Source organism: Trematomus bernacchii, unplaced genomic scaffold (genome assembly GCF_902827165.1).
Source record: "Trematomus bernacchii unplaced genomic scaffold, fTreBer1.1, whole genome shotgun sequence".
NCBI lineage: Eukaryota > Metazoa > Chordata > Actinopteri > Perciformes > Nototheniidae > Trematomus > Trematomus bernacchii.
The window spans coordinates 4,964,636-5,036,724 of NW_022987821.1; the positions used below are offsets into that span (position 1 = coordinate 4,964,636).

Here is a 72,089-nt window from a genome sequence, read left to right on the forward strand (position 1 = left end):
AACAAAGGACAAATGTGATGGAGGATGAGAAAAATAAATACGTTTTTCTCATTTGTTTCTGGTCTTAAAACCACCTTTTGCTATGTGTCTCTGTTAATGACTTGATTCGTTTAGCAAGTGGCATTCATATCATTTTGAGAGATCATTTTGGATCCTGAAAAGAGTGCATCATTAATGCCACTTTCATCTTTTATGGGGACGATGGCGATGTTTTTGTCTGAGATTCAAAAACAGCAAGGGTGAGTCAGGCTTAAAATCTTAAAATGTTAATCCACTTTCTTGCCAATTGTGGCAGCGGCTAATTCCCTAAGTAGTTTAACATCTAGCAGCTGGCCATGACCAATGCTTCACACCGCAAAATGCTTAGTCATCATAAAAGCCAGAGCCCCCTTATTATTTAAGTGTTGAGATTAATCACTTTGTTTCATAACAAGCATAACTTTCCCACAACTCTTTGAGGAAATAGGAAGTCAAATTTATACAGCAGAGGGGTTATTCCTGACATACTGTGATAGCAAGTGTACTGCCTTCACCCGAAATCCCTGCATGATATTTGTTATCCTCTTAACCTCTTTCTTGTTATTCTTCTCATCTCCGTACTCATCTGTCTAAAATATTTCCACATCATCCACTCTTTACATCCCTATCCATTTTTACTTGTTTAGCATATCCACTTCCTCACACATTTTCTTGCCTATTTTCTGGCATCGTTCTTGTATTTTTTTGTGGTTGTGCATGTCCAGAGCAGTGTGGAGATAATTGACACGCAAAAACAACTGTCGACCAATCAGGTCCTATCGCTCACCTATCTTAAAGAGCCTTACGGACCGTCCACACAGCAGCGTTAAAAAAATCTTGGAACGCTTCTGCCCATTCACTTTGAATGGGGTGACGTCACTTTGCCTCACTTTTCGCCGAACTGCATTGTGGGAAGCAGAGCGGAGATTTTCAGGATTTTCAGGATTCAAAGTTGAGCAATGTTCAACTTTTGAAGCTGAGGTGGAAGCGTCAGCCAATCAAATCCCGTTTATGCAAATCTGACAGTTCAAGCGCTAGCCAATCAAACGGCGTGTATGCTGGGAGAGACATACCGCAGGTCATTTCCTCATATTCCAAAAAATGGAGGAGAAATTAGCGGTAGGGAATCACCCGGTGCTTTATGACCATCCCTATTTACCTACCGGGATACAAACCGGAGGAGCCAGGCATGGAGGGAGGTGGCAGAGACAGTGGTAGGTTTTCGCCTGTTTGGGGAGTTTATATCCAGTTTACTTCTGGCTTTTTTGCTTCGTATGTCGGGGGCGGGAGATTCATGTGATTGGTTGTTGGTCGCCTTGCTCGCAAAAAATCCCCAAGCTTCAGATACGCCCACCTCCAAAAAAAATGTAACGCTGCTGTGTGGACGGGCCGTTAAAGAGGCCCTATTCTGCTTTTTTTATGTAGTGTATTGGTGCAGGTAAATGGTGGGTGGGACATCTCTAAGCGGTTGACCAATCGCAACAGAGCCGGCCAGCTGAGCAGAGCAGACTGGACTCTGGTTTCAGAAAAAAATATAAGAGCTTTTTGAACATTAAAGCATGTAAACGTGTCACAGTGGCGCACAAATACAATTATGAAACCTGAAAATGGGCATAAGAGGTTCCCTTTAATGTGGCTCACATAACCAGCATTTGAACATGTGTATTGTGTTCAGAACCCTTTTCTGTGACCTTATTCAACAATGTATTTCTCCGCCAGTAATTGCATCACTTCAGAAATTATTTCCGAGAAAAAAGCCTCTTTAAAAGAAATTGCACTCTACGTTCAATACGTAGTTGCAGTATTCTCTGGGATGTCAAGGGGATCAAAATAAGAAGTTACGTAAAAAAGAAGCAAGAAGTCATTGAGTGTAAGCAGCCAAACGCCACTGAGCAAACTTGCAAATGCCTTTAGGCCACTATTGCCTCCACTGCTGAATTGTAATTAGCTCTAAACTCATGTCTCATATCAAATATTTATGGACATATGCCTTTTTTACAATCCTTGTAAAGAAGGGAGTCAAGCATTTGGAACAACAAATGTATTTTAATGAGACAAATGTCAAAAGGTTGAACACCGTGTACAAAATGATGCGCCTGAAACATATGAGAGGTTGATGGTATTTATTCTGGAAGAAATACCCAGAAATCACGAGTTATAGTCTGCATACAATTGCATTTGTTCTTTTGTTCAGTAGCGTTGGCACTTCTATTGACCCTACCTCACGTTATTTGGTTGTGTTCTTATACCTACTGTAAACAGCTTCATCACCCACACGTATTTCCCCCCCCCCCCCACTTTCTTATGTGCAATAAGCAGAGGCGCTGTACCATCTTCACTCAGAACATCCTGTGTTCGGTTGTACCCAAAATAGTTGTTGTTCCTCTGCTCAGCATACGATTGTCAGGGCTTTGAATCATATCACAGCTCCTCCAAAAAACAGAAGGCGCAGCGGCGTCTTAAAGCAACACCCTCCCCCCCCACCCCCCCCACCCCTCCTTTAAATTCAAACATCAAGCAGGCAGCAGTGTCCTACATAAAATAGAGATGCAAAGCCCTAACAGCCTCCCAGGGGAAAGAACAGCAAGGAGAGGAAGACGGACGATGCAGCAGGCAGACCCCATAAACAGATCTGATGCATGTGCACACACACACACACACATACACATACACACACACACACACATCAGTGTTTCCCCCAAAGGAGAGTTTCTTATTTTCTTATTGTTAAAGCCCTCAGTCCTCATGTTTCACAGCATGCGTGAGAGCAGGGGCTGTGGGGGCAGACAAGGGTCTAAGATGAACCAGTTAACACACATCAAATGTAAACACACACACATATGAAACCCACCCACCATTACACATAATCGTTTCATTCGGCCAAGTATTTCTGTATATGTTCACGGAAGCATTTCATTATAAGTATTTTTTCATTTAATAGGACATGAAATGATCATACATGCAATTACATTAAGGTTAGATATGGTGAGATAAAACCCTTTGACTTCTAATTTAAAATCGTATGTGCCCCTTTGCCAGTCTATTGTTTAATCTGAACCGTTGAAGTTAATTAAACGAATGAATACACTGCTTTTTGTAAGCCAAGTTGTGTGAGAAATAATCATTTAATTAAAGTGCAAATCACTCAAATTGCAATCTGATAAAGTAATCCAACACACATTAAATATTCTGACGAGAAGAAAAGACAACAATTCAAGCATTCCTTTGTCGTTAAGCCCCTGAAAGTAACCATTTTATTTATTTTCAGCTTTGTGGATTTAATGAAAAAAGGTTTATAATAGAGCACCATCTTTGATAGCATAAATGTACTCTACGGGCTGCATCAGGGTCAACCTGGACCATAATGGTAAATCAATAATTTGCAACACTCACCCACACACTCTCGTTGTATCTTCAATGCTTTTCTTCTTCTACACAAACAAGTCATATTTCAAAATGTGGAGACTGTAAAGTCCACCATAGACGGACAACGTTTGGCAACGGACAACTTTTGGACAAAATGTCCTCTCCATTGAAGGCAGCTCATTGTGGAATAGCCTCCCAACTGAGATACGGGATTGTCCCACTCTCAATAGTTTTAAAGGTCAACTCAAAGAATGGTTGAGAAACAAACAGACGTGCAATCACCGCTAAATGCACTTTAACACAGAGGTATCTCCTCTTGCACTTAAGGTAGCTCTTATATGCTACATTGTACTGCCATGTGGTAAATGCTTGTATATGCTGCTCATGCTCTTCCGGCATATCATGTATTTATTTTTGCTATGTATAAATGTCATGTTCTTAAATGTTGTATGTGACGGGACTACGGATGGAAATTATCTCAAAGCTAAAATCCGGCTCATTTACGCTTGTAAGCATTATTTTTGTTTTAAAGTGTTCATCAATGTGCACTGTCCCGATTTAAAATGAACGATTAAATGAAAAAAATGAAAATCCAAGGCCGTAAACAAGCTAATTATTTGCTGGTACAACTGATGATCTTTAAAAAGACACACACAGGAGCGGACTACAATTTGATGGATAATGCACATATCCTGTAGCAATGCTCAACAATGGAGATATCTAATAATTTGTCGCTGTACAATAAATTCACTAGCAAGGAGAGATGTGAGACTTATAGGCTGGTACTACAGTAAGGATGAACGGGGTATAAATTCAGCGCTTCTCTTTGATTTAATCACCTGTAATACTAAATGAGGACACAGATTTGATGGATGGGTGTAGAGACGGAACATTAGCGCAGATAAGTAAATAAAACTGTAATGATGTGGGCAAGGCAAGTACTTACGGGTAGCGGTAAAGTGCCAGAGTTTCGTGCAAGAAGAATGTTTTCTTTGGCAGCTACAATTTAAAACTGACACTCAAACTTGTTAAACCAATTAGCACATCCAGCTCTGTCTGAAGCAAATGACAAGACGTAGAGCGAGGAACAGATAAGAGCTAATGACCATTACTGTGCACGTCGCTCGGGTCAGTGCACTCGGTGTACACCCAACTCTGAAACAGGCAATTATCTGTTTCTACGGACAAACTGTGCTGGAATTCATCAAGTGTTTGCTCAAAGTTAGCGCGTTGTTAAGAACAACTTGTGTGACTTGTAGAAATATCTGGTGATTGATTGGACAGGAACTTCAAAGCAAGCAGTCAGTTGGGTTCATTGATTAACTTTTACTGACTGTTTGAGATGTGTATAAAACTCCTTATTTGTGCTGCCTATTGATCCTGCTCTGGCACTGCAGACATTTCTTTTATTCCTTTGTACGTCGCAAAAAACGACTTGCAGTTAAATGCCTTTTCTTACCTGTAAAGAATGGAGGCGAGATGAAACCGTTTTACAATACACCACAAAGTGACTGACGTCGACCAAAAGAGGGCATATGAGGAAATAGGGGGAAACTTCTGTAGCCCTATGTACATTATATTTTGTATTATAGGTGTTACAAAATCAAGCTGTTTTCTGATCCCTTACCACCTTCCAGGAAGTAGCCAGAGCCTTGCACAGTGAGTCTTTGTCACATGTTTGCTTGTTCTAAGAGAGACTTTTTTTTAGAAAAGTGACCAACAAGTGGTGAGTGGTGCTGTACATTATGTATATTGTAAGACACATTTGTCTCTCAAACCCCCCCCAAATCCACATAGAAAACAGCAAGGACATGACTTGGTGTCGTCAGTGGAAGCTACAGCCCTTTGGCAGGCATATTGTAATTGGTAGGCTGATTTGATATCTTCAGCATATGGGTAATGTAAAGTACAAAACATGAATGAACACGCTGTTGATCAAAGATCCGAGAACAAAACGCCCCCAGCAGTACGAACAGTATCTCCAGTAAATGAGCTACATGTATCCTCATTCGCTCATTATGATTTCTTAATAATGATTATGCTATTTTTCTTTGCTCTATAAAGAGTTCTTTGGAGGAGTTAGATAAATGTAATAGTTGGGGAAAAATAAGAAAGGGGACCCTAGGTGTTGTAGCAAGGCATGTGATTGACTTTCCTGTACAATAGTCTCTAGGAGCGTCCTATTGGCTCTCTTGGTTTCATCCAATATTGCACCTCAGTGTCACATCCTGGCACTTACCACACATTTCGCACACAAATCTCCATTCGCAGCACATGTGGTCATCATTGAGGCTAAGGACCATTTATTACATATTAGAAGACTTGTTAATCTACCGGAGAATCAATTTCACTTTTTCCGTAATGAATCATGAGATAGTTAAGAAGGCTTGACTAATTTCCACCGGATAAAACATTTTATCTTCTCGTTTTGGTGGTGTTCTCAGACAGGATGTAAGATGGAGGCGATCAGGGGGTTCATCAATCATATCGGAAGTTATTTGGTGCCAACACAGTTTAAAATTCACATCCCCGTTTGTGAGGTAAACCAAAAAAACGTGCTCAAATGAGGTACAACAAATGACAGTGTCTGACAGCGATGCATTTCAGAAACATCCATTTGGCGACACAGTTTGCATATTTGATTTGAATAAACAGGATGCCACAAACATTAGCGCTAATGAAGGAAAGACGGATGACGTTAACGATGGTTATCACTGCCTCTACTTGCGTCTGCCTTTCTCCTCTTCCTCTCATTCAGCCTTCTTCTGTCATCTCTCTCTTCTATCCGTCTATCAGGTGTCTTTATGATTAATAACTACATTATATCCATCTACCACTCGCAAGCACAGCACCAACATAATCTGCGAAGAGTAATGCAGGCCTTGCAAAATCAGTAAGAAACTCCCTCATTTCAACAACCTCCTTTCTTGCTCACTGTGTTCTCATTAATTTGACCAAAGGGACCTGTCAGCTGAGAGAGTACATTATCCATTCATCAGCACGTCATACTCTGGCAGTGCCATATAATGGCTAAAAGAAAAGGTCAAACAACAACATTTTCTGTTTGCAACCTAAAGTGTGCCATTCAGCATTTTAATTAACAAGCCAGGCCCAATGAAAAATGAATGAGCTGGGAGAAGTAGGAACACACAAAAAAAGCTTTGTATAGCCTTAAGGAGCACAGTGCAGAGACATAATGTAGTGAGTGCATGAGCACAATGAAATTGAGAGCAAGGGAAACCAAGCCATGGAGCGGCATGGCAACCACTCCAGTGAGTAGCATGGTAACAATAACACCTTTTTGCTGCCTGTCACATGAGGTGACTGATTTCCATGCTATTTTATTCAACATCCTACCCACATATTTAAAAACTCAGGACAGTTTTCTGTAAGATGAGAGGCAAAAACGAACGAGAACGTTACATGTACACACAATGCTTTTTTCTGCCAAATCCAAGGTGATGAAACAGAATGAAAAGTTTCAGCAACTTGGACACACAATGGAAAACTGACACGCTGCTTTTTCTCCCTTCATATTTTTGAAATGATGTCTACCTCAAAATGAGTCAATTTTCCTGTCACAATGCGTCTGACTCTAAAATGTCAGAGGGACATCTTCTGTCTATAATGTGTTTTTATCTATACTTTTCTGCCTGTCTTAATTCTCAACCTGTGGATTGAGACGCATTTTCTGCAAAATGTACCAGTTAAAGATCTCTCTGCTGAGCCGCTTTCCAGCACATTAACAAGTCCTCCGAAGTCAAATCTCACATTTGTGTCTGACATTTGGCGATTCCCCTCCCTTATCACCTCTGACGGCCAAAACCCGTGTCGGCTAATGAACTCCAAGACGCGATGAAATGGCTCTGTAATTACGAATCACATGAATGCTAAATGCCAGAAGCGTAATCTGAATGTACGATATATATTCTATAGAATAAGAATAATTACCCCGATGAGAAAAACTCTGGCAGCAGTCACATGCACAGAATGGTGCATTCACATGTCGCCCAGAGAGTCAGAGTATGACCTTTTTTTATCATGCTTCTAAATATAGCCATAAGCCTTAGAGGCCAAAAGAAAAGCTTCAGACTGCTCCTTGGTAACTTTGCTCCTCACTGAAGACAGATCATCGGCGAGTGGGTGGAAGTGTTCATGATGGTGCATACTGTAGCACCAACTGCCACACAAATCTCTCCAGTGCCACCAAGAGTACAATACACACATAGTCAAAGTGTTGTTGCCGTGCAAACTTAATCTATTTATCCTCCATGCAGACATGTGTTTTTGTTCCCCATTTATTCATCTTTGGCAGGGGTGGAGCCTTTCCCAGCATGCATGTTTCTCTTGCAGGTATTCCCATGTAACAACACACCTGGCTTTACAAAGAGTGTCTTAAACCCACAGGGAGACAAATGCATCAAAAAAGTGGAAATGTAACACTAGCATTGTTCCTCTGGAGGTAGGAAGTGCTATATAGAATCTACAGACCGAACCAGGTGTGTAATATCATTTATTTCGAATAGGGAGAGGGATATGTGTGTTAAAAAACTCTGAAAGATTATTGATTTGCTCAACACGGTGAGCTTTGTTTGGAATCGGAGAGTACTGTTATTAATGGGAAACAGATTTGCGACACCATGTGATGTCGCCGCTGTGACACCTACTGTAGAGAGAGAGAGGCAGTCACAGAGGACAAATGATCTGATGAGTGTTTCATTTCAAAGAAGAAGTGACGTGAAGCGTCGAGGTCACACTGCAGTTGTTTCAACAGCTTTAGACATACTGTCCCATAACAGTCTTGTGAAAAGTACTATGTTTCCCTTTGAAATGTTGATTGTGGTATGACAGCATACGATCTGAATACTTCAGAGGACACAACAGAAAAAGCAAATGTACTAAGTAGCTTTCCACCACTGCGGTTAAAAGGTGTAATATTTCCTCCAGGCCACACACTGAATCTGACAATTCATTGTGTGACCTGTGTGAAATCCTGCCGCCTCACCTCTGCGTGACGGGTCGTGCCCTTATTTCCCCAGAACACCTGAGGAGAAATCCAAGGAACAAAAGCTAACAGCAGTGCAGGTAAGAGGTTGAAGGCAGCGTTGTATTCTCTTTGATCAATAAGAACAAAAACAGCTATATAGAGGGGGAAAAAAAGGATGTAGATTAATAATATTCTTCAGTTTTAGACAGATTTTTGGAAAGTAGGGCATGAAGATTTCTTTTTTTCTATAGCAAGTATGCTAATAGAGGTGAGGAGGCCCTGCTTGATATAGATCATTGCTTGTGGGATCAGATCAGACATGGGTTAACTGGATATACTGTGGCCTTAACATGTAAGGCAAGTGCTTTTAGGAGTACATGATCAAATGTACGGCTTTATAGAGTTCTGCTCTCCTGAACTTGCTTTCCTTCAAGTTAAATTTGGCTGCGTTTGCTGTTAACCTTTGATATCATTTGGTTGAGTGGTGTGTCTTTTAATTGCTAGCCCTGATTTTAGAATAGCACTCAGTAATTGAAGCCATAAAAATGTCCTCAGGTGGCTCTGGCCAGACATAAAGGCAGAGCATGCATACAGCAACTGGAGGGCAACAGTTTTGGGACTGGAGCCAGAAAGCCCCCAGTTTAGTCGGTGTCATCCTCTGCCATAATATTTAATGTCATCAAAGATATATGTTACCATTAGGAGTAAATGGTCTAAAAAAAGGGAGAAAAAGCCACTGATTACACGCAAAAAAATGAAATAACATGAATTTCTTTCACGCAGATATAAAGAAATGCCATATGATTTACCTTCTGGCAGTGGAGCTTACAGCGCAACAAGTGGCACTTATGCTAAACATGTGAACATGCAGCAGCATAATGATGCATGTTATTATTCATGCTATTTGAGCTTTTCATGCAGAGAGAGAAATATTTGTAATGGGTTTTGAGTGTGCAAACAACAGTGCTTACATGTGACCCAGAGTGACAATTTACTAATTCAAGCCATGCCAATAAGTGATGGTAAATGTTGTTTATTTATTTATTAGGGTTTATTGTTATAAAATCCAAGAAATATTACATTTTCCTATTTTGAGAGTAACTAACTTTAGACTTTTATGATTTTTTTAAACTATAAAGAGACGGAAAACATGTTTTATTACTAACACAGCATTAAAATAAACCATACATCTTCCCTCTGAATTGGGAAGGTAAGAGGAGAACTTCTAGTCAGCATTACATTCTTCTTCTTTTTTACTGCAGGCGCTTCAAGATAGGATACAAAATAATTCATCCAACTGTTGAATTTTTTATTAAAACTTCTCCCCCATATGTTAAATGCCAAAATCACTTGCAGTATTTCATTAAACAATATGAATGCAGCATTGGTCTGCATGCTCCAAGGCCAGGGCAGCTTATGTTTGCTTTTCATCATGACTGAGGATTTTTAGCCAGCTAGCATGGTCTAATTCCTGACTAATATATATATATATATATATATATATATATATCTTCTACAGTAGCAGTTAATCTAATGAAATTCCAATCAGACTCTATATTACTTTGTATGTGCTCATTAGGATATATTGGCATGCTAGATGAAAAACAGGGTTAGCAATACATCAGCGTTCTGATCATATAGCTAAATGCACCACTTTGCCGTAGTATTACCTCACAGAGCTGATAGCATGACTTTAGACTCTGAGTCTTATTGCAGGCTTTAGAAAGCTCCCTCTGAGTCACATTAAACAACTGGGCTGAGCCCTTTTGACAAGTGAACTAATCTGAATGTGTAAAATCCACAGAGTGCCTCTTTGATGCTGAAATGAGCACACTAATGTGGATGAAATATGTACAGCTAATGAAGAGCCTGTCTTAGATTTTTAACTAGCAGTCTGTGATTGCGACGAACAATTTAATCAACCCTTCATGCACAAATGTTGTTATCCAGTCTGTAAATGAGGTAAGCAAGTGAATTGCACATCACACGTCTACATATCACAGGGACTAAATTAATAACCGTATTGTGTGAGGGTTAGTGCGCTGTAATATATTTGGCAGGACCAGTAATTATAAAACTAGGCCATATTGCAATGGGAGATAATTAACGTTAGCTCGTCCCTGGGAGGTTTTTGTGGAGTGGGGGGAGGCTTTGACACAGCCTATTCAATTATGTCCTTCCCTCTGGGTCCGGAAACCCAGAATATAGAATATCTAAATTAAGGCACATGACAAATCTCTCACTGAGTCAGATTGAGAAGGTCACGGATGGCAAGGTGGCCAAGTTGTGGGAGCAAATCCTGTTTGCAGTTAGATGTAGGTAGATACCAAGTCATTGGAAATATGTGTGGTATAAGGTGAGAAATACACCCCCTATCTTTTAAGGCCTAAGTGGTATCCGTTATGTTCACATCTTTTTACAGTTAGCAATGTTTGCAAGGCTGAAAAGCATTTGTATTGCCTCTAATATGACTAGTTTCCTATTACTGAAAACAAGAAAATACATGAAAATAGGAAGAAAAGGGCACCAGCATGCACCAGATCAATTAATGAGATGCTGGAAAACCCTCAAAATTGCCTATTGATTTCTGCACCGCATGTGTGGAGCTAATTGCATTGGAAATTCCTGCAATCCTGTCATGATTATAAGTTTGCTTGATGAAATTTGGAATGGCCTCCCAAATGACGCTCATGAGATGATGGGATTTAATAAGGCTGCAATTATAGACAAGATGCTAGCTGTGGCACTTACACCTGAGATGTTGGCGCAATAAAAATTATGGCTGAAATTGGATTCAGAATTGATGCAACACAAGGCACAGAAGAAAAAAGAAAGTTCATGAGGACGGGGCTTGGATTGATTGATAACCCATTACATCCAGTAGCTATTATCTTTCTATTAAAGTCAGTAAACATGTATCACTGTTGTGACATGCCTCATAAGAAAAGTCCATTTTGATTTCCCCTTTATGTATTAAACAATATAAATCAATCAAAATCTTGCACGCTTGAAAATAGTACAGTCAAAGCTGCAAGAGATCAGCGACGCACCATGTCCTCCCTTTCTTCTGAATCTGGCACATTATAGACACAGAAATAGGTCACTTTTGGCAACTCGGGAATTCAAGGCATCACATTTGACCCTTTGTGCGTAGCCTTTTCAACACCTGCACATTGGATATCTCGCTAAAAATAGCATCCATGTCCAAAGGAGAAGGAGCTGAGTGGGAGAGAGGTATTACATTGGATGATTACAGGCAAAGGCGGTTACATCATCTGTAAAGTAGGTTCATGTATGTACGGTATAAAAGACATAGCTGTAAATAACTACAATGGCTATGGCAAAGAACAACGCTAATCACAACAGTCATCATTGATGTTCTACAATAATAAATGCCTAATGGGGGAGATGAGCGTTTTTTTATGTATGAGATGGAATACCTCGTTTTGAGCATCCCCTTTTTTGCACTGATGATTCAACCGGGATAGTTTCATGCTGATTCAAGCCATAGACGTGCTTCAAATATGAGTCGTGTAACAAGGTTCAAGGTTCAAGGTTCAAGGTTCTTTATTGTCAATCTGACATAGCTACAGAGTAATTATGTAGTTGAAAATCTTATGTCACAGGCTTCTCCAACAATGCAACATAATAACACAAGGTTTCATCAGGTTCCTACATTCAATGGTTTTGATCTCTGCAAAAGTTGCGATTACTTTTTGTTAACTTAACTTTTATTAACTTTGTGTGACTCGTGTCACTTAGCTTAAACAAAAGCAAGGTTCTAGACATAAAAGCATTGTGTAGACAAAGTTACCAACAATGCATCTCAAAGAGCACTTCACTTTGTCCTTGGACATTCAAACTAGCAAACTAAATAAAAGGTAGGTTTTTTTTAATGAATTGCAAAAAAAGTCAAGTGGCTTATTCATCTCGGTCATTGTTGGCTGGTTAAAATAATTGTACGAGGTGTCACGGAGTGCTTATACGTTATGCAAGTCTCTCATTAGGAAACAAAATGTTCTGTTAGCAAATGGATGCAGAGTTTTCTGAGCTCACAATATATGTCTGTCACATTTATTTCCCAACCAGTAGAACTGTCATTTCCAAACAAGAAACGATGTTCTGTGTTCCCTGGAAATACTGCTGGCTGATGTCGCAGACACTTTTCAATTGTTTCTGAATAATGTCCAGCTTCGCTCCGATCTGACAATCCAAGTTATGAGTTTAACTTTTGTCTCCGCCAGCTAATGATGTGGCAGGGGATGATCATTCATAGACTTGTTCAAAGACGCAGTAAGCGACACATCTCGGAGATAAAGCTGAATGATATTCCCTATCATCTCATCTCGATGTGCTAAATATGAACGGTTTCAAACAACCATCCAGTCTTAAAAGCTAGGTAGACGTGTGGCCATTAAACATATGGCTGCATACCTCTGCTTTGTATTCAGTGGAAGCAAACATAAAAAGGTCCTGAAATTATTGCTATAGCATATTTTTGTGGAGCACGACTGTTTTATTTTGGCCATTCGTTACTTTAAAACCATTATTTATGCCATTCCCCATCTTAAATTAATCTCCTAAAGGCTAACATTTCTCAGGCTCTGTATGTAAAGCAGGCACAAGTTAAATAAATAGCTAATGTATTCAGTGTGGTGAGCATCAGACAGTCGAGGATCTATATGTCCTTTCTTAAAGTGATAATCAGAACTTAATGTATGTGCCTAAGGTGCTAGTTCGCCTCTGCAATTTTCTCCTTCACTGGCAATAAAAGGAAGATGGACTGTGGCAGCAGTGTGGGTGATTTTCCAGAGATAAGGGCACATGGTCTGGTTCAGAACACGACGATGTGAAGCTCATTTCGGAGCAAAGCTCAAAGCGGCATTGTGTGATTCTACAGATCTGTTCTTCTATTCATCACCAACAGGGCAACAGTTTTTATCTCCTGACATCACCCAGACAGAGTGTCAGTCCTCTGCTGTGGACCCGACTGAACTCTCCTGTAATATCTCACGTATTTATTTTACTGTATATCTTTCAAGGGTCAGACGACCACTGGGACAATCAAGACGTTACATCTCCTTCTCGTGTCTGCTCCTCTTTTGGATTGCAACTCACCAATCCTCTGCTTGTCAGTGCTAGCAACAGCTTACCAACCCTTCATGCCACTTCAAAAGCTATATCTTTTGAAGTTGCCGAGCAGTGGCATTTCCGAGCTGAGCAGTTAGTTTATCCAGCAGCTGTAAACTGTCACATCTGCAGAGCCAGGCCGTTTGATTAAGCTAATGTCATTGATTATGACAAGTGCAGAGTGTTTCCATGGGGATAAAAGGCAGATAAATATAGTCAGAACTACACCATAAAAAATGCCAGTGTGTTGCTTTTGCCTCTTGCTGTAATTTGGGCTTTTAAGGCCTCCTTTTTAGCCCAAACCAGAAAGTCAAAAATGAGGAATATAGCAGATTGGTATGTGAGAGCTCACTGAAAAGATAGCAGAAGAGAAATAGGGCGAGACTAAGCTGTATTGTAAACATCAAGAATCGTCAAGTTTTCGCTGGGATTTGAAGATGTGGTGAGCGGTAGGAAAACAGAGGGCGGTGGGGGAAGAGCTGAGAAGTCTGTCAGAACATCAGAGTGCTGCCTTTTAAATCCTGCCGTGCCCCGGTCTTCTAAACCCCATGTGGTATAAATCAGAGGGATGGAGTATGAATGAATGAGGTGACAGAAAACACGTGGGCAGGCCATCCATGAGTGTGTGTGTGTGTGTGTGTGTGTGTGTGTGTGTGTGTGTGTGTGTGTGTGTCTTCTTTAGAAGGGGAAGGAGGGCGAGCGGCCGCCTCCCGTCCTGTGACAGCTCTCCTGTGAGCCATATTCCACTCCGCTCCGGGCCATGGTGATGACACACACATGCGTGCACCACAGCAATCCACTGTATCTCTTTTTTTCGGCTGTACAGTTGCAAAGACACACCCACACACACACACACACACACACACACACACACACACACACACACACACACACACGTAAGGCGGAGTGACGGGGACAGCTCAGTGCCCCAGCAGGAGTCACAGAGGCGGTGTGCCAAGTCATAGCCTCTCTCTGTTATACCTCAGCAGTATGCCCTGAGAGGACACGATGTTCACTATATATAATAAATGACTATCTGTGCGATACTAGAAAATCCGTACATAATGTTCATGTCAGTGCCACACAGCTGAGGATCACAGAGATGCCCTTAATCAACATGTGATTGGAATAAAACCACATTTAATACCTCCACGTATGCACCACATGCATACAAATACATGCAGCACTAACAAACCCCCATCTCATACAGTATACACACAAAATGTATTTGCATACGCAGCCTCCTCATTCATATTGCACGTGTGAATTGTTCTTGGCAGAGTATGTAATCGTGTTGAAGCAAACACCTGCACGTTTGAAGGAACACTCTGACACTTTCACTAAAAACGCTTGTTTGTCATTGAACACGCAGTCAGAGTCGATTTCATCTCCCTTTATTCTGGATGTTTAGCCAAGCTTAGCTCTTAATGTCTGTTGTGTTGACCACAGGAGGAATAGTTTCCACATTATGTTAATGAAGTTGCTGTTTAGGAAAAAAACACTTTAAGACTAATAGCTAGGGTAAACTCAGAGAAAAGCCCTGATACACAAACATTGGCTTATTTAATGTTTTGTGAAAAGGAAAGTTAGAAAACAATACATACTGGTTATTCAAACTTAAATACACTTAATCATTTCTATATGTGACGTGCAGTGATGTGAGATTGGTTCACTTCCTGTCCATAATTTGGGTCTTGCATCCAATGATTATACCTCCAAGCTCATACATATAATATATGTAGACCACTTCACCCATTCATGAGGTAAACATTATTATTCCTAGTGTTATTTTAGGGTCTAAGTCCTCCAAAAGTATTTTACATCAGAGCCAACTTTAAACTACTTTTCAAAGCTGTTTAAATGGGTAAACCCGGTCCAGAAAATCCCAACCAAACTCAACATAAAGCCAACAACAGGGTAATAGAAAGGCTGACTTCGCTGGATTAAAATGACCCGCACACCAAATGTATCTGAGCAGTATCTAATACTCAATTTTCCCCGTTAATGTTGTCCTGGTGCAAGAGCTGAACACCATTGTTGAAGTGAGAAGAGGCTTATCGAAGAAAATGTTTCTTCTCTGTAGCCATCACAGCAGTCTGAAGAACAGCAGCTCTGGACTGAAATGTTTCAAAGTACGAGAGAGAAAATATGCATCTACATGTCTCAAAGACCTTAAGGACAAAAGCATATTTTAGTGATAAATGTGAAATGTAAATAGAACCGAGTTTGTTTACAGTGAAAGCTCCACAGGGCGCGTATAACAGTGCTATCTCACGCTGCCAATTCATTGCAATGTTTTAATCTTCAGACGTTTTAATCAGCCATAATTAATCGCTTCTGTTTTACAAGGTTTCCAACAAGAGCCATTACCGTGGGTCCAGCGAATGCAATTTGCGGTGATTTTTATTTTGATAAGGTTTCCATCAAGAAAGGTTAGAGTTTGATTCAGCATCTGTTTGTTCCTGTTTGCAAAGGAAAACAAATACAGGTATATAATCCTAATTAAAAAAAGTGTTTTATCTACAAAAGTAGCCTCACTTTAACAACTTCTGAGCACATAACAGGCATTACGATAAAAGGCATGAAAATGCATAACAAATGAATTGCTGATTGGGTCTTTTGCGCCAGTTTTTGAGTATAGTTCAATAGATGCTAAAAGGTTGTTTTTAGCAGGAATGTTAAGCTTAGTACTTACAAGAAAAATATAAAGGTTATAAAGGAATTAGCAGCAGTGTCTTCTATAAAGTTGAGTCCCATTAGAAGTAGCTTGCTAATTAAGGTAGTTACCTCCTAGCCTCATTAATTGGAGAGTGATCAGGGTGCAATACATTTGTTCTGACTGGCTTTTATGACCTCTGTATTTTCTGAAGGCTGAATGGAAACAAACACATTGCATAGCAAGAAAGAAAAAGGTCTGCCTATTATCACTATTGTTATTTGGTATATATATATAAGAACCACACTTAAAAGCAAAAATAGCCTTGAGCACATTGGTAATTGCCTGAAAGAGGATTTGTGAAATCATGTTTTGTTTTTCAGAGGAATTAAATAAATCTGTGACAGATTAGGAGGACATTTGTACACCTCCTTTGGGAAGTCCTTACACTCATTAATCAGCAGCGGATTTAAAGTTAAAATGTGGCAGTCTTTAAAGATTGTCGAGTACTACTGCGAACATGGGACCATTGTCTTGGGGATATTTTGCCCTTTTAGAAACATTCATCAGGGTCATTTGAGTGAATCTCGCCATTCTATTCAATCATCAAGGCGGCCTTTGTCAGAAAATGTATTCCATCTGATCATCTTGTTGTACAAAGTCTCCTCTTTTTTGCATATTCATATTATTGACTTAATCAACACATATTATGTTCCAAGGCTCTTGTTCAAATGTGTTTGATGTAAAGAATGTCAGAGGCGTTATGCTAATTTAAAGGGAAACAAATAATTGCCATGGCCATTCATGAGGCTTATTTTGAATATGAGTGACATTAGGTGTCACTAAAACGTCGCAGGCAATGCAGAAAGATATTTTACACGTTTTGTTCTACGACAAAAAAGACATCAATACTCTGTATGTCATACAAATGCAGTTGCTACCAAGTGACTAAAGAAACTACTGAACGTCAGTACGCCGACTGGTGATGCCGTTTGTAAATACTGAAAGAAAAGATTGTTGTCATATTGTCAAACCTTCATATCCTTGCAGCATTTATCATGATGAGGACACTTGTAGTCCAGTGGCCAGGCCAAACAATAATTATCCTACAGAGACACACAGGCATGAAGGATTTTAACACCCCGAGGAGAGGAGAAGATAGAAATAACCTTCTTCTGCAAAGGCAGAGTGATTACAATTTCACTTTTTTAAACGCTCACCCCGAGGGGTCTTAATCAAGAGGATGAAATGGCCTTTGCACCTATAGTGATGTATAGCTACACTCCATGCAATCAATAGATTGAGATTCTGCACTTTTGTTCTTCTGATTGTGAACAACAACAATCAACTATCTTTCCAGACTTTACCCACCACAATGAATACTGCCTCTTTTCACTCCCTTGAAACATCCACACAGTTTTCATATACTCTTCCAACAAGTAGTTGAGATCTGCTTTATTATACAAGATCATATCTTGCCAATCCCATCCAGTCAAATCTGCATTTACTGATTTGTATTGTGTTCTAAAATAAGATATAAAACCGCTGACAGTTTAAACGAATATTTATAAATTGAAATTATTCATGAATGCTAAATAAAGACAGGAGAACAAGGGGAACTTTGAAAATGAAGTTTCATATATATATTTTAAGGAGGACAGGAGCTCAGACATATTTTTTATGTTAACTTCCTTTCATTATAAACTAATCCTGAGTCGTCAAGTTGACAAGCAAGGACTTGGAAGTATGTGTCGTCAGACAAGCAGCCGTTCTTAGACACGTTTGCAAGGCAGAGTTTGCCAGGTTAATTTTAGATCCTGTATTTACAGTGCGACAGGCTTTTTACATGCCGCTTTCAATGATAATGCTGTGAGCGTTGTGGTACAGTGTGTAGGAGGACTACAAAAGTGGTTAAGCAGAAAATGGGACACCGGCATAAACACCAGAGAGTTCAGGCTATTGTTTTTCCCACTAAATATACAAAATGCAGCTTCCTGTGGCTGAACACAGAGAGACAAAGATACAGAGAGAGACAGAATGACATAACCATCCCTTGGAGAGGCAAATATTCTCCAGCTCGTGTCACAAGCTTTTAATGCCCTCTTGCTGTCAGTCGGTAAACTACAATCAAAAATGGAGGAAGCTTTTCACACCCTTACTGCAAGTGATGTCCTGCATACTTGTGGTTAAGAGTGCTCCAGTTTCAACCAACAGTTACCGAAACATCCATATAAGTTTAATGTGCTGGGAAAGGCACACAAATCTTTTTTATGTATGTGTTGGTACCCCTGTCTCTAGCATAGGTTCCTTATAGCAATAGAGACAACTATTGCCAATAAATACGAGAGAAAGGCTGTCAGAAATAAATTCTAAAAAAGTGCTGATTTACAGCAATTTCCACCATTTTGTCAGAGTAAAAGGTATTCATTGCTCTCAAACACAACCGAATAGATAGAATGTTGTGCACACAGCATGAACGCCACATTTCGTTCACACAAGGCATCTCCTTTTGATAGATGTGACAATTACAGTCAGGTGACACTGTACCTGTCAGTGCAAAGTAATGATGATTCATAAGTGTCTGAAATGTCAGTTTACCACCCCAGATTGAGAGTAAAGTGGAGAGTGCTTCTCCATCTTTGTTGGCTTTTTTACTCATACCTACTGTAACTGTGATGCTTTTTGGTTATTCCCTCCCAATGCTAATTTATTTGGGAATCCGTTTTTTTGCATGGTCATGTTGCATTTAGCTCAAAGCACTAAGCAAAGACTGAGAGCTTCTGTAGACACACATTATATATGAACTTTGCCAAGGTATAGCCTTTGCTATTGGCCAACAAATATGGGCAACACGTAAATAAATGTAAAACAGAACCCAACGCACTGTCCGGTACATTCAGATTATATATTGGGTCCGTCAGACAGCTTGTATCTAAGAAGAAATTAAGGTCATATAAAAAGATACTTTGGTTTCCTCAATGTCTAGACCAAGTGACTCATTATGCCACATGGTGTGCTCTGGGATGACAGAAGAAGAAAAGACAAGTTTGAGTCACATGCCATCCCCGCTGACCATGTCATCTGACTGTGAGAAGCCATTTATAGCCTCTCCAGCGACTGTCAGCATGGTGTTGTGATCGCACACTGACACATTTGCACTTTGGACACATTGTTTACTTTTTCGGCAAATGATGTGACCTTTTGTCATACTCCTGCTGCTGAAAATATCAAAGATTGTCCAAAAAACGAAAACATTGCACCTCAAAGACAGACAGACCTACGAATTTAGAATTAATGAGCTGTAGTGGATAGTGTAGAAATATATGAGACATGAAAGTGAGGATTTACTGATGGATATCGCTGTACTGTATGTTAGATTCAAAAATAACTTTCCTGCCTTAACATATGTTCCTTCAGGCCAAGGGATTTAATGACTCACCCAAGACGAGAAGCAACAGATACGATTTTTTCCCCCCTCTCACCCGGATCATTTACTCCACATTGCAGCATAGTGCAGAAGATGTTTTTCAATTTCCATGTTCCTCCTGGGTTTCCTGAAACATATTGAGACTTCTTCTCTGAGTAATGGCTTTTTCTGACAGTCGTGGTAGCCTATAGATACAATTTACAACCGCTGCTATCTTCAGGAGGCACTATGGAATACACAAGTGTCAATAGCTGTAACAAAATGGCCACAGGGACTGTCTGGTTTGGTTTTTTAAAAGCTTAGAAATACTGCTTTCACTCAGCAGCACCAAAAGAAACATTTTTAAAAGATAATACACAGTGAAGTAAATCTTGTTTTGTGTTGCTCTTCTGGAGATTCCACTCTTGTTTTATCTAGCACAAACCGGGCTAAAAATGTTGCTTCTCAGTTGTTGAAGTTGCATTTGGCTTCAATAATGTTTTACTGTATAATTTCCTACGTAAATGACCTGCGGTGCACCAGGTGTCATTAGAAAACATACTTTCCCGGTATGTGTTTTATTGCCACTGTTAATTTTATGAGGGCCGTTAAGTTAAGTGGAGGTGTATGCTGCCAGCGATCATGCTGCTTGAATCAGCGGTTTATTAACACCCCCCCCTCATTCCCCCAATCTAAAAACAAAGGAGAAAAAAGTAGATGCTGGTATGTTTTGCTGTGCACCCAGAGGCCTGAGAACGCCACTCATACAAGTCTTTCGCATGATAAATCCTCGGCGAGAATTGGAATGGCGCGATCATCGCTTGTATCGATGTTCCGCACTAAACTTCCTTCACTGACTCCGTTTAAAGGGGCAATAAGTGAGATTTATTCCACCCCATAACACAAAATGGCCATAACATATCATCAGTGGAGTTATTGATCAATCCTAGTGACCCAGAAAAATACTTGAGCAGGTGTTTAGTATTTCTGGCTTTGAAAACGAACAGCACACCGCTTGCATTTGAAACTGCATAGCATGGAGGGAAGGGAAATAATTTTGGCGAATTCAACCATTTCTGAAGCACACAATCAGTTTTTATATTATAGTTAGAGGGATCTTGAATCTCCTTCAATTGTTTTGACTTTTTAGCAGTCTCCAGATAAGCACATTAAACAAAGTTACAAAACAATTATTAACCTTCAAACTTTGGGTGTAGCGCCAAAGAACAGACAATACAGCATTTTGTTCCCACCAAGGACATAGCTGCAAAAACACTCAGTTCTTTCCCTGATGCTTTAAGTGTGAGTGGGTGAAAAAATACAATATAGGAACTATTTGTATCAACTCATTATTTAGTGCAATGATAGTGATGAATTTGAACATTATCAAAAGTGGACAATACTGAAACTAGACTTGTTATGCTCTCTTTTCATTTGTTAGACCACATTCTTCTGTCCACACACACAACTAATTCTTCAAATATACAGCTTTCTGGCATTCAAATGATCATATCCATAAGTACAACGACATAACGAGGTTAAAAGAAACCAAATGTTGACCAAATTGTACGACTGTATAGTTATTTTTCTGATAATTAAGATTTAAAGTGAACTATTCAAAGCAATAATATGTTGTTTACAGTTGGGCAGGGCCTTTCAATAATGATAGTAAAGGGGTAATGGTCTTTGTGTGTTCCTTCACATAAATTGTTAACAGTATAATTACATTTAATATGTGAAAATATAATCATATAAGTGGCCTATGTGATATTTCCCTCGATTGAAATGCCTCCCCTAAGTGATAGACATCAGCGGTCTCCAAGACTCACTCTAGATGAAGGTGACATCCAACATTTAACCCCTTAGTCTTGATTTAGGGATTAAACACGCACATCCCTCGCCAATAGCACTTTTTCATGGAGTGACTTTGGCCGCCGTCTGCCCTGAGCACTTGAAAGCGCTGAGCATTAACCCTCGCCCCTGGCACATGATCAATACAGCTTGGGAGTCACACGCACCCTAGCAGGCGCGCACGCACACACAAACAGAATCATGCCTTCCATCATTGAAACTATTAACACCATGCCAAGATCGATCAGTCACCCCCGGCTCTCCCTCCTCCAGTTCCCCCCCCCCCCCCCTCGCTCATCAAGCATTCGTGTGCAAGTGCTGGATGCACTTATGTGCACGCGTGTGATCATAAGTGCATTGAATATGTGTGCTCTGCAGAAGCATCCAACTGTTTTTCCTCACTTTTTCTATCATGCTTGACAGCGGGCATCCCTTCCTATAAGGAGGAAACATTCTCAGTTGGGCCAAACGCTTGATAAAATGCATGATAAAAATGTGCATGAAGTGGAGGAAAGATGTCCCCGTATCTGAATACAGTAGTTGACCTTTTGCAGAGAGGAGGAGGCTTCCGCAGCACTCTGATGGCAGGAATTCAACTGCAGGTTCACAGTGTAGCGCTCAGCAACTATCTCCTCCCCAGCGGTGCCATAAATAATGGGAGGCAATCTGCCTCACTGAGACGTGGGAAATGTAGTCATCTGGAGCGCAGTGGTGTGACCAGCTAAATGCTGCTAATTGATATGGACAGCAGGAGCTTCTCAGTGTGTGGGATTAGAAGGTGGCGAGAGCATGACGTGTTTCCAGGCTGTGACGTCCTCGCCAATATGGATCACAGTGGACAAAATCAATCCATTTTTCTACATGTATTTCCCTTCTTTGATCTCTATCAAACATGTTGTAAATGCATCCAGCTTCGAGACACATCAGTATTCGACCGAGCTTATTTTTCCCCTCGTCCATTGATTGATGTATCCTTTCAGCATGTACACCCCTGCTATCCACAGGGATGAATAAACCACAGATGAGCAGCATTCTGCAGGTAGTACACACACAAACACACACACACACACAGCACAATCACTTAATGTATACAGAGGCATGCACATACAGGTGCATAAAGGAACACACGCAATGCTCTCAAGCTTTGACTGTACCTTTTAGTACTTCCCATCAGTCACTTTGTTGCATCTGTCATGGATGCTCACTTGTCTGGCAGCAGTGTGTGTTTTTCTATGCCGGGCCCCCCCTTTGCGTTTAACTCCCCGCCCTGTGAGTGGAGACGGGACAGCCCTGGGTCTACTCATTCGACATGCTTTACGAAACGCAACAGATACGAAACAGACAAGCATGACCGGAGAGATGCATGTCTCATCGAAGAGTCGTCTATTCGGCCGTGCTTGACAAGCTAATAGGGCCATTTTGTGACTGATAGGGGGCCATTCGCTGCCATTATGACCAGGCGTGAGTTATGGAGTTGATTTGCCCCCTCTTTTGTAGGGTAACGATACAAACAGGAAATAGATGCACGGTTGAAAAAGATACAGGGTCATGTGCTGGGTGCAGTGCGACATAAGGTCTCAATCTTTCTCAGTCTCAATGACAGACCTAATTGTGATCCCCTTTACCCACGGACAGGCAATTTATAGGATATTCACCTTGGGGGACTATTTATATATGAACAAGTGCCAGAGAATAGGCTACTTACTCCAGGGGGCATTGCAGTATGATTGACTTGCCTGGATGCTTTGCAGAGAGCCCTTTGGAGAGTCACCAGTGCCCTCTTGTGTCTAAATCCATCCCAGAAGTGGCTGAACACTCCTTCAGAAATATATTTATTTGGGGTTTCACTCAAGAGACGAGAGCCAATGAAGTGAACACTTAAAGAGTGCGCTTTTGAGTGAATCCGTAAAGTCTAAGGTGGTATTTGATGGTTGCAGTGAAATCCGAACGCATGTAGTTCGATGACCCGAGGGACTCTCGCTGCAAAATCTGTCGCCACTGAACCGAACTCAGCAGAGAACCCTTCAGATTCACAGTGTGTGTGACATTATTGCAAAGAGTAAGCTTTTACACAGGAGGAGGTGGGGCCAGTTCAAGCTGGGGTAAAAGGCAAATAATGGAGCGGCGGCTTCTGGTGACTCAGCAAGGCAAAGCAAGTTGCATGCTCATAAATCCACAGGCTGAAATCAGATACATCGACTTCTGTCTCGTGGAAATCTTTCTTTTCTATCCAATATCTTGCTTCTACAACCGGCAAAATTGTACCAGTGTTTAAAAGGCAGCTTCCCTCCTTGTAGCAGTTTCCTGAAAACATGTGGAAAATCATGAAGAAAAGCACATTTTTGCATATCCCTGGAGCAGAACCACGTTTTCTTCGTAGATGAGCAATTATTTGAAGGTAATTAGCAGATTTAGCATGCCAGTTAGAAGGAGAATAACCTTTTTTGTAATGTAAATCCGTTTAAGTGAAGTCATTGTAACTAGACGTCAGTGCCACTATAATAAGGTGGTTGTGCTTGCATGTCACGCTGCAGCCACGGGGTGTAATCAAGACTTTGCATCTCATCTGTCTCGTCTGGCCCAGACTGTTACTTTGATATTATGCAAACAAGGGCACAAAATCCAGCGTCATGGAAGTTCAATCTTGCAAAGGGAACCATAAAACGCTCAGTGTTATTTTTAGGTAATCTGTCACAATATGGAGCAAATTGTCATAACAAGACAGACAGAACGATAGCCATTATTTACATGCTACACTATATACAGTATAGTAGGAGTTAATTATGCCATAGTAGTATTTATATGAATTCTGCATGACATGAAACGGCTCGAGGGAAATCATGCAAACAAAACAATCCTGCCAATTATTACATATGTATCTCCCGCGCTCTGCAACAGACTCAAACCACATCCTGCTTCCCTGTTGACAGCCTAAGACTTCATCGCACCATAATTAGCTTTGAGGTGGCGGCTGAAAGTAAACAGATAAACTAATAAAATACACAGCGGCTATAAAGAGCTCCTCTCTGACTGATCTGGTCTGTGGCAGGGGAAAGCTGGTGACTCGAGCGCTGTGCTTAAACAGAAGTTGTTCAATATGTTCTGCTTGCTGCGTAATTAGGTCGCAGGTTTTTGTGTCTGAAGTGTGTGTTAACGCTGAGAGCAGGCGTGTGTCCGTGTGGATAGCCTGGACTTGTGCGTATGTTTGTGCAGGCGTTGAATCTGTCAGCTTGCATGTACCTATCTATGTGTGTGTGTGTGTGTTAACGTGTATCTGCGTGTGTGCACTTTTTGGGCAAATCACCTTCATTATAAATGTGTCTCATTACAGTAATGAGACGATTTCATTATCACTTAAACGACCTTGTCCCTGGTGCTAAACAAGGCCGGCTGTTACAAACCCAGTGGGCTTCTTGAGTTGATTCGCAGCAAGGGGCCGAGCAGGTGGGCGGGCCGGCAGGTGTTGCCAGCTGACATTTGAACGGAGACATCCAAGTGTGTTTGATTGTGGATGAGAGTTTATGAGATGAATAGTTAATAGATGGGAGTTTTACTCTTGTCAACATTCTATACACACTTCAGTATTATTAGTGGGTGTGGAAAGCTAGTACATCAATCCGCATATATACGTCCTTGGGCGGGTTAGGTTATACAAATGTTTTTTCTAACCCTTTTGGCTAGCTCATTCTTGATAAAATAAGAAAAAAAACTATAACCATTGTAGATCCATAGTGTGTTTAAGGAGAGCAACTGATAAAAGTGAACAGGAACGTCACAAAATGCCTCGTCAGTCATTACTGCATTAACACAGTAAGGGACAGAGAGCAGAGGGTTGAACTTGGCCCCATTAAGACCACATTGCAAACAACGTCGTCTGCCAACATACTATATTGTACAAACACATAGCACATATCTCTGTTACATTGGCCTGGGTCCAGACCTCTGAATCACCCCCTCGCTTAGGTGCGGAGTTGCTGCATTCATACCTCGCCCACTACCATCAGGCCAACACTAGACATAATAACCCTCACCTTTTGCAAACAGGTTCATAACAAACAGTATTCCAGGGTGGGTGAATGGAGTAAAAATTGCATTATATAGGACGTATTTAATGATATTTTCTAGACTGAACGCCCACTGAGATATGGGTCAAGACCGGTTAAGTCAGTCAAGCATTTCCCCAGAGGAGTAGGTATTGTGTTGTGACTTTGAGGGGTTGGGGGATTTCCTGCAATCTCAGGAGGTGGAACTTCTGTTGAGGCCTGGGATCTTTTTATTCAAACATCTATGTCTCTAGACAATAGATAAATGAGCACCTTCAATCCCACTTTCTCTTTGCTGGGCAATACCTGGCTGCCACTAAGATCTCCTCTCATCCCTTCTAAGCACTCAATCTGTTTGGTGAGTGACCTTTAGTTGTTGGAGAGCTTATCTCCTGCTTTTAAAGCGCCCTGCACCCCTGAACTAATCCTTGGAGCCACACTGCTACCCTAATCCCCACTCCCTGCAGTCCTCATTCACTCTTTGCTTTCACTCTAATTGTCTCCAAGGCACTTCAAAGCTCACAACGGTTTGTTTCCCTGTGTGTTTTTTTTGTGTATATGAGGGACTTAACTGATCTGTTGGCATATGTATGCCTCAGCACCTCATCCGTGAATATCTGAGGCACTAAAGCTTGGTCCCAGTGTGTCAGTGTGTGAGCATGTTTTTTTATGAGTTTTAGCGGGAAGGGTCCAGTGACCACACAGCCATCAGGATGCATTTAGGAGGATTGCCACTGTGTAGGAAGGGATCAGGACCAGAGTCAGAACCAGAGCTGCACAGGCAGGAGCCCAGAATCAGTATTCAGTGGGTTAGTGGTGTGTGTGTGTGCGCTTGTGTGTGTGTATATGTGCAGCAACCCCAAGGGTAACAGTTCCTGGTCACAGTCTGTTGATGAAAGTAATTGCCAGTGGAGGGCAACCTGCAGCTGAGGCCCAGAGATGGTGTGTGTGTGTGTGTGTGTGTGTGTGTGTGTGTGTGTGTGTGTGTGTGTGTGTGTGTGTTGTGTGTGTGTGTGTGTGTGTGTGTGTGTGTGTGTGTGTGTGTGTGTGTGTGTGTGTGTGTGTGTGTGTGTGTGTGTGTGTGTGTGTGTGTGTGTGTGTGTGTGTGTGTGTGTGTGGGTGTGTGTGTGTGTGGTGTGTGTGTGTGTGTGTGTGTGTGTGTGTGTGTGTGTGTGTGTGTGTGTGTGTGTGTGTGTGTGTGTGTGCAATTCAAGGCTGTTGCTTTTGTCCACTGAACCAATACTCCAAACACACTGTGCATTTCTGCTTAGAAACATGCCCAAATAAGCAGCGTTTGAAGCAGGGGGCAACCTCAGTGAAGCTTATGCAGGTGGCTTCCACAGTGTTGGCCTAATGGGTGTGTCCATGTTTCCGTCTGTAACCCTGTCACAGTGTGTTTTCAGTGTATGAAAAATGTATGTCACATGACATTTTTTAACAAGTTTTCTAGATGTATACCCTTCCACTATTGTGCTGCTATTCAACGGTCTAAGGTGGAATATGTGAGTTCACTTTCGCCGGACAGCTGCTGTATGAAAGTTTGACTCACGCCTCCAAAAGTTGTCTGTCAATAAAAGGTTTGCTATCACAGTACAGCACTGACACAGAGGCAGCAGATAGGGTCAGTAGGAGTGGGTGTCGGCAGCTCACTCACTCTAAGGCAGTTTTATGGGTGAGTACCTCTCATTCATGGACAATCTAAAAAGAGTAAACCCACCTGAAATCACTTTACTCACCTATTGAGGCTATCCCATAAATCTTTGGGACTTAAATGTATGGCTTTCTGGTTATGGCATAAGGCAGTATAAATTATATACTCCTTTAAAGACTAAAAACAAAGCAAGTCACCATTTCCCTAACAGATGGGTTCCTTTTTGAAGGACAGTGAAGAGCATTGTTTTAAAGCAATACAATCAATGGTGTGACTGCCTGAGAGTGCATTTATTAATCACCACCACTTATCTATATTTGCAATCTTCCAGCCTCTTGGCCTTTAGACTGGTAATCTGTTGACGCTGATGTGGGTGTGTGTGTGTCTTTTTTGTGGGCAACATTCTTAAGGGTGGGGGAGTAATGTCCCAAGACATGCTATTTTTGTTAAAGCATTTGTCTCAAACAATGATGAACCTAAACCATATTAAGTGTCAGATGTTGTTATGTCAAATCTCCAGCAGAGGGCAACCAACACTAACAATTAACATCACACTTTCCCTTCAAGACTGCAATGGTTTGTTGAAATTGAATAGGGGCTTTGTGGCAAACTGTGGAATTGATATTTCTTCCTTCTAATCTTTTATGAATCCTCACAAGAATAATATGAACTTGTTCATTTATGTCCTATATAACGCTCCCACAGCCCCCCTCAGACTTCTGGTTATTTAAAATGAAAGAAACCAGGGTTTCCTACACATGTTATATTAGGCTCACAAATGCTAATGGGAATGCACCTGCATGAAATATATTCTGGATGAAGGTGTGGTGCATGTGTGTTTTGTCCACTGCTGAGACTACTGAACCAAACTGGCCTCCAATTGCACCATGACCCAAGCAGTCTGCATGTGGCTCATACAAAATAAATGTTAGAATGGAGGGCAGGCGAGTGTTGGGGCAGACCTGCAGAGTGACAAGCACCGCAAGCGAAATAAAACAGAATTCAGAGAGCAATAGACCGAGGGACCATGTGGCAGAGGACTCGAGCCCCGAGGCCCTTCCAATCTCTCTTAAAGAGCCACTTCATGAGCAGAACAAGCTGTCCTTTTTTCCACAGAATTAACGTCAGACTTACTCACTGTTTTGTTACCAGGAAGTGGCTCGTAGATCACCAGTTAATAAAGCAAAGCACAAAAGCTGAGGTGTCTCCCGGCCTGATTACAATAGCACTGGTTGCTTTGTGGAAAACACAAAAGCAGCGTTAGGTTTTAATTAAAAGCCGTCCCAGGTGAACAATAAGCAGGATATTGCCCAGGTAGTCATCTTTTGTCGCAGTTTGCAAAAGGGGCGTAGCACAGGATGCGGGGTCTGACATGAGGATGATTGGAGCGGTGTCAAATGAACATCTCTGGAGAGCAGACAGGTGTTCAGAGGAAAATCACAAGGGCGACGTTATCAGGAGCGTTCATATAGCACTTATGACTCACGCAGGACAGGTAAAAGAGGCATGATGCTGAGGGGAAGGGCACTGCATGACAAATAGGATTGGATTGCTAATAAGTTTTGAGCTCAATAATAGATCAATGGGGTTCGGACAGCATGAGTAATGCATGTGCGTGATAAGTTGGCTTGGCTTCAACTCAAGCACAGAGGGCATCCATGCACAGTGTGTTTTATGTGGAGGGTTTACTTTAGTTGATGTCATTTAAATGCTTGAACAGGTCTAATAGTCAGATGTTAAGTTATGCTGGCATTGATTGGAGTTTAGCATTAATCAAATTTGTATTGCATGAAGGTTAAAGTGATGAAAAGTCCACGGAAATGCATTAGATTGGGAGCAATTACCTTTGCTGAGACTGCATGTTGGGAAATAATGTATCCCCTGCTGCTGTAATTCAGAATACCTACTAATTGTTCCTCCAAAGAAAAGTTTTAATTTGCAGTCACAGCAGCAGATACTTCAACAAGAACTTACATCACGCTAAAGAAACCTTGAATCATCACAAAGTAAACTTTATGCAGCCGCGTTAAATCATCTAAATAAGATTCTCATACACTAATCATGTCATAGGTACAAGAATTGTCTGTGTTTGAAGGTTGTTTTTGACTTTCCTTATTGAGTATTCATTTTCTAAACTTCTCATTATTTTTGATTGAAATCTTGTGGTATTTAAATTATTTTAAGTGTTTGTAAACTCGGACTAACAAGTGTGTTGGACTGCATTTCTCATGAGGCCTTGCATGATACAGCACAGGTGTGCTCGATTAGACCTCATTACAAGGTGCTGGTTTGCCATGTGGCTAACTTTTGCCTCGACAAATGTGTGTGTTTGAAATAATTGAAGTCGAGCTGACTTTGCAGAATGGTTAGTGTTCTGCACATTGTGTTTGTGAAACAAGGAGTTAGCTTTACAAAGAATTTTGAGGAGAGGAAATAGGGCTTGCATTAATATCCTGCACCTGATAGCTAAAGACCACAATACAGTTATTTTCTGTCCTTTCCTGTCAGATCTTTGTACTCAAACAGTTAGCCACTGGCACCTGTTTTCTTACAATCTGTCACACACTTGAAGTCTGTCGTCCTGAGGGACATCGGCTCAAATCGGACACCTGCCATGTTCTCTGTCCCCCTGTGCCTTTGCATCTGCCTGCCATGCATTCACCTTTGCCCTTGTGTCACAATAAACAGCGTAGAACTGGATTTCTCTGAATTTCTGCCATAATGAATGAGTGGAACAGCTTGAAAGGATGCCTGAAACGTCCTAAAGAACCATTTGAATTACATCAAAAACCTGCTTTCCCACCAACAGTGAATTTTACCATAATAGTATGCAATACTGTTAGAAAAATATCACTCGTCACCGGCTTGGTCTTCAAAATCAGGATACATGTATTTTATTATCCTCTCAAGAATGGAAGTAGTCATCACACACAGGGCAGCGTGGGACAAATAGTTCGCAGGACAGTGTCCTTCGAGAGAGGGTGTTACAGTCATAAGATGGAGAATACCGGTTCAAAGCAGTATTCAATGTTTAGTTCAGATTAGCTAAGGCCTGCGTAAGCAATACACATGACAGTCATATGTCTATCATCAGCTTTATTTGAAGAGACTCTAGGTCCATTTTTAAAACACATACAACACTCAAATATCAATTATCATATTCCTAAAACAGTGTGTCCTGACGCTCTTCTAGGTAATCATACATCCTGTTACGTACACAGCTACGTAGGGCCTTTGCTATCATGTACTACTCTGATATTAGAAGAGAACATTCAGTACAAACAAATACAGTAGGAATGTGGTGAACAAAGGGTGAAATTAAACAAGTTGTTCATCCCTGCTATGCTCAAAGAAGTTAAGGTCAAATGGCCTGCTGTGCTGCTTTGTTTTCACGAGTAACCACCAAAAGGGAAAAGACAAATCTAACAAGTACAGTACACAGCAAAGTATCTCATTACAAACCATAAATCATTGCTTACCACAGGGTGTGCAACGAGCTAGTAAACAAACCTGTGTCATGGAGGTTCAAGAAAAAACATGTTTTAGCATGACTTATGTTTGAGTCAAACATACAAGCTACTACAAAACCCTCCATGCCATCATGCCATGACAAAAGACCAGGAATGTCCTCTAATTACCCTAAACTGTTTTTAAAACCTAGATGCATGATGTATCTTCAAATTAAGAATGTTGTCTTTGAACCATTGCATTATCCAGATGCTACAGATTGCATAACACCTAAAGGACAGGTTTGACAGCCAGAACGTGACAATCAAATATCCTACAAGCCTAGACGTGTGTTTGTCAAAAAGGAACGGTTGAAACTCTGTGACAACGAAAAGTAAGTGTGTTTACAAAGGGCAAAAGCAGACAGATGACATAAGAGTTAGTCTATGTAAATGTCAATCAACACGTACATACAGTATGTTTGATCTGATGTTTTTGTCAGACTGAGAGCTAATGTAAATGTCAGGCAAGTTGTTTACAGCCATAGGGAGGCGGTGTCTTGTGATCCCACCTCTCTGACGTTGTGTTTCAATATTACTCTCCTCATCCAACAAGTCCAACCACAACCTGTTGCCAGTGGTTGAAAATGCTCCATCATATGTTAAATCATGCTAACGATAACTTGACATTAAGGGACATTTAGCATCAGCAAAATGATCAAAACTGACCTCATTTAAGTGACTCAAACATCCAGCTCCACTTTCATGTGGCTCGACGTCACTGCTACAGCTACATGCTCCTTATATAATAAACAATACACTATAATCTGAGACTCTAAATGCAATTGCTAGGCAACAGCTATAACTACTCTCAGTCCATGCTACACACTTCCTTTAACATATACCTTTGTTGTTCGGGTAGGGTTAATTTATCCCTCTAGAATTGCACCAGAACATCACACACGCTAATCAAAAGGGCACTTTGCCTGACCACAAGGGCCCTTGGGAGGTAACAGGGCAATTAGTGAGGCTAAAGGAACAAGCATGAGCTGTAAGGGTTATTGGGCCAACTAGAGGAGCACTTAGTCCTTGGTCCGACAAGACCATCACGACTCTAGGACACAGGCCTTTAATAATCTTTTTAAAAAAGGACACCTCCGCATTCAGCACATCACTGCCTAAGACATTTACAAATGATCTCTTTTTAAAAGGATGGCGATGGAGATGACTTAATTAAATGTGCAGGTTTATCTTACTGTGGGGGGTATAATTAAAGTATGGTACAGTCTGGTATACATCTGGTCTTTGTTTTAGCACTGGCAAATAACAGTGTGTGTTGACCTTAATCCACACAGTGCCAGCCTTCACTTGCAGGGCTGCTTTTTAAAAAAGGAGGTGAGCAGCGTGAAAGACTTGATGGGATTCTAAAGTTAGGGTTCGGAAGTCCTCATCCTGGTCTCCTTTTGACAGGAGAAGCAGCAAGGAGCGAGACTAAATTTACCCAGTCTGGGTCGTAGCAAGATATTTCTTTCCATAAGAATCTCTGATGTAGAGCATGAGAGACATCTCAGACTGCAGCACACAAATTGTGCAGCGTAGGACTGTGGGTGGGCTACCTCCTTGGGCCAAAAAAAAAACACGCACAAAGGCAAGAGCATCTTCCATTTATTTGGGGAAAAAGATTCTCATTGCAGCATAAGCAAGAGTTGCTGTTATTCGCATGTCATCACGCAGCAGTGCTTTACTCCTTTTGGCTGCTTTGATGCCATGCTACTTCTATGAAGATGAGTGATAGTGACATCAGGAGTCCTTAAAGTAGGAGCAGAAAGGATATGGCTAATGGGTTGCAAAATCTACAGTTACTTTTTCCTAAAATGCAGCAGAGATAATGACCCTGGCAGAGAAGAAAATAGACAAACAGCTGTGGAATAAATTGAGGATAATTGTGCATATTGTTACAGAGCCATTATGCAAAAATAATATGCAAAAAAACCCTCTGTTCAGTGGGAACGTTCTTCAGAAGACTTTCAGATAATACACGAGTTGCTTGTGAAAGTTGTGCCTGGAGAGCTCTTAAATTATGCATAAGACTAGAGCAATGGTAACTTAGAAACTAAACCAAATACTCACTATAGAACAAAATATGAAAAATACATTGTGCAAATTCACCACCCTCCAAATAACACATGTTTAGTGTTCAACCACATATTCTCAACCCACGTCCAAGGAGCCGGATGAAGTCATGCTATCATGGTTTGCTAATGCCGGCCTGCCCTTGTGTATCTCCAGGCTCTGTTTCTGCTCAAATACTTCTATCTGCTGCTTTATCAGAGGAGTGGGAGGCATGTGATTAGGTTGCTACAATAGCTGCTGTGTCCCTTTTCAATAAGCGGAGGTAACAGAGGTAACATCGCTCTCATTACTTACAGAGCGCTGGGGAAAAGACGTGGGATCACAATGTGGATGCCATTAAGTGTATGATGATTATAATGAAAATAGGACGGATGTGTTTGAACAGTTGCCGACAAAAAGGTTCCTTTGTGAGTGTCACCCTATTTTTCCCGGTCGTTTTGATATTTAATGATGGTCTTCTGCGTACAAAATGTGAAACACGTATGCATGTATTGCAGCCTACGGCACTTGGCTCTGTATATCTAAACTTTGGAAATGTAAGTGTTCCCATGGTAAAAGCAAACACCAAAAACAGCTCTCATAAATATAATTAACTCAGCTTAAGCATCAGTGTTGACAGCCTCAAATAGAACTACTGTAAGACTAATTGCTTTCAATATGTGGCTGCTTCAGTATACAAACGCTGGAAGATTATGTCATTTGGAAAAGGGGAAACACTCAAAAATTATCACACATCCCCAAAAACACTAAAAATCCAGCGCTGCCTGACACTTACAGGATATACACTTTCAACATCTACAAACACTGAGTACAGCTGCAATAACTAACAGCAAGTTGCATCAACATCCCCAAAAGGCTCATAAAAAAGTCAAACAGTGTAAGCTACACCAGACTACAGAAGCATTTAGTGTCAGTATTGAAATCCATGTTCTTTCCTTCTGTCTTTTTTAATCCACCCACCATCTATTCAATGATCTGCTATTAATGTGGAACGTGTGACACAAAGTGTGAAATTACATTTGAATTGGGAATGTTATTTTGAATAATAGTTTGAATAGAGTTATTATTCCTCTTCTCTTTGCAAACCCCCCCCGGAGTGTTACAAGGCATATATAAAACGTTAAATCAGAGTGTTTTACAAGCACATTAAAGAGCAAAGAGAATCATTTAACACAAGCTGAAAAGAAATAAGGCATGTATCGAAGTTATAGTGCAATATAGGAAATTGATAGTTAGTTTACTTAATAAAAGCCTGCAGCAGACAGAACACAAGTCTTGATATAAAACAGAAATGCAGCCGACCTGCAATTTGTTCCAGATATATGGCGCATAAAAACTGAATTCTGGCCATTTCTTTCCCCCTACAAGGCTTTGCATAATGCTTTGTGTCTATTGTTGTCCCTACGCACACCGGAAAAGGCTAATATTGAATTTGATTAGGAACAAAACACACCTTGTACTGTGATCAAACAACAGATTCATAAAAAATACATAAATATTTGAGTTGACGGCTACATCAACACCCGGTTTGGTCGCAGTCCACAAATCCAAACACAATGCGGATATGAATCTTATCTCAATGTTTTATTTGTTATTAGCCTGTGTGATAAAACACCTTGATCTGCTTAGGAACAGCACATAAAGAACGTACTGACAAAAGGTGCGTAATGGCCTGCTGCCGTCCACTAACAGGAAATTAATTGTAGAAAGTAGTTAAGCGCGACTGAAAGGATATTTCTCTGAAAGCATGCGAGACACTATGCGGGGGAGTTATTTGAAAAGAATGACAGTGCGAAAAACATTTATAATATACAGCGCTTGCTTTTATCACTGCCATTAAAGTAGAAAACATACTTTTAAATCATATAAAGTTGGGTTAACGAATTGGTAAGTGATATATCGAGTTACTGTTCATTCTGCAATAACTCCTATGGGCTCCATTACACGATCAAGTATTTTCAAGGTTGTAATTTTTCACTTCTCAGTTCTCCAACCATCTCCTTTGAGAAAGATCTATCTGGGTTGGGTCACTGGTGAGGACTTGCACCACTCTGATGTCCCAGATGGGGAGTACATTTACACTAATCTTATGACAAACCCACTTAGCTTAACGCGGCGGGCACATAAAACATCACCGCGAGGGAGACATTCTCGGCCCATCTGAAAGTGATCCAGCTGGGGTTTGGACGCAGATGAATCAGCTGCTATCTGATATTTTGATATATCCAGATTGGCTTTAGCATACTTTACTAGTACCTGCGACAGAGGGAGGTCAGAGGTCAGGCTGAGCTACAACTCAGCTGGAACTGCTTGCACTTCAGTGTCTTGTTCAAGGACACAGCTTGCACCCCAGTTTGCTGCATAATGGAGGGTATGCAATGTGCCACCCTGTCCCCCCACACACACTTAGCCGCTTGACTTTTTCACAGAAAAACAGCCTTATTTTCTCTCATGATATCTAATTGTATTCAAGGTAAGACACTATAGGGTGGTTTTGTTGGGCTTATTGGATCATTGATCTGTGTTTTGATGCATTGGACATACCTATATTGGATAGCATCAGTTTTATTTTTCAGTTACATTACTGCAGTCAGGCTATTTAAAGCCCATCAATGCAAGTTTTCTTCTTCCTATTGAAAGATCCTCCAAGAGGAGGAGCTCTGTATAACTCCTACAGAGCTTTCCCAGATGTATCAAAAATAACCAGGAAATCCCGGAAGTAAAGCAACTTTCCCTTCTAAATAAAGCGATTGGATTTCTCAATTCTAGGTTGGGTCTTTGTGGCAGTAAGAGCATGCTCATTGATGGTTTTCTTTATTTTTAAATATGGAGTTCAATTATACAAAGCATCTATATTGTCTTATATGGAAATTATGTCTAAATTACTATTTTTAGTGGAGTTTCTATTAGCGATGTGCTTTTATTTTGAAAGGCACAACCAGAACCCCCTCCCTCTATTGTGCCTGGCTTGACGCAACTTCCAGTCTCTGTAGTCCACCTCTACAGCATGCAAATTACGGAGCAACTCCAATATATCGCAGATTGGTTAACTACACAGAGCGCGCGGCTCGGCGCCAGAGCTGGACACTGTGCACGCATTCCTCATTCAGAGTGGACTGTACAAGAAGATACAATCTAAGCTTTTTAATCTCGACCCTGGGTTTGTTTGGTGGCTCAAACCTGCAACTTAATCGTAATTAATTCTGAGGACGCTGTGGGAGGAGGGCGACGCTCAATCATCCCGGGACCGGAGTGAAGGTTCGCCGCGCAAGGGAATAATTAGAAACCCGTGTGTGACAGCAGAGTGTCAGACTCAAGAGAGACTGTGGAGCAGAGAGGACAAGTGGGGACTGAGGGATCCTGTGAAGTTTCTCCGTGTGGCAGCCAGTTTTTTTTAAGAGACGGGAAGAAAGTGTTGTGGAGGAAAGCTCCTCTCCAATGCGCCGCGTACTGATGGACTGAGATCGGTGGAATTTGGAATATTCTTCCCCTGTTTTTATCAGTTATAGACGGTAAGCCACGATCAGAGTCACTTGTGATAAATATGTTTATATCTCTATAAAACATTATTTATTTATTTGACCAGGTGGGCTTTATGGGGCTCCTTCTGTTCAATTGAAATGAAATGAAATGGAATCCAGGTGTCCGTTATGGGCAGGCTCCAACTAACCAGCACAGGACCCTTCCATATTTACTCTAAACATATCACTCCTGTAAAATGTGCTTCTGTACGTGGACTGTCAACTACTGTAGAAGTAGGTTTTTTTGTTTCACTGGCAAGGTTTTACAAGCAGAGAAAGTCCTGTAAAAATAAGTGTCTGGACTTGACAGAAGGAGAACAGCGAGTTTCCCTGAGGGGGCTCCATTACCTCGAGCACACCTGGCTGTTTGCCACACGCAGTTACTGTATCCTACGGCTCTGTGAAAGCTTATGGTAATTAAGACTGGTGATGTGCCTACACACTGCTTTGTATTTCATACCTAGTGACAAAATACCTAAAAACCTAAATTGGATGTATTTTTCTTTACCTAATTAGAGATCTGCATGAATACACTCTCTCTGCATTATTTTTCTCTGTGGTTCCTCTTTTTTGTATGTATGAATATTAATAACTACTGGTCACAGGTGTGTTTTAATGGACACTGCATCACGATTTCTAACAGCCAACCAGAGAGAAGAAGGGGTTTATATTTTTTCAGAGGCATATTTTGTCTGTTAATCTCATATAAACTCATTAAGCATACATCCCTCGCTATACCGTAGATCAGGGCGGATTAAATAAATCTTGACTGCATTCCATCTTAATTTAATCAGTTTGCACTCTGTCCTGCAGGACTGTGTCGTCCCCCCCCCCCCCCCCCCCCCCCTAGATGTGAGGGTGAGTCCTATTTAAGTTAATGAAGGGAAGAAGTGTCTAATTAGCTTTTGGTTGTGAATTGCATAATTGAGTTTGGATCCCAATTTCGTGCTTGAATGAATCAGTGGTTAATAATCTAATATCTTGGTTTTAAGGGCCCCATACCATAAATGTATGGACTGCCTAAGCCTTGTGTGTCTGAATAATGGGAGATTAATTATTGATGGATGGTATGCAGAGACATGTGGGCCAATTTAACACATTATGCAAGAAAGGGTGATTCACAAAGGGAGTGCTGCTTGATTTAAGTTCTTGCTTTGCCCCATTTATCAATTAACAATAGGCCTGAATACAGTTGCGTTGGCGTTTCAATAGGTGTTGTTTAATGTGTGGAACAGCCACAGGCAATGGATCTGGCCTGTGAGAGAAGACTGCAGTTATAAGAGCATCAGCTGCAGGGTAGAACAGGAAAGGGGGCATTGGGAAACTTTATTAAAGCACACTACTTTCAGACACAGAGAGAAACAGAGAGAGATATTGGAGAGCCTTCCCAAGACACGGAGAAAGTGGGCAGCGTGAGCCCACAGAATATTGAATCAGTCAAAAAAAGGGCTGGAACAAGGGGCAAGGGAGTTGAACTATCTCTTGCCTCATGAGTGGGCGGATGTCATAATTATCATTTCTCCAGGATTGCGGTGGAGGGCCACGGGCACTGGTCGAATCTCTGCAGATATGTGGGTGTAGTGGTGGTGTCGACCCTGTAGGGCAAGCCACATCACTTCCAATACAGAAGAGAAAGGGACAAGTTCCTCCATAATTGGTGCCTGGGAACACTGCAGGGCGCTCGGGGAACTTGATAGACGGTCAGAGCTCGTACACTCTCATAAACAAGGCTGGGGAACGTGCACGGGAGCAAAAACACACTGGCACTCATGCACGGCGAAGCAATAGAGTGCAGGGGGCTCTAATCTGCTATCCCATGTCAGGCTGAAATGAAACAACCCCTGGCTGGACGCAACAAGTCTCCCTGACTCGCATTCAGCGTCTCAGTCTCATTCTCTGTTACAGCCCCCGAGCAAAAGCAATCTTTACTTTAAGTATTAGTGGATGCACGCAACTGTTGGTTGGTGACCTCCAAAAGGGGGAAGAAGATGACTCTCCAGTGCTTCTAAGCCAGGTTGTTGGTATTATCTGCTTCATGCTTTGCAGCAAGGTGCGGCTAGTGAACATTTGAGTAAATGAGCAGGTAGCACTCATGCTGTGCAAAGCACTCCCTGTAAAAGCTCCCTATGTCATTGTAAGACAAGGTATGCAGTGTAATTACTACTAGCCCATTCCTGTTTGTGTATGTATGTTGTCCAGGAGTGTTATCTCAAATACCTAGTAGAAAATAGCCTCTTTTTGCAATAAACCTCTAAAACATTATATAGGAGGTTGGGGCTTCAGGCCTTTGAGTCTCTTATTGGACTCTGGTAAGTCGATAGTGCTGTCAGGGCTTTAGACTAGATTTTTCCACTAGGATCACTGATGCTCCTTATGTGAAAAGGTTAGGGGCCTCAGTCCACATGTAGAAAGCACTTTCACTTATTTGCATTCATTTATTTTGTGCTACTGACTGATTTAAAAGGGACATTTTACTGAAACAACAGTGCAAGTTGGAACTCGTTGTCTTCCTAAAAACAGACATTCAGGACACATGCTGAGCCTATTTGTTTGTCTATCTTGCAGAATGTATTATATTGAAAAAGTAGCACATAGATAAGATGGGCTGTGGAAAGCTTTCTGATGAAATGCTCAGTGAGCAGATTTATTTAGGGCAATAAACAGCCTTTGTTTGCAATGCAACACTCCCTTCTGTTGCATCAACGTCACGTGTGATGTGCACATATTTCTAACGTCAGATATGTGGTGCACGATACGTGCTGTTGTCTGTAAATACCTTTTTTTTATCGGTTAATTTTATGTTGATGGTAAAACATTTGAAGGTGCCTGGCAGTAGGCCATACCAAATACAACTGGGAATTATCATTGTTGAGATGTTTAATTATATGAATTTGAAGCTTTTGTTATTTTTTAACACGTTTGAACAGGAGCTTTACAAATTGTCCAGTTTCTCTAGCTGCCCGCTTTGGCATTCCAACGTAATTAGCCTTGAAAGGTCCCGTTTAAAAGGACCGTACAGGACAGCTCAAGTCCCTGTAGCTGTTAAGTCATCAGACCCTCAATTAACCCAATCTTAAAAGAGAAAACGGAGCAGAAAAACAACTTACCTTTTTATCAAATCTGTGTTAAAGTTGCCATGTAATGTGTATTCCAAAACATTACTTAAAGCTTCTTGAGACAAGACCTTTTTATAGAAATATACATTTTTTATCAGCCGTTTTGGTCTTAATCCCTTAAAGGTGGGGTAGGTAAATTTAAGAAACCGGCTCGAGATACACTTTTTGTTATATTCCATGGAATGCTCTTAACATCCCGATAGCAATGAATATATTAAGTGCTTTGATAAAAAAATCCATTAAAAAATGTCATCTGTGGAAGCCATAGTACTGTAAAAAGCACGACCAATCATTTTAGCCGGCCCGGCTAAAATAACTGGATGGCCTACCTGCCTGTCAGCCTTCCATCTGTGCACAAACTTATCTCGTGTCCTCATTGGTCATGTGCACGTTTGTGTGTGTTGGAGGAGGGGCTCTGTAAGGAAGTGGCAGATTTCTTCCGGCTGTGTATTTTCTAATTCTAGCGCACTCGAGCTGGTTTCTCCAAAATTACCTACAGTACCCCACCTTTAATGTGTCCCTAGACTCAAAAGTTAAATCAACATTTGTTTTATTTAACATCAAATATTAGGCTTTTACTGTGAGGGTTTTACTTGTTAAAGGTCAAATGTTGTCCATCATTCAGAATGTTTGCATTTCGGGGGAAACCTGAGCAACACCCTGTTCTCTGAGAGTAAATACAGAAGAGTATTCCCCATGAACTTTATGGATTACGACCTATCTCGCAAACAGACTTGCACAGACTTGACATCCATCAATCTCTCCATCTTCTAACCAGCTTATCCTGTTGAGGGCCGCAGCCTTAAGCTACTGTACGTCCACATCCTCTCTGGGTGTGCTCGGTCTGATACTGGCAGTCTTGTTTTTTCCATTAGTCGCAGACTAGATTTCCTTCAGCCATGTGCATCAGTCTGCTCCGGGTGTCAAACGGGTAGAGGTACCGGCTCTGCATCATTAGGCAAGTTAAACTGATCTCGGTATGTCACAGGACTGAATTATGGGAAGTGTCTACTGAATAAAGAGGGTAGAGCTGACAGAATTTGAAAAGTAGGTACACACCATCTGAATTGTCTGAGGTAAAACGTACCCGCGCATGTTTCCCAAACAGTAAGAGATAGTCTGTCCTGTTATTACTTTTTCTTCTTCACAAGACCTGAGGGAATCGTGGATATGTTTTTGCAAGGTTAGCTGAAAGCTAATCCAAAGGGCTTAAAGCCGGGGCAGAATTATTTTGTGTATTTATTCTTTTTCTTTTCATTTCATTCTTCTCATGAACATGTATGAGCTCAGGATACTCAAATATATGGACTCTAATAAAAGTTTAAAATCTGCAGGATCACTAATGTTAGTAATAATATACAAAAACAGTCAAGTACCAGTTAATAGTCATGCACAAAGCTTTAGATATGTATACTTTATTTAGTTATGAAACAATTCAGCCGGTACTAATGAGTACATCTACCAGCAGATGTGATTGTAAAAACAAGCTTATGACTTTATAGTAATTCGTCCAATTAGGCAGCATGTTTCTGTTGAAGAAAGAAACATACAGTAAATTATATCTCAAACCGGTTATACATCTGCCAATTAAGAATTCCACGAAACGACATGTTCATGCAAGCACCAGTGTATTTAGTTTTTATGATACAACAATTAGAAGTTTTCTGAGATGTAGGAATGAAGTCTGTTCCCAAAGTGACACAAACAACATCAACTATAGTGTAATAACCTCTCAGTCCTGCTGTACAAACACTACACAATGTCCTAGGAGGCGCCCTTTATATTGTTTATCCCCTGTAAGCAGGTCTGTCTGCCTATAATGTGTGGCTCCTTTGAGTCTGAAGTGTGTGTATCAGGCAGCACATCTACACCTATGTATGGAGTGAATCATAGGACTATCATTACCGTTACCGGGCTGCATTTTTACTGAGGGTGGGTACTACTTTCCGAATTGGCCCTTTTAAGCAGCTGAGAAAAACAAGTGGGACATGCTAATATAAAATGAAATCCTATCAATACGTCTCAACTAATTCAAGTTTACACAATTAATGATTTTACTGTGCAAGAATCAAGAGCAAAAATCCTCTGTAATTTATTTTGTCACATTTTTGTTTGCTTTCCAGAGACAGCTGTCTATGGATAGAGTATTCTGAATACATTCATCCACAATTTAACAGTCCTGCTGGGCACTGGTTAGTCACTCCTGAATACAACGTGTCTGCTTTTAAGTGGACAATACTGTACACAGGAAATGTACATCTGTTTGGCGCAGATGTCTTCCCTTACAAAATGCACCTTGATGCCACGATACACTGGTGTAATCTGCCTGCTCGTTTCTGGAGAACTAATTACTGCGCATTAGTTAAACAGACCATTTGAAATGCAAGCCTGCTAAATCACATTTGCCAGGGGAGCAACGCCACCCCCCGTCCCCTCCCCGTGCGGTCTTTGTGCTGCTATTATTAGTTCTATCATGCATATGTTCACTATAAAAAATGATGGCCCACAAGCACTGAACAGTAAGAGAAGATGGTGTTCAGTAAACAAGGTAGCTAGAGACTGGAGCTGATTTGTATACCTGTATTTGAATATGTGAGAGGGTGCTATGTGTGAAGCAGTTCAGACTGAGGCAGCCATTATGATCAGCTGCCAGCTGTTAGAACTGCTGCACGACATGAGAAAGCACACAGCTGATTTCGCTTTTTAACAGGCCACTGATGATGTTTCTCAAGATGCAACGCCATGCAGGAGCAATCAGAGCGCGGACATGATCCTCGCTTCCCTGGTCACCGAGGCTGTGCTCGCAGCGCTGCCAAGAGGATCTGTGTTTCTGCACGGTAGAGCAGCTGGTGGAGGTTGCTACAGCCTTACTCCTGTCCAGGTGGAGAATGTGGGGTTGATTCAAGAGTTTAAAGAAGCCTATTATGCTTGATGGGGTTTTCCCTTTCCTGTACTGTTATAGGTTGTTGTGCATGTTAATGGTCTACAGAGGCCCAAATCCCTAATTTCGCTGTCCAAGAACAATTTACAGCTGCGTAGAATTCTCCATCATAGTGTTTGATCCTGGTTACGGAGTACAGATTACATTTACATTTTTGACATGTAGATGATGCACCTGCATATAATACACTATTTATATGACAGGGAACCTCAGGCTTCGGGGAATTAAAATGGACTCCTTCACCCTCCTTGATGTCAAGCGCCATAAATCACCATGACTGCAGGTAGCCATAGCAATCAGGAGGACTGAGGTCATAAACTGTTTGGGACTTATAAGAGGCAGTGCAGCCTTTTTAAAACCATTAGAAAACCACAGAAATTCTAAAGTGTCCCTAAGATATACATGTTTTAAAACACAAATACGGAGTGACTTTTATCAGTCCTGACAGAGATGGGAGAATGGGTTCTATCTGTCGTGCGCTACAAGGGATAACAAGCCTTTCATACTTGTACATCAACACGCAACAGAAAAAGGAATTAGGCTCCTGCCTTATGGGCTATTTGTGGCTCCAGCATGCTTTACTTACTTTGACAGTGACGAGGACAGAACATGACTACGGCTACGTTCGCATTATCTGAGAATTATGTCCTAAACTGTCAACTGGATAGTGTGCACATAAGTCAGTTCAAATCCAGACTTCCTGTTGTGTACTGTTTGTGATCTGTGTCAGTTCACTGCAAACTATGACAAATGTATGGAGGATAAAAATAAGTGGTACAGCAACGCTCTGACCGTTTGGTGCATTATGTGTGAAAAATCAATGGAGATCAAGGACACATGTGCTTTGTGCTCTCCAGTAAAGATTGCATGCTTAGTGCGACCCCTGGCTTTCCAAAGGTATAGCATGTAACTTTGTTAGTTTTAGAAAAGTCAACGTTTTTCAAAGTCAAACAAGATACGTTTGTCAGTATCAATGTTTGTATCAGAATCCTAATGCGGTGAGCTGGCATTATCTGCAGCTTCATTGCTTATTCACAAGATGGATGCTGCCTGTTGACCTCAAGGCTAATTACCTTGGTTGGTTGTACACAAAGGAGGAAATAAAGTGGGAAATAATATTTAAGTTGTACTATGCTGCACCATCATGGACTTTCTGCCTTTTAGTTTGTTGTTTTACTGCAGCGATCATGAGCAAAAACACTAAATCATTTCTAGCTGCAGGACTCGCTTGGAACCAAACCTGACCTTCCTTTTGAAGAGGGTAAAAACAAAAGAGAGGTTCCTTTAGGGTGCAATAAAGTCTACAAGTTGAACTTGGATGTCACCGTGATTCATGTGATGGCTTGTTTCAGCCATTTGAGATTCCACAGTTGAATTTAATGTCTGTTAAAGGGGACATCTTTTCACCCTCTGTCCGAAACCAGAGCCTTGTTTGATTGGTTAGCTCGCCGACTATGTCGTGATTAGTCAACTGCTTAGAGAAGTACGTCACAGAGGAAACCTAGTCAGTGTGACATGCCAACATACTCATGAGTGGACATTGGACTTCCTTGATATTATGGAACACTGCACTATACTGGAACAATAGTATACATAGCCGGCCCTAATTCAGTGTGAACATGCTATTTATGAGTCTATAAGCGACCTGAATCCTGTTGTGTATGTTACAGCGCGTGCAGAAAGCCTCAATGTGTGATAAATATTCCATCCGCAGACTTTTCTTCTCCACTTCCCCTTTGCGGTCTCTCCCATTTCTGCTCCGTCTATCTTTTCTCTAACTCATCTCATTTGATGTCGGCCGATGACTTGGCTTCACACACATGCATGAGGGGAGAATTCATAGGGCTTCAGTGGGCCTCTAATTGAATTGTCTGAACAGCAAGAGAAGCGCATTTTAATTTAGGAAAAGAAACAGCGCAAAGTCAGAGTGTTTCATCTTCCGGTGCCTGTCAAGCTGAATCCCATGCAACATTGATTACGTGGAAAATGGATCGGTTAAATAAGGCTGTTTGAAATACAGAAGAAAGAGTGCAATGAGGCTAATGCCTTTCCATATCTGCCCTCTGCAGTGTCATCATGCAGCATGCGATAACATCTGTTAATAGTCTAGTTTCATTTCGCATTGTCTTACGAGCCATCAGGGTCACAGAGGTGAGTGCCTCGGGTGCCGTGACCACCAGCAGACTCCTGCACAAGCAAACGCAGATACATAATGAAAAGGAAATGGACAGAGATATTCTGGGAGGCCAGCTTTTTGGATCCCTTGTCCGAATGTTATCACTGTCCAAACAATGCATATTTAATAGGTTTTGCCAATTAGATTTCTGGTATTCATTGTGACTCACCACATTGTCTGCCATTGACAAACATGGGTAATTGGAGCTTGTACAATCATATCTCCCCTTATTTTCTGCCTGTTATTGGTTCAACATGGTCATTATTTAGCTGGGATGTATAAGAGTCTTCAGTAATGTAGCAGGTTTTAAGCATTATGTTTTTGACCAAATGCAAATTCCAATTTTATCATGTTTTTAGACATTTTATTATACAAAAGTGTTAAAAGCATCATTAGATGACTTCAAATTTGGCTCTTATCTGTATCTTTCTGTAAATAAATATTATTAACAAACTAGGGCTGTGCGATTATGGCAAAAATCATAATCACGATTATTTGGGTCAATCATTGATATCACGATTATTAAATACGATTATTCATTGACTTTGAAAAAATCCATTTATTGAACTTTAAAACAAATACAAATAATAATTTGAACAGTATCTTTTTAACTGTTGATTACCCTGAACGTATAATTCAACTGAAAAACCAATACAAAAATAAATAAAATAAATGATACATTTAAATAAATAATATCAAAATAAGAAATACCAATAAACAAGATCAACAAATATTTTGGAGCACACTTCCCCAAGCTACTAAACATATATAAATATGATAAATACAAATAAATGAGACCAAAATGTATTAGATCAAATATGTTGCAGTGCAGTCACAACCTAGCAAAGCAAAATAATTGTTTTTTTCGATTATGTTGTTTTCGTAATTGTGGCAGGCCAAAATCGTAATTGCGATTATAATATGATTAATTGCACAGCCCTATAACAAACAAACCGTTTTAATCTTCTGTTTGATGTGCCGATATTTTCCTTAATGACTCATAATGAGTGTCATTTTGAAATAATATTCAGTGTGGGCCTCCTTGTTGTTGCATATCCCTCGAGGCAACAACATGCAACTAATTATTGTGGTGAATTCTGTCTGAAGTCGTGGTGACTCCCTGTAGAATTGTTTAAGTTGGTAGTTTTATTATTAGTGATGATATTTATAAAGAAATATGTATTTATTTCCTTTCGGTAACTTAGATAATACAAAAAGAATATGACAAACAAAGTGTACTTGTTATAGTGCCTAGTTTCATGTAGTGAGAGAAAAGTTTAGAGTAACCTTGGGGAATATGTCTAAATACATCAAAGATGTTGGAGGTTGTGTTGTCTTGCTTTTCATTAATAATTTGTACTTTATCTAAGAGAAAAAATATATAGCAAGGCACTTTGAAACAGGCAAAAGAGGTCAAAGAGAAAGAAGAAGTAGAAGTAGGAGTGAAGTTACTATTTAAGAGACTCCTTCAAATTCAGCTTTTGTCTTTGGAGCTGCCGCCCCTTTGAGAGGTTCGGTTGTCTCCCTGGATGCCGTCCTCTATGTGTGTGGGTTTGGAAAGACTTTCATCTGAACTGACTACAGTAATCTGATATATATTTTAACTTTTGCAGTCACGCTCTTGCAAGTCTTTAAAATTCTATATAGTGAGTCACCGAGCTGCACCGAACAGATTAACATTCTGTTTGTGATTAGACACTTCAATCAACCCCTGCCCCCGATATGTACCTTACATATGATTGACTTTCAATGGGCAGTAAGTATTTCCCCGTCAACAGAGTGGACTCCCATTTATAGATGGATCACTCAGACGTTGCGGTTTCTGACAAACACTGTTCTGCACCGGCTGAATCTACTGAACTAGACTTGCCTCGTCTTGTTAGAACGAAGCTTTCAAGATACTAATCGGATTTGTTAACAAGAACAGCTGCGTCTTCTTTCCATCTTTCCACGTCCTATCTCTTTGAAGAATTCTGTCAGCGAATGGTGGATATCTAGTTATCCTCGAGCACGGGAAGATGCCTGTACTTCACCGGCAGTCTCGTGGGAGTGATCTTGCCTTTGATCCATTGTGATCTCAATTTAGCATAATTGATTTAGATGTGGCTCATCATTAAAATCACATTCCGGCGTTTCCGTTGTCATACAACATCAATCCTGATTACAATGAATAATCGTCATTAGATATTGGTTCAACTGGACAGTGCTGTCTGTGGGACCTCTTGTATACGTTGTTGTTCACTGCAACATTGGAAAACACAATCAGAATAACATTATACAAACAGATGAATAAAGGTGTTGTTCATGATAAGTTCACACTCAGTTCAGTGAAGTGCAAGTTATTGGACGGGCGATAAAGGCATCGCTATTCAGTTCTTTATTTAGACTGGCTTTTATAAATCTCGCCGTGACACGGACTCTAGAGGGATTGAGCTGACTTCTGCCTTTGTATGACTCACACTGAGTGAGTCTTTGTCCTTGTTCATGAGTCTGCATATAAAGGACAGCAAAATCAGTCAAATGAGAAAGTCATTTCTTTAAATGTACCATTATCCCAGTGTGAGTCATCGTAAAGAGATGCTGCCTTACTGTCTTTGCCCACACCACGAAATGCATTTACTCATCGCTAATGCAGTTTCTGGGTGGATTCTGATGATAACATGGATTATTAGCTGCTACACTTGGTTGGACTTCAATTATTCAAGTCCACCCAGGAATCCACATTGCTAAGAGTTATTTATTAATATATAAAGAAGTGTAAAATAGTGGACACTGTTTGCCTTCTCCTGTTTGCCCATGTTTGATTCATTTTGACTATATGAAATAATTCCACAGCACACACTTTATACAAGACCGGGGTTACTTCACCTCATGCATGTGAGGCACCCATGTCATTCTACACTGTTGCACTTTCACACACAATAACCAAAGTTCATGGATTGTATCACATCAAATTTGCATGACTTTGACACTTTGACACATAGAACAACAAAAGTTCATGTATTGTAACACATGAAACATACATGGCATTTGGATCACTGGGGTCATATATCATTCAACAGTTTCTTACATTTTAGTACAATTACATTTATGTAAAACTGCAAGAATATTAAAACAATGTTAACTGAATTTTCTTCTGCCCATGTTTCCATCTTTCCTCCACAGATATCTCCGACCGAAATGCTGCCCTGCATCATCTTCATCGGCTTGTTTCTCACTGCAGCCCTATCCCAGGATATCATTCCCTCACAGGCATCATCCTCCATAAGTGAGTCTTGTGACTCATTGTGCTCCTGCGAGGGAAAAGATGGCATCCTTCACCTGAACTGTGAGCAAAGAAACATCACCAAAATCTCCCAAATCAAAGTCCCGTCAGGTGTGCCTTTCCACCTGAACCTTTACAAAAATGACTTGGTTGAGCTCCGCGCAGAGGAGATGGAAGGGCTTAAGAATGCCCTTTCACTGCACATCGGGGGTAATAGCATTCAAGAGCTGGAACCAGGGGTGTTTAGCAGTCTCGGTTCACTGAAAAAACTCCACATAAATAGCAATTTCCTTGTCAACCTGAAAGAGGACACTTTTCAAGGCCTGGTGAATTTGGAGTTTCTCCAAGCTGACACAAATTTCATTCGGGTCATCGAGCCCGGGGCCTTCAACAAACTGATCCGCCTCAAGGTCCTCATCCTCAATGATAATGTCATCGAGTTTTTACCCAACAACATTTTCCGGTTCGTGCCCCTCACCCACCTGGACTTGCGTGGCAACAAACTGCAGACTCTGCCTTATGTCGGCTTTCTGGAGCACATCGGACGGATAATGGAACTGCTTTTGGAGGACAATAAGTGGGTCTGCGACTGTGATATTTTACATTTAAAAATCTGGATGGAGAACATGAGGTCCCAGTCAGCAATTGGGGATGTACTCTGCAGCACACCAAATCACCTAAAGGGGACAATTCTGGCTAAAGTCAAGAAGGATGTTCTCTGCCCGTCCCATGCTGACATTAACCTGGAAGAGCCGTCGAAGTCACTGGATATGGTTGTAACGCCCTCCTCCAAAGCGTCCCAGATTCCCAAGATGATTGACGCCAAGGCACCGACACCGTCTAACCTTCCCGGCAGTCCTTGTGTGGAGCACTGTTCCTGTCACAATCACCCTGTGGCTGGCTTTTTGATGCATTGTCAGGACAGAGGCATTCAGAAGATATCAGATATCGGAATACTTCAGCAAAGCCCCGCTAAACTGGTCATGACGGGAAATATGATTCAGAAGCTATTGAAGTCAGATTTTGTCACATATGATAGTTTAGAATTGCTCAACTTGGCCAACAACAGAATTGATTACATTGACAACGAAACGTTCCTCAGCTTGAGCAGTTTGAAAAAACTCTATTTGAATGGCAACCGCATTGAAAAACTGTTCTCCACAATGTTTGTGGGGCTCCACAACCTTGAATATCTGTATCTGGAATACAACCTTATCAAAGAGATTGCCCCGGGCACATTTAATCCCCTGCCAAACCTGAAGCTGTTGTCATTAAATAACAACCTGCTCAGCTCCCTTCCCGCGCAGATTTTTCGCAATGTGCCCCTCACCAAATTAAACTTGAGGAAAAATCTACTTATGCACCTGCCAGTGAGCAACGTGCTTGATCAACTCGACTCGCTGGAGCAGATTTATTTAGAGGACAACCCCTGGGACTGCAGCTGTGACTTGCTCAGCCTCAAACAATGGGTGGAGAAGCTCCAAAAAGACACAGTGGTTGGCTCCATTTATTGCCACAGCCCTAAGAAAGTGATGCAGGCGGAGCTGAGAAGCCTCCGTTATGAGGTGCTATGTCCTGGTCTGGGGACCTACTACCCTCCGTCCCCAGGTGATGAAGTGACCGCCACCCTGGGGCCTGACAGTCAAGGACAGGGTTTGTTCAGCTCGCTCACGGACAGTGTCCCACTCTCTGTGCTCATCTTATGCCTTCTCATGTTGATCCTCATGATTATCTTCTGCTCAGCCGGATTGGTGGTGTTTGTAGTGCATCGGCGGCGGAGAAGAGCGAAGAGAAAAGCAGCCGAGGAACAGCCGAGAGAAAACAGCAGCAGTCCAATTCACTTACACTACAGCATGTACGGGCAGAAAACGACACACCACACCATGACACAGAGAACAGGGTCTGCCTCTCTGTACGAAGAGAGATCCCACAGTCCTATTGTGCAGATCTGTCGCAACCCCACCTACTGCTCCCAGCACAAGGAGCACGACATGGATTTGGATTATGGCCTCGACGATCCCAGCGCCAAGCATCACCTCTGCCGGAGTATCATGGAGAAGGAAAACACTTCCCCACTCACAGGAAACCCCAGCTCAAAGTTTCGACCCATGACTGGCGAGTGCCCCGCCGAGTTCGTCACGCTCGGGAATCCCAACTCTTTCTACAGGAACATTTTCGAGCGGGAGAAGGAGCTGCAGCAACTTGGAATAACTGAGTACCTTAGGAAAAACATGCCCCAGCTTCAGTCTGCCGTAGACATGCAGGTCCCTGGGCACCAGGAAGAGTTGAAGCTAATGGAGACGATTATGTACTCAAGACCACACAAGGTCATGCTTGAGCAAACTAAGAACGAGTACTTTGAACTCAAGGCCAACCTGCACACTGAGCCAGACTACTTGGAGGTTCTGGAGCATCAAACTGCATTTAACTGAACTCAAGCAGAAAAAATATATATATATAAACCTATATATTATGTTTGGAACCAAGTGCCTTGTCCTGTTTGCCCTCCTGTACTTTCCAGTGTGAGATATATATATTATGGGCACACCACTTTTAGTTATATTGTAGCACAGAATGTAACTGGTTTTGTTTGTGTTACATTTCATCTGTTGACAGCCATGTTATGTAGCTGGTGAGAGTAATGTTTGGCCAAATGTAACGTCAAGAAGCTATTACAGTGGACCTGGGTTGAAACCCTCTTTGAAATGGGCTAAATCAGCTTGTGATGATTGATTAAATCTGAATTGATCTGCACAGCTCACCAGATGTTTGGAAAGAAGTGGGTGAATTTCAATCACCACTTGACCCAGAATTGCTGTTTAATCAGTGTATCCTGTGTATGACCTGATTACGCCCTCTGTCAACACAAGCCAGCTGGAATGCTGTAACGAAATGCTCAATGTGCCGTAGAGTCAGCGAAATGCCAACTGTACATTGGAAAGCGTCGGTAGGAGTGTGGCTCCGCTGATATACTGTCAGCTCTCTCGATCAATTCAATACACTGCAGTCATAGATCCTTTTATTTATTTTTATACAAACTGGTGACATTCTCACAGAAAGGATGTTTTATGTTACTTTGAAACAGAAAATACAGCACTTAAAGTATATTATACACAACTGTAATCTTGTAAAAAAATGCATTGCACTAATCAAATGCCATAAGATGGTGCATGACAATCAAAAAAGGCCTGCTGATTTTTTTTTTTTCTTTTTCTGCCACAAATAATGAGGCACAAATGTGTATGGTACTACAGTGTGTGTTTATGTGTGCGAGCGGATGTGAGATTGTGTTTCATGTCACTATTTTATGTCTGACAAAAGCTCCTTCCTCATGCTGACTGGCTGATCTGCTTCTTAGAGGCGGGGCATATTCACCTGTTAGCACACGGACGGTTACTCGCTCCAACTTACCTGCCGACTGACTTCAGCCAACCTCTCTCGGCTCATATTAAAAGCAATGGACCGCTGGCGACTGACATTTGAAATGTGGACATTGTCAGACTTTACACACTCCTTCATACTCCTGGAAACATTTGAAACGGTTCATGTAAGCACACACTATGTAGCTTTTCTACTTAACTAGATTTAATTATTTATTCTGTATATTTTGTATATACTTATGTTCCATTATATCTTTGTTTTTGTGTGCCTTCAGTGCTGTACAGAATATAAACAGATGCTGTAACTGATGAACAGGAAATAAAGAGTTGCAATATTACATTACCTTGGAGCTGGATTCATGGTTAGTGCATCACAGTTACTGTACATTGATGTAGCCTCTGCAGTGCACACTATGCAGCCAAATAATTGCATTCCCCGTAATGTGTTATCAGACCTCCACAGTGCGTGTGTGTGTATGTGCATGTACTTATGTAAACACTATCTGGTTGTATTCCTGCTGTGTGAATATTTGAACCCCCCGCGATGGCTCAAACCTAGTCCTTAATCACACAACAATGGCTGCAGGGTTTCACCAGCCACGCTTTTCTGCACGAGTTTTATTGTATCCTCTACTCTGGGGGAACAGCGGACCCTCTCTAATTCCTCCTTTTTCCATCATAATTGATGTTTCTGCAGATGCTTTGCAAGAACACACACGGTACCTCACTGATGCACGTACAGGACTCGCATACAAATACAGATACCGCACTGACATGAATAAATAAATGTTTATAGATTTGTATGCAGGCATGTATCATTTGAAGGATGCAAACAGACCAGCACACACACACACACACACACACACACACACACACACACACACACACACACACACACAGACAGCAGGGAAGACAAATGATCCACTGCAGCTTGATCCAGTGAGACTCATAAGCAATATGCCCGTCTAAAGGTGAGACATTAGCAAAGTGCATTACTGTGTTCAGAGAGATGTTTTACTTTAGGGACTGCAAATAAATGGAATATTGTCTGAACCGAAGCTCACCATTGGGCCCATCTTGCAACAGAGCTACAATGTTGAATACATTTAATACGTTAAATAAGCAACTAAAAGAAGCGGTATATAACAAGTATCAGACATTGTCTCTGCACTATAAGAAAGTTGGAATAATTAGTTATTCATATTGACTTCTGTTTCAAATTCAACCTGAACATTATTTGTCATAAAACGTTTTAAGAAGATTTGATCCATCCCTGAGAATGATTTGAATATTTCTAATAAAAGACACAGCATATAAGAGAATAAGAAGTTTAAGGTGAGATATATAAATTATTCCATTAAATTATTCATTGGTTTTATGGTTGTGTAACTCCCAGTATAGCAAATTGTACAGCAGCTTCCCCTCACACTATCTTGTGGACGTTAAGAGGAGTTTTTGCATACAATTGCACAATAATGATGAAAAATGGTGGTGCATTACAGCTAAGTACCTCTTCTTTGGTCAAAAGCTATAGAGACCTATCTCTAATGACTATGGATGATCACTTTTAAGAGGCAGCGGCTGTGGAAGTGACGCTGATTTTCATTCTGTTATCACGTGTAATGCAATTATGTGGAAGCATGAGCGAGGTGCTACACGTGTGACTCATGAGTGTAAAGATAACCAGTGGTGAGAGCACAAAGCACACAGGCAAGTCCACAGACCTGAACTCAAACAACACACCAGTAACCAACAGTGACTATTTACAATTCATTCTGAACACTGCCTATGTTTGTTTTGCACCGCAGCCAGACATAATCATGTCCTGTGACCGAAATGTAATTAAAACAGGCCAAACAGCAAGGCCTTTTTACGCATGAGCACTCAGAAACAGCGGTGAACACATAAATAAAGCTTTTGTTACAGCAAGTAACATGCCGTATTATTACAGTAATTCTATTTGTGTTGCTCTGCATGAATACAAGCACTAAAATGGAGTTATTGGAGTGTCCACTGTCTCATTTGTACTGCAGATGATACATTAGCTTTGTTAGGGAAATGCTTTCAAAGAACGAAAATCCATATCATCTCACCTTGTTATTATTTTTTAAAGTATGCTGTTGTAAATGTGTTGAATTGTTCCCCGACCACCAGTCATTAATATGCATATCTGTGAGCACAACAACAGAACATCTCTTTAGGGCAACATTATCGACCTCTCTTCTGCAGCGAAGTGTTTCACCGCGTTTTTTGTTGCAAGCTGCAGTCAATTAGTGCCTCACACATTACATTATTCAAGCTGCACTTCTTCCCTTGCTTTAATTCCTCCTGACATTTAATGAACAGTGAGCGGCAGAAATACAGAACAATCACACTGTTGGATGTGATTGCTGGAGGACAGAAAAGGTTCAGTACGTGCAAGAGGGGAAAAAATGTCGCTCAAGAAGAAATTGGCTACTTTTCCTCATTGAGGGGGGGATGTTCAGAATTTGTACTTAAGAAAAATCTAAAGTTTATTTCTGTTCTCATGTTCTGGCTGTCCCTGGCCTGCCCTCCTTAACATTTAGTTTGTTTGGAACAGCTTTTGCATTTATACTGAATCATACATAATTGGATTGTTTCAGTTGGTTCAACATATCATAGATAATAACTTAAATACAGCAAAGTGTTTGATTAAAATATTTATCATCAAAAAAGCAATTATTTAGTTGTGTAATTAGCAGGTGTTAAATATGTATCATTGTTTGTTTAAACACTGATTAAGATAAGTTGAGCCCACACGTTTTAATCAAAGTTTTGTCTCTACATATTTTAAACTAGGGTTTTTATCTAGCATCCTCAGTGACTTTTCAAGTTCACTCAAGCTGCATTAAAATTCCTCCCATGACATCTCTATCACTTCAATCCACCTGTGGTCACTTTAATTGATGGGGGATGTTTTAGAATGAATTGCACATCGATCAATCCGTCCAACCATCCATTTTCTGTACCCACCATTAACTCCTCAGGGTCACATCGGGGGCTGGAGCCTATCCCAGCATGCACTGGGGCAACGGAATGCAAACGTGCATGACATGTTTATGTAAAGTGATACGGTAGATTGAGCATGTTAGGGCAGAAAATGTTGCATTCAATCTAAAAAAAACGTGATTAATGTCTGCAAAAAGTGTTGGCAAGTATTCGATAGACACCATTGGCACGGAATACTATCTTGAACTTCTCACGATGGTAAAAATGCGGCTAAAAAAAGACGAAACCAAGCACATACAAAAAAATCAAAGGATAGTCAGTGAAGTGAATGTAATCCATATCAAGTATCCATAAGCTGTGTAGTGTACTCAGGAGCCCCGGCCATGAATGGAGAGCCATTATGAGGGGTTACTTTGTCTGTCAGTACACCCCCACTCCTAACTGTAGTCTGTTATTGAGCTTTTACCCTGGGGGCAATCTTATGATGCTGGCTCGCCAAAGCAGAGCAGCTTGCTATGAAGCCATGGACATTGAACCCCTATCCTGTTGTTCAATTGGCACACAGTTTGAACAGCAAGCCGGTGACCCAATTGTGCATCAGAACATCACAAGTATTTAGTCATGGGATGTACTGTGTTGAATCTGTTGTTCTGTGAGCAGCCTCTCAGGTGTAGGGGATAAAAACTGCTGTATGAAAGGAAAATCCTTCCTCGAATGAGACGATAAACCCGTCCTCTGACAATATATTTCGGAATGTTCTGGGTCTGTTCTGTTGCATTGTGGCTGTGTCACTTACTTTGTGATTTTGCACAGACACAGAAACTCAAAGCCTCAGTAGACCAGAGTGCAATGCAGCATTGAAAGACTTTGTGTTTGGCTTCTTCTGGACATGGAAAAAGTATTGAAATGTAGCAAATCACCATGTGGACTGCAAATCACAAAAGGGTAAGAAAGTAAATTACAACACTTCATCACCAAATAGCTCCTGGAATGCGCTGAACTTCCCATATCACTTGATATATAACACAAGAAGTGTGAGATAGGATGTATCCTTTAAATGGGCAGCATTTCATCACATGAAGGAAAATGAATACTGTGATTCCCAGCCATTCCAAATAAATGTGTTTTACAATTATTATCATTTGTTTTATGTTGCACTTAAATGCTAGGATCTATATGATGTTAAATACTAATTCACATCCAAAAATGTAAATGTAAATAATAAGACTCCTGTCATTAGCCAACGTTTAGACCAATCACCATTCAGAACATATCACTTCCCACCCAGGAAATGCCTCTACAAGTTACCATCAAGCGGTGAGTCACAATTTACATCTTAATTACATCGTCTGCTGCTCGTTGCGCAATGTGGTGTCGCTCTGCATTGTGTACATTGGTTTGATTGATTGATTGAAACGTTTATTAACAGCTTGTATATTGGGTACAGTACAGTACAGCTCAAAACATACAATTGTTAAGGGGATGCAGACCAGAGAAAGACTTTTGTCTTGTTTACATCAGGGTCCCCCATTTCCAATTCATCATATCATTTAAGACATATAAGACATATTTGACATACAGATGACTTATTTACAATTTACATACAGGTGGTTTTTTACATACAGATGGCTTATTTACAATTTTCATTTTAGATTTCGTTCTAATACATCCTAACCGGACATTTAAGACATACCAAGTCTACAGATATACAGTTAGTAACAGAGTCTAAAATGCGAGTCTATACATAGATGGGGGGGGAAGCTGTCCATTGTACGACAGGTTGAGATTTTGCTGCTGGATAAGTGTCACTGATTACTACTGTATATGTGTGCCTTTACGCACATACTCATCCAGTTTATTAGAGTTTGTGTCGCCGCGCACATGTATGATCGGATGCAAAGGGGTTTTTTGTTGTTTGCATGTCCACGTTTTTACGCAACGCCGTTGGCCGCGCTGTTTGATTGGTATTTCATTTGTGCCGCCGCAGATGGTGGTTTTGTGGGCTGTCCCATGGAAATCACATTGCCTCGCTGCAGACTTGCTCTGGCACCAGGCCTGATGTGTGATCATAACCAATGATGGTATTAAATGGTGTTTTAAGATGGGAACATGTACACAAATAGATGAATAGTAGCCTATTGATTTGTTCCTCATTCACTGGAGTTCTCTTGAAAATGCGTGTATTCTTCTAAAATCAACCGGCAAATTATAGGGCTTTCATGAAGTACAAAGAAAATCCATTATCATATCTTATTGATTATCCCTTTTATATCATTACTCATAGTTCATTGAATAAGAGTGATTCTGAGTGAGACAACTGTACAAAAACCCTTCATCTCAATATAAGATTATCTATGTTCCCCCACATGATACAAGCCCCATAACCACATGACCAATGAGTGGTTAGATATACTTAATTTGATTTATATGACTGTGAAGAGGTGTGGGAGATGAAATCTGATTTCCTTTGAAATAAGGCCGAAAGACGCATGCTGTATGAGTTAAATGTAGCTCAACATCAGGATTGTATTTAAGGCATACCAGATGCCAGGATTTATCCGGTTAATCAAAACCACGGGGACTTCACACAAGTGTCTGCTGATGATAATAGTTTGAATATTTTACTTGTTTAATTTAGAAAACCATGTGCTTGTTTAGTAAAAGCTTTTTCTCTGAAGCATTTCATATTAATGGCTAAATAAACACAATGAAAGTCAAAGTCAAGTGGCTGCTCGCTCTCTGTTCCATTACTCAATATTTGAATTTGATCCGCTGTCCAAAAAATGCAGAAAATTACCATTTTATCATTTTGAAGAGGCCATTTTTGGGGTTAACGTTAGACATGGTCCTCTTGACTTTACATTGAAAGCCACCATGTAGTTTCCTAAATGCTTTTCATTTTGGTAATGGCAGAGTCCGCTGTTAACAAAAGTACTCTGAGAGTTCATTACTGAGTGTTTTGTAAATATAATGTAGCCTATTAAGAGTATATTAAACATTTGGTTTTATTTCATGAAAGTCTTAAAGCTGTATCTCTAAGTTTGGATTTCAATAGTTTTTCAATTTGAATCACCTTAAACTTTGCACAGCCCCTTAGGAAGTATCATTTCATGTTGCTTCTCCTCTTTTTACCCTAAGGCGGTCTGTACAATATAAAACTTGAGTTCACTGTGAATCTGCTTCTGCAGTCAATTACACCGCAGCTCTTTACATTTCACCCTGAGTTTCTTATTCCCACATGAGAGCTTCAGCGGTAGATGCTAAGTGTTTGTGTGAGACACACCATGGGTGCCTGACAGAGGCAAATCCACGTACTTTGACGTCATATGCGTCCCATTGATAAAAAGAAGAGCGTGCACTGTACTTTGCATATTAAATGCTTGTCGCATGCCAACAACTCTACTGGATTCAAATAGTTCATTGTGCATGGGCAGTGGCACGTGAGAATCCACATATTACCTTGATCATGTAAAAGTACTGCTTATAGAAAAGTAATAAATAAACTAGGCTCAATTGACCTCCCTGAAGTATTGTATATCCTACCTTATAGATTCTATGAATTGATTTTACAGGAAATGAGAAGCCCACTCATGGAATTAAAATATGTATGAAGCATGTATGCCATGTCCATAAGAGAATACTCTTCGAGAAGCTTTTAAAGCGTTGTTCAATCTCGCAGTGACGTCACCTCTGTCATACCCAGCTGCGAAGAGAAGGACGATAGATAGAGAAACAGCCTCCAGAGTCACAAGTCACACTTGTGCTTCCTACATTAGAACAAAACTGTCCCTGTGATCACGCTGCAGATATATGAGCTGGTAGCCCAAAGTGTTTCTAATAATATTACAAGCTAATGACCCATTTTGAGAAGTGCCTGTCCCGGCCCACTTGGAACATTGAACAGGATCACCGATGAGCTTTCATGGCTCGAGAAGACGTGCTGCTCAAGCCATTCCTTCCTCCACTGAATGATGGTGCAATTAAATGTTTCATAGTGTGCCAACATCACCACTGCAGCGGATACCAGACACCTTCTTCCTCAAAGAGCTAAGATGTGAAGCCTATTCCATATTTCTCTCTTGTTTTCTTCTGCTCCTTTTCTTGTCTTCTAACTTTAGCTCCCTCTCTGTCTCCGCCCTCCAGAAGTGCATCTTAGTCATATCAATTAGAGAAGTAAACTTGAGACCTTTGCTCTCAAAAGGATCTCTGTGTTCACTGCACATAAACGGCTCCATCTTCGCTTCCTTCTCTCTGTACTCTATAGGGTGTTGAGAGCGATAGGCAATAGGAAAAACCAAATGCAGATTCAATCACTACACTGCCTTTAATCACAGCATATCCAGCGTGTTGCAAAACGTCAATGACACTGTTTTGCAAAAATGCAAGATATCAGCAAGAAACAGATTGAGGGACTTCTCCTTTGTTGCTTCGAGGAATTCTTAGATCACAGGCAGACAGCAGGACATCCTGTGATCAAAAGTAGAAAGTGACAAGAGAAAGAGAAGTGTACAAATTGCTGCCTCAACAAGACAGGTGTGAATGCAAACTGTGATGCACAAACTGTACTGTGTTTGCTTAACAGTGTGCTACATGTCTGAATAATCACTCTGCCTTGAGCTGTTTGTGCTTTTGAAACCAAGCCATCATTATCAATTCATTTCTATAAGTTGTGTACGAGTCATGAACTTCTGAACTTGGAGGTACTTTCCACAATCCAACATCTTGGAGCATATCTGAAGTGAACCACTATCATCATTCATGACAAGAGACCTAAAGGGAGTCCTTATACAATATTCTCATTATGTCCTGTCATCAGAAACAAGCTGTAAACGGGTTTGTTGTTTGAGCCTGTGGCATGTATTCTTAAAGACATGGCTTGTGTTTAAATGTTATGTAGGCTGGCAGTTTTCTACATAGATATGGAAGTGGATATGGAGGTCAAAAGGTCATTGATTCATATCAGATTTTAGCTATTGCATAACATTGATGAGTTTCTTAATGTATAGCTAGTTTCAAAGTTGTGAAGTCAAAAGTGTTCTGGCAGATGGAGAGTAGCAAACTTGCACATCAAAGAGCTCTCTTTTTAATTGAAACCTAAAAAAAAACACAAAATACCAGAGATAATAACTCAAATGTGTTACTAATGGACAGTTGGACGCACTGACCGATTCTAAGGCTTTCCGTTGTTTGGCAGCCCATAAAAGCAACAATGTCCATCTGGCCCACTGATCCTTTTGTTTGAGAAATAGCCTGAGAGTAATCATTTTAGAATATTTTAACTATTCTATTTTGTGATATCATATAATGGTCAGTTTACAAGTCGTTTTATAAGTTTAAGCACCCACAACATACTTTAACTAACCCTGGTTTTGACTGTAGACTAAAAAAAAGGCTTTCATTTCTCACTTCTAGCCCCATTTATATAATTTGTATTATAAAGAATAATTAAAAACACATCACAATTTAGATTTAAGTACAGAAAAGCAGTCGGTAGCTGAGTTAGACGTTAATGTGGTGGAACAAAGCTGCTGCGTGTCATCATTATCCTCCGTAAGCGCCTGTCTACTTTTCAATCTCCTTCAAAATGGCTGCTTGTTAAAGCTGTTGTTTGTGTTTTCCTGACATAAATCAGCAAGCCTGTCCCGTCAGTCCATCTGAAGCATGAATCACTCCCGACTCTCAGGTCACATCCCCCCCCCACCCCCACCCCCCTCTGTCTGGAGTCCCCCACTCTGTCTTAGTGACACACTTCCACGGGGTGTTTGGGGCTTAAGACCATCCCCTGGTGAAAATCACTAAGTCCCCAAAGTCTCTTATGTGGGTTTTTTGAAGCCTCTTATTTGGAATTATAGCCAGCCCTTAATCTTGGGGATTTAAGAGGAAAGGATTGATCTCAAAGAAAAGGAATATATTGAGTTTAACAGGAGGAAAATCACATACAATCTGTTAAATAGAAAATGAAAAAGGGACTAATTTAACAGACTATTTCATCAGGAATGGAACAACTTGAAATAGCAAAACTGTGAATAAGCTATTCAAGTGGTGTCCCGTTTTCACCTGCCGTCTTTGAACTTGAACTACTTTCATCCCCTGAATTAAAGACAGTGCGAATCCAACCTGCAATTAAAGTGTTTTGCAGAATGTGCCTTTTTTGACTTCTGCAAACATCATGGCACAATATCTGAGCGTCCTTGGCTCTGGGCCCCGTGTGTTCCTGTTGTTGAATAAAGTCAAAACAATTAAGTCAGTCTTCACCCATAGGCCTGTGTTCTATAGAGGCTGCGAAACGAGGCAGATTTAGACGCATATAATCCCCCACACGGAACAGCACATACTGTAGACCCTTTTTTTCCAAAGATCTGGGACATATTAAATATTTATCCCTTCTGTGGTTTTTAAAATCCATGGTAGAGTCAGTAAAAAATCCTAATTAGGAGTAGTTTTAAGCAGAACTTTATATAATATGACTACAGAAAATATTTCATTTGTATAGTTTGTTTGGCAAGAACACACACACTTTTTATTTTTACTTTTCAATCCTGTAGAGGGTTGGGGGTGTAATCCAGGACGGACACAGTGAATGCTGTACCTACACAGGAAGGAGAACACACTTTCAAGAACACCAGAGGTCATTGGTGCGGTTTGTGTTGTTGTTGCTCGGTTGAAACTGAGGCCCCACATGCATACTGTACGTTTGCATACCACACATGCACTTGTCCCAGCTTGCTGAGGAATGATTGCTTGGACTTGACACTCCATGGCCTAATACCCATGGTTGGAGAGCGGATGTTTGTGTGTGTTTGTTTGTGTGTGTGTGTGTGTGTGTGTGTGTGTGTGTCAGCCCTAGCAGTTTATCGTTTCCATGCTTATTTAAGCCAGCATGTGCTTTTTCGATACCACCCACTGCAAATCACGCCGCCCAGGCTAATTTGTTCTTGATGACAACATCACACACTCCCACATGCAAACAAACGCTTTGTGAATCAGCGGGTCTCATCAGTACGGGGTTGTGTTTGTGTGTTTTTCACTTGACTAACTTATCAGGATCAATATCCGGTGATGCAGCTGAACTCCTGCCTCCTCAAATGATCCGTCGGACAAATATGGGCTCTGTAAGCGTTGCATGCAGACCCTTGTCTTCCTCAACATTGCACACAGACAAATGTGACTCTAGCCGACAAGGTGAATCATGCCTGAATCCCCTTGGAGCATTTTCTTTTTTGCAGGATATATGTTGTGTTCAAGGAGTGAACAGGGCACTGCTCAGGCTTTTGACACTGCATTGTCATCCACCCTGGTGCTAGTGGGCTCTGGCTCCGTTCGTATCCGCTGTGAGCGAGGTCAACACGCTTCAGCAGGAGCATCACACACACACACATGCATATCCAAAGGTGCACAAGCATAAGGGGGTTTGTGTAACTGGATACACACTCTTCTCCTCAGCGGGAGCTTCAGCCTGCTGTCAGTTTGGTGAAAAGAGGCTGTGAGCCCCTGCAGTTTGGCCTCTTCTCCGCTGCCGGATTCTCCCCAATCCTCCTCACCCTTCTCTCTCCATTCACACACTCACACACACACACACACACGCACACACGCACGCACACGCACACGCACACGCACACGCACACGCACACACATCTCTACATAACCAACAGTGGACTCTCACTGTACTTCAACCAGTGTACACTTCTATGTCATTTTGAAAAACCAAAATAAGGAAAATACATAATTGTTTTAAGTATTTTACTTACGTTTTTTCTAAAGAAATTGAAAACAAGGGGCTTTTGTGATGTCTTATATCAAACAGGGGACTTCCATTATGCAGTGGACTATGTACTAGTTATTTCACCTAATTAGTGTCTTTTCAACCCCATAACCTTTTTTTTGTGATACAAATTAATGGAAATAATAGTTGCCACTTTTATCAAGAAAATGTTTTTCCTGCAAATCGGAAGTAACTTGGCTGCATGCACTTACATCAAGGACTTCAGTTTATGCAACAATATCTACTTTATATGGACTATAATTATATTAAATATATTCTTGAAATTACATTTACAAGTTTCAGTACACCAGTGTATTATTGTAATGTTCTCTTTGGGAATCTGCATTCTTATTGTTAGTCATTCATCACATATTGAATTGTGAGGTATGTATAGTAAAGTCGACTTGCTTATAAGTTGTATTATCATTGTCTTATTTTGTATTTGTTCTTAGTAACTCTATTGGTTTCAGGAGACTAAACTTGTGGCTGTTTGGGCAATCATTTACGATGTATGCTTTTTTTTACGAGCATAATTAGCTCTGTTTATTTGCTCGTTATGCATGCATATTTGCTTATTAATGTTGCTTCTGTAGTCGTGTCATTACAGTTTGAGTAAAATCCAAATAGTGTTAAAGCTCTGGACAATACACTTGCATTGCTGGAATAATACAGAGTCAATCGTGTTAGTTTTACTCCCACACACACTCCTGCTCATTCCTTCCTTCCACACGTGCACAAAACAAATGCAGCGACGTGCCACTATCTGTCCCATGCTCGTCGAGTTTCAAGCATGCAGCCTCTTTTGCTCCATCACCCTCTGGGCTATTTATAGCCGCCTTGCAGCACCTACACAAATGAGCCACAGCCTCCTCCAACTTAACCGGCATCTCATTATGCGACACCCTCAGAAAGTGAGACAGGAGTGGAGTAAATCTCCAAAGATCGAATCGCTTTGATGCACTGGGCTTGTGCTGCCGAACGGGTCCCTACATTCTCCAGGAGATAACACCGATGTGACGGCAGTGTTTCTGTATTCTCTAGCGCTCCTCAGTCTCTCTTCTTAGGTCCCAGCGTGTTCTCCCGTGTGCACTAAGACACTGGAATCACTCAGGCATCTAAACTATGCCCTCTTAGCTCTTACCTGTCAATCACTGCTAGTGCGTGCACTTGTAAACCCAGAGGGCACTTTGCAGATTTCTCCAAAACCCTTCCTCTTATTTAGCTGTTTTTCGAACAAACATTGGCCGTTTTAAACATGTGCTGCAGAGGTGCCAGCACCGGAGGGCATTGACCTTTTGTTGCCGTCTCACTTTTATTTAATGTTGCAGCAGCTCTTCGGCATTATGTATTTCTGGGATGCGCTCACCGTGCTGGCCTCAGACTAATATGAGTCTCTCTCACATTCAAGACAAAGGACTGCATGCTTTGACTTGTATGGAGTACACTGGTTGAAATTCAAATAAATGAAGTCAAACGCTACGAGTGCCACAAGGGGAAAACAATATGCATCACTTTGCTGTACCTGGACAATAAAATGCTATATATGCTCGAGGCGTTTTGGCTGAGGGCCTGGCAGCATATCGTAGTTGGAAATGAGGTTATTTTCTCGAGGATGACAATGTGTTATGTGTCAGCTGTGTCTGCTCGGTTAATTTCTCACAGGTGTTGCTCAAATGACAATGGCAGCTGCAATTTTGGAGCCAATCAAAGACACTTGTCCTACAGGGAGGCCTCGTACTATGCGTCTGATGGTAGAAAATGTGTGATAAAAGAACTGGTTCAAATGTCAGTAAAGTATGTGGTGATGTGGGTGGTCTTATAGTAGTGTTATTCCAAAAATAAAAACCCGACGTGAGTGACTGCTTTGCTAGCTAAAGAAAGAAAGTGCTATTTATTGTTGTGCTTTATCAGCTATTATAAGATGTTAGCAGCATATATCTCAACAGATGGAGATTATTCAACTCGCCTACAAGGTCCGTGCTCAATGTAAAGATAATGAAACAATAAGAGGTTTAATATTGGTCTAGTTTATTAGGAACCAACTTCAAATTGTTCTTCAGTTTGCCAGCAGAATGCTTGTTTACGCAGTATGATTGTGGGCAAAGGTGATGGATGATCTCATAAAGAACGAGCCACATCTAAATGACCAAGATATTGCCTTGGGAAAAGAAAGTTGTCTGTGGGTAATGGCTCTGAGGAAAGGGAAAATGCATCCTTAATAGTTATTTTCATGCAAAGACAAGCCTCCGCTTTTCCATGGCATTTAAATCTCAAGGACTTTGCAGCACAATGGCAGGCAGAGGGTTGCATGAGTTTATTATACATAAAGGGCGCTACAGGTATGCTGCAGTAACTGTGACTTCAGGGCACTTTTGTGCTCAACCGTGGATAAAATGTGAGATTCAGTGACAAGCCCCATCCCCTCATGTGTCAAGATAATGAGGCCCTGCAAGGTTAGGTGGAGCAACCAAAGGAGTTCTCGTGTAATGTGGTATCTAAGCTGTGAACCTCACGTGAGGTTATTTTAAGGTGGCGCTTCGGTTTGTCTTTCAAGGGCTACAAAACTTGGTGCCGATGCATGAAAATGTCAAGTGTCAATTACAGATAAATGGATGGAATACTGATCTTATCTGGTTTCGTCACTGTGCGCTCAATGGGCAATGAGATGAGGAGAGAGGGACGCCAGCTGCAATGTAATATACAATTAGGAGCTTCACTGCTCAGTGCCAAAATATGAAATGACAAGATTTAATGTGATTGCGAAGTGTGTGTGATCCACGGTGTCCTGAGCGAGGACCGTACGTGATGCTCAGCCTCTGAGTCGGCGGTTATTTCACGACTCAGCCACCCTCTTTGGTCATCACCTGTTCGAACAGAAGAGCTGTTATTGTAATCAACAAAAGTGTTTCAAATGGCTCCATATGGGCTTATACAACAGCCCAATCGCAGGTGCTGCAATCTATTTTTGATTTGCACGGTGTTAGTTAATAATATGTGTAAATTAGCCCACTCACCATGCTTTTTCAGGATTTTAAACGCAATGAATTCAATTCAGATCATGCCTCATTTATCTTGCCCTGCATCCAGCCATTCATGCAGGTGTTTGAATGTAATCTATACAAGGACAGATCCAAATTAGGCAGACTTTTTGTTTTACATGATATTCCCAAATAGTTTTATTTAGTTTAATTCACATATATCATCTTTGCATGCTTTTTTCCTTTGCATATCATGAAGAAGAGCACATATTATGTCACTGCAACTGCTGTGCATTTTGCATGACTCTTTCAAACTTGATTATTCTTGTCAGCTAGTTACTATATTGTACTTTTGCTTCAAGTTGTCAATACAGGTTTTTATGATTAATTACAATAGGTGTTACGTGGGGGGGGGAAATACATCTAGACACATCCCACACACAGCTCCAAGGCACCCTCTAAAATGAATAATTGAACACAAATCAATAGTAAGCGCTTGAACAGATGTACATATTTAATATTTTAGACGTGTAAGCTGCAGCCCTCGACAACTGCTGCCTGAAATGCCAGATCACTGGTACCTCAACTATTTCAAAATGTCAACTTAATGACATATTGCGCCAGATTTAATTATTTCCATCACGACATGAGCCCTCAAACTTTTTTTTAGGTCACTCTACTTCATACTGTTCGCCCCCAATTTACTGTGCAATACAATCCCCATTTAATAAGCATATGTATACAACTTACTCTAAGATAAATGAAGCTTCAAAAAGAGACACTTCGTAGGCAAACATGGATGTGACAAAGTTTGTAGGTGACATTTTGAGGGATTATTCCCTTGCAGAAGCATATACCTTGCAGTGGGTGTCAGGTGATTGGCAGGAAGCAGAGTGTAAAGCAATACCGCTCTGATATGAAGACACTCAACTGTGGCACAATGAAATACCGATTAAACAAGCTTGGAAGGAACCAAATGAAGTCTTTTGTGTTTACTATGATGGATTACCTAGCTGGAGCTGTGGCAATTACCAAGTTGTTTCAAGTACATAGTTGAGTGGCAGCATATAGCTTCTTCTGAAGGGATGAAAACAACCCTGGAAAAATCCTTTAAGCCGACAATCGCCGTGATTGATTTAACTTTTCCTTAATTCCATGCTTTGTGCTTTGGAGAGGCTCTGAACAACAGTCACGGGGTAACGATTTTGGTTTCGGAGGAAGTAAAAGGGAACTTGGATGAAATATGAGCCACATGTATTGATCATTACTGCCTGATGAAGTCCTCAAAGAGTCAACTGAAGTAAGAAGAGAGTAACCCGAAGAGCTGGTAAAAAGGCCATTACCATTTGAATAACTCATCCGGCAGGAGCTGAAGAACCACTCCTGAATGAAGAGGCTTGCTGTCCTATATTGCAAAATCCCTGCAGCCACAAGAGGGAGAATAGTGTCATTCTCAAGATGTATCTAAAAGGCCCTTTGAAGAACCCACCACAGTTCCTCTGAGGACATTGTTCCCTACCCCTCGTCAGCTGACAGATGATCTGGCTTACACCCGGTCTCATGGAGGGCCTTCCTAATTTGATCAAGATCTGCTGATATCAAAGCTCAACAGGGACATGCTGTCTTTGCCACAGTCCAGGAGTATTGGGGCTCAAAATAGCTGAAACATTCCCTGACTTTGTCCAGCAGGACCCATATATCTTCATATTTTTTGCATTATCAGGATGAAATCAGATGAGTAAACAGCGCAGATATCCCATATAAACAGAATGAGATGGAAAGGTATTCCCAAGAGCCTTACAAGTCCACTCCAGCTGAAGTAAACATTTAGTTTCTAAGTATTGATCAACCCTCACAGATAACTGTGTTCAGTGATTTTCCATCTGCTATAATGGCTAGAGGCCACTTGCCAGCTGGTTTAACACGTTTACAGGTTCTGGCTCAGTGTTAAACAAAGAACAAAGGTGCATTTATCAGGAATAAAATAGCCCCAAGTATAAATGTTATTATATATTGAATTAGACCATTACTTCTTCTCTTTACATGTTGAACACAGTCTTGCTTTGTAAAAGTGTTCATAACAAACTGCAGAAGTCCGCGAGGCATTGAATTCTGTGTTAAACCACAAAAGGCGGTTATGTTATTTTTGTAGGGCAGAACTGTTTCATTGAATAGTCTGTTTGAAAAAGATACATGTGGTTTGTTCTAAATACCTGCGTTTTTTTCAATATTCAACTTTAGTGTGTTTCTTCATAGCAGGGTAATAATTGTGACTTCACAGTTCAGACTGTGTGACGTTTGAAGTGTATGTGATGGGCCAGCTTGCCACATACTGGCAGAAAACCTCCATGCTATAGCGAGGCGATGATGTATCACTTCCCAACAGAGATGTTCCAACGCGCTCATCATCAGCGGGGAAACATAGAGTGTGAATGGTGTGGACTAATGCCCGTTAACATGTGATTCACACAATCTGCTGTACAGTGAGTGAGACACCCTCAGGGGGAAAGGGAAGGCATGTGGGTGATCAAGGCTGCCACGCAGAGTTCATGTGCTTATAAAACAGCTTTTATTACTGCTTAAATGCTAAATCCTCTGGCAACAAAATGCACTAATGGCATTATTATGATCCTGGATAGGTCATTTATTTCCTGTTGACACACATAAGCCAAGTTCCTTAATGCAGTCATGAATATCCGAGGCAGACGATCAAAGAGATTGTTGAATACCATGCCGTAGATTTGTATCTTCGAATCGTGAAGTGTGTTGATTGTTAGCTTGTCACTGACTGATGGCTTCTTTTACAGTCTCACATACACAATTATTGCATCTCAAGTGTTTCATTTCCTTCGTCGACAGCTGCAAACATCCACCATATGGAGGGGGGGGGGGAATCCTGTTCTTGAGCAAAAACCTAAACACAGATGATCCAATGTAAACCTTCAGAGAACCCAATTTTATTTGGGACTAGCCCTGCTCAATCTCCACCTCAAAAAGTAGAGAATGCTTTTTAATTGAGTGCTAGAGCCACCTTACAGGTGCATTTCCTTTCCTTTTGAGTACATACACAGAAGACTGGGGGGAGAAGAGCCCTCTGACAGTGAGCCGCTTTCATCTAAATGGGAATTATCAGGCTGAACTGCATTGAGCTATCATTGGAGCCGATCTGCTAATGACTCAGATTCTCTGGCTTTGGAAAAAGAAATAAAAAAAGGCTCCAGCAGTGGTGAAAGAACACTCCAAAAGAGCTCATTACCATCCTCACTCCTTCTACTGTACATGCGGCTATCATTAAGCCTGCATTTTCGATATAATGACCTTGTGTTGTTACATGGCTGCCATGGGATATATCAGTAATGGTCCTCAAGCCACTGTCTCTCACTATTGCTAAAAGAATGACCAAAGTTCACATGCGCACACCAAACACACAAAAAGTCTATGACTTCCCAGCTATTCAGGAAGGGCGCGAGAGCCATTGGCCAAGTCGTGAAGACTCAACACATTGTCACAGTCTTTGATCTTAGGGGTCAGAACTGCGCATGGATGTACATGTGTGTGTGGTCAATTGTCAGACATGTTCACATAGCGAGCCATATCGATGTGACATGGCAAAATGGAAATCTAACTGCGGGTATATCGCTAACAGGATGTTTGACGGCGATGATCGTGCCATGAAGAAGGTCATGGTCATCATGTTCTTGATGCAAATTGGAGCATTTTCTATTTGCTATTAGATAACCGGGTTACGTTCCTGTTTCCGTGGGTATCTATTTCCTGCTCCGCTGATCAAGAGCAAGCGGAGGAGAGGTTTTAAGGAAGATGAAAACTGATATCTTCATTTTCTCTCCAAACTAATGTTGTCAAAGATCTCTTCCTAGACCCAGAGTGATGTGATGGGTCATTTTCCAACTTCACTTGTTAAAATGACGATGCTACCAAATGTAACTGATCTGGAGCATGAAATAGCAACCGTCAGAAAAAGAGTATTCAGTAGCCCTCTGTGTTTCCTTTGATGTGGCCACTTGATCATGCAAGCGAGCAGCAACCAATGTAAAAATTACAGTTTGGGTGACACATCCGTTTTGCCTGCCTAATGTAGCTCAGATCAAAGAAAGTACATAATTTTGTTTTTCCACTCCCAGGTCCACTGTGTATAATCCATTTTAAGACACACTGTGTACCTCTGGGCTGAACAGCGGCTTACAGAGGTGGGAGGGAGCATTTGTCTTCCTCCACTGTTTCCTCCAGTTTTAGTCACGACTTAAAGCTCCTTGTCCTTTCCTATAACTCAGGCACGGGGAACAAAAGGAGGGATACATTAAATATTTCAGGATGGTGTCTTCCTTCATAATATCTCAGGTTAATGGTATTGATGCGTTGGCTCTGAGTAACCGACAAGTGGCAGGCATCTGAATTATTCATGTCCAACATGAAAGTAAATAGAATAGCGTGTATATGTTGTACGGCAAATTGTTTAATTCCCTGTTGACTTGTATATTCGGAGAGCATTGTCTTATCAACAGGATAAGCATTTCAAACATGAATTCATTTAATTCACAAGCAAAGGCAATATTTTATTTAAAACTCAAATATGATTCTTACTTAAAAATATTGCTCAATTACTCGTCTCCTTCAATCGCCCTCCACAAGAAGTCTATGAAAAATAACATACTGTATGTTTTCCGTCCCTTACTATAAAACTGATATCATCTCAGCAGCTTAATACGTATGTACAAAGATAACGTGGAAAGTAATTAATTTTTAAACCCTCTTTCTTGTGCTCTCTGTGTGTGTTCGTGTGAAGTTATTTTATATGACTTTCCAGGGCAGGCCATTACTTTCCTCACGGACAGGCTGCCCTGCTACACCAGCGTTATCAAAGCTCTTCTTGCAGAGATCACCAAACCACATTGTTTTCCAGCCTGTGTACATTGGTTCTTACATGCAAAAGAAACAGAGTAAAAGTCATTGTAATTACAAGCTGCAGATGTAACTGTATCTTCATCTATATTTTAAATGGTGTACATAAATGTCTCCTCTAAGGAACATCAATGGTATCTGAAAAGTTTGAGCAATGTAAGCGAAATACTCTGCGACATGCATTTACAGAAAAGAAGACTACTGAGAGAGAGGCACTTTCCTCACCAGGCACTGATGGGTCCCCCGGCTCTGAGTCCTGGGAGTCTGGAAGCTGTCTCTGCGATGACCAGCCACTCAAAAAGAGATTATTTTAAATGTCACTCAACATAGCAACAAAAGAAAAATATAGAGAGAGTGGAACCGCTGGAAATGATGTGGCCGTCAAGTCAGAATTTGAACATTTTTAGAGAAGTTTGTGCAGATAAAAAAGATGTACAGACAAAAGTCCCTTTCACATATTCCATTCATCCTCCCCTGCATCACTTCCTTGCATCTCGCAGTTGGAGGAACTTAGAAAAAGATAAGTTAAGTTGCCTTTGGTGTTCCCACAAACCATTGTCTCCAAGATATTCTTATGCCAGCCCAGTATTTTTCAAAGAATACTTTCATATTGGATATATCCCTTCCAGCTTTAAGCCCAAATGCAGGAAGTAGGGAGACGGAAAATAATAAAGTTAGTTAGGTTAGCAGATGAGCAAGTTCTTTTCAACAGTGCATACAGTAACTACAACTTATAATAGTTTAGGTTCAACCAAGAGTTTAATTTCCTAACCCTTACTTAGCCTTCATTTAGCCTTACCTTAACTGACCAATGCAATTATAGCATTATCTGCTTTTGTAGAAGGATGTCAGGATGTTATTTTTCTGGAACTTTTAAAGGCTGATTTGTATCTTTCAGATGAAATGCTCCTACATGTATCCTGTAAGCTTTGTAGGAGCTGACTTAAAGGTCCTATGTCATGCTTTTCAGGTTATTACCCGTCCCCTTGTGTGTTACAGTATGAAGGTTTTTATGCATGTAAACGGTCTGCAGAGTCAAAAACCCTCAAAGTACACCCTGTAGGGAGTAAAACTCTAACACAGAAAAGACCTGTCTATGCTGCCCCAGAACGCCTCGTTGGACATTTCTCATGTTCCATTGTTTTCTTCCGGGAACCGCATGACGTCATGCGGTTCCCGGAAACCAAAATAGACCAATCCGCGGAGCTTCTCACACACCAGGATCCCTTGGCATCACTATCAAACGCAGTGGGGGGACCTTTAGCGTACATTTTCAACTAACAGGGAGTCCCATTGACTTGCATAGAGCTCCTTGGTTGGTAATAGACGAGTTGGGATCGTGGAGAAATGCTCTCTCCACAGACTCATTCTCACAGCGTTTATAAACCTTTTTCTTACTCAATATCAAGCCACACTTATTGTTTTTACTTCGGCTGTGAGTGTTTGTGTGTGCTCAGGATGAGTTTCGCGCTGTCTCGCTGTATCGCCGACCCGGAAACCACACCAGTAAGCCAGCTCACTGAGCAGCGAGCCTCGCAACGTCCCGACCAATCAGAGCACACTGGGCTCACAGTGAGGGGGGGGGCAGGAGCTCCAACAAGCCGTTTAGGACAAAGAGTGAATACCGGTGAATACACATACTATCAGAGATGCTGTATGAGAAACCAATGTGAGTTTGGAAAATTGCACAATATAAATCTATTCTAGTAGACCTCAACAATGGAATTATGACCAGTAACCTTTAAAAACATCCTTGTGCACAAAAAAAACCAAGGTCATGTTTACCAAAGCAGTACAGCACACACATCATTTAGAGCTTGGCAAAGAAGGCCAAGCAAATAATAGATAACTCAATAGCATGTCCCTATGTAGTGTTGCTTTCTGTTGGGCATCTGGCACTGATAGGGAAATCTGGTATGACTGCCTGTGAGGATAAATTCATACCTAACTGCCTGACACAGTGCCCCTGTATGGCTTCACTTCCTGTCAAGCATCTGGTATTGTCTGCGCTAGCTTGGCTTCCAGGGAGGTTAAACATGGCATTAGCAGCCTCACAGACTGCTTGTATGTTTAGCAGCCTGTATGTAGTTTCACTTTGTACCCTCAAGTCCAATTCTACTTTATAGAAGTCTCTGCCAGAATGCGTTGGCAGAATATCTCAGTTCTGAAGTTACTTATACCACAATGACTCTTTGAAAGACACTATCTCCGCATGTATTACGTATTTACCAACAGCTATTTAAAGAGCATTGTGCATAGATAGAGTGGAATGAGTAACAGCGGTATTGTTGGATGCCAATTTTCTTTTAATATGGAGGGGTCCACGGTTTAAAAGAAAGCAGATGGAGGCGGGTTAGATAATAAAATGCAAAC

The 72,089-nt window shown here is 41.0% G+C and overlaps 1 protein-coding gene across 1 annotated transcript; it reads left to right on the forward strand.

Moving 5' to 3' along the window:
- Positions 1–35,711: 35,711 nt before the first annotated feature.
- slitrk6 (SLIT and NTRK-like family, member 6) lies at positions 35,712–51,429 on the forward strand. The gene is made up of 2 exons (XM_034151522.1): positions 35,712–36,199; positions 47,607–51,429. Exon 2 carries the CDS (start codon positions 47,622–47,624, stop codon positions 50,136–50,138), a length of 2,517 nt encoding a protein of 838 aa, XP_034007413.1. The 5' UTR covers positions 35,712–36,199; positions 47,607–47,621; the 3' UTR covers positions 50,139–51,429.
- Positions 51,430–72,089: the final 20,660 nt, after the last annotated feature.

Coding starts and splice junctions, on each gene's coding strand:
- slitrk6 (XM_034151522.1), top strand. CDS start 47,622: ATGCTGCCCTGCATCATCTTCATCGGCTTGTTTCTCACTGCAGCCCTA.